Source organism: Mobula birostris, chromosome 13, assembly GCF_030028105.1.
Source record: "Mobula birostris isolate sMobBir1 chromosome 13, sMobBir1.hap1, whole genome shotgun sequence".
NCBI lineage: Eukaryota > Metazoa > Chordata > Chondrichthyes > Myliobatiformes > Myliobatidae > Mobula > Mobula birostris.
The window spans coordinates 64,136,808-64,208,896 of record NC_092382.1 but is presented as its reverse complement, the minus strand read 5'-3'; the positions used below and the strand labels follow the sequence as shown (position 1 = coordinate 64,208,896).

Sequence of the window (72,089 nt, the reverse complement as noted above, 5' to 3'; positions counted from 1 at the left end):
GAGGTAGTTACAGATCGGCTGAGGGATACGAGTGACAGACGGACCAAGGACAGAGGGGTGTGGGATGGCTCAAACGGTGTCGGAGAAACTGAGGGGAGAGTGTTGAGCGAGCAAGTAAAATTGTTGCCTGTCTTTTACACTGATTATGAGTGACTTAGAATACACAGTCAGATCCGTGTATGCCTGGATGTTACATCCTAGAGAATTGTTCTGGAGTGTCTGATGTGCAGGGAAGGGTTGACTTAGATTGGGAATGGTGGGAATTGTCAAAGAGCCATCTAGTAGAAAAATGGAGGTGATTTGTTATGGATAACTTAGTTCAGTTGAGCAACCCTCTCATGCGAGCAGGATGTGGATTATGCTGCTGATGGTTCGGTGAGTGTTGTATAACCTAAAATGGTACAGCACGATGGGCCTGTGATAGCATGATGGAATGCTGATATTGGTGATTCCTGTGGTCTCGTCCCATCACAAACTTACTCAGTACTTCCTCTTCAACACTTTCCATGTGTCCCTGATTTAAAATACATTCAGTGTCTCTTGGGAACTACAGGGTACAGAGTATGACTTTATCCACAATCCCATAACCATCGACAAGAGCACTGTCAGTGTTAGGGGTTGAGAAATGGAGACTCTCCCAAGCCTCTGTGGTGGATCTTTGAGTGTCTGTGTTTCCATAACAAGAGAGGAGGTTCTTGGGAAACAAAAGGTCTGAATGCAGACAAGTCACCAGGACCAGACAGTGTACACCCCAGTGTTCTGGAAGAGATAGCTGACGAGGTTGTGGAGGCATTAGTAATGATCTTTCAAGAATCAATAGATTCATGGTATTGAACCAGAAACAAGAGACTGACAGATGGGAGAATGGTGACAGAGTGGCCGAGGGAGATGAGTGTACGGGTTACCGAAGCAGGTGGGTGAACGACTGGCTGAGGCAGATAGGTGGCGGGTGCTGAGGGCAGAGCGGGGTGGGAAAGCCGAGAACATGTGGGAGTTGCCAAGGGGAGAGTTGTGTGGAAGCAAGGAAAACGTGTTGCATGACTCGTCTGACCAATTGGAATGGACACAAATATCCTGGTAATCCGAGCGGTTGATGCTGGGGAGGCGACTGGGACTGGTATGTGGAAACGCAGGATGAACAGAAGGTCATGCATTGTGGTAAACATGAAGTGAAATGAATGTACAAATGCTGGAGATAGTTGAGTGACCATTGCATACAGTGACAGATCCAAGAATCCTTGAACGTTACACCCTAGAGAATCATTTGGAGTGTCTGATATACAGGCAAGGATTGTCTCAGAGTGGGAATGGAGCATTTTGTCAAAGAGCCATCGAATAGAAAGATGGAGGTGATTTGTTATGGACAATTTAGTTCCGCTGAGCGGTCCTCTCATTCGAGTTGGATGTGGATTGCAGTGACTTGTGGGTGGGTGAGCGCTGTATAACCTTACATGGTGGAGCACTTTGGGCCTGTGATGGCATGATGGAATGCTGATATTGTCACAATGGTGGGGGCATTGGGAGCAAGGATGGACCCAAATGTAAGACACATCTTGTGAGGTTATTTAAATTTAGTTTATTCTTCGAAACCAGGAGAGCAAGGCAGGAGTAGGAATAGCGAACTGGACAAGGACTGAGGACTACGACTAGGCTGGGACCAAGGGTCTGGGCTAGGACTCGGAATCGGCTCCCAGAACTGGAGGAGACATGAAGAGGCTAGGGTATGGACTCCGAGCCCGAGACTGGGCAAGGACCCAGTACCTGGGTCTTGCCTCGGGCTCAGACTCCAGAACCAGGCATGGACATGACATGGGCTAGGGAGAGGAGGAACATGGAAAACAGAGCCCTCTGTCTCGGGTCAGCAGGTACATGGAACCATGGGCACATACACAGAACACAGATTCGGGACCCCTCCTTGGGTACAGGACATAGGGCTGGGACTCACACACAGAACAGAGAGCCGGGACCCCTCCTTGGGTACAGGACATAGGGCCGGGACTCATGACCCTCGGCGGGGCAACGGCAAGACAGCCTGACTTACCCCCACGGAGGCAAGGATATGACAAGGCAAGACATGACCCCCCGTGGGGCAACGGCAAGATGGCCTGACTTACCCCACAGAGGTGAGGACAAGACAAGACCAACACGAAAGCACACCAGACAGTACCTATCTAGCTCCGGCGATAGAACTAGACTGAAGTGCAGGCGAGGGCTGCAGATGAGGGCTAGAGGCGAGAGGGGCAGAGAAAGGATACAGACGGGGGGGTAGGACAGGAATCACAGACCACCAAGGCCAGGACTCGACTCTGAACTTGGAGGCCGCCAGGGCCAGGACTCGACTCGGAACTTGAATGCCGCCGGAGCCAGGACTTGACTTGGCGCCTCCGAGTAGTGGCGAGCTCTCGACTCGGCCCGGGAACAGTAGACAGCAGTTCTTGATTCCCTCCGGCAGGTTAACTGACGGACCCACCTCGGTGAGGAAACTTTGCAGGCTCGCTTTGGTGAGGTAACTTGACAGGGTTGCTCCTGTGAGGAAAGGCGAATTACGGGCACTCGCTTCAGGCAGAGACTAGGCATGCTCCGGCCAGATGACATTGGCACGTCGTACCTTGGTGACTTTTCAGATGACCCCGCGCCGAACAGCTGAAAGCTGGAGACTATAAACTACCGGTTTACCTGAGAGTAAATTGCCTCCAATCACCAAAGCCGAGGGACATGGGAAAACAGGGAACCAAAGGGAAACAGGGAGTCAATGGTCCGGATCGTAGCATAAAAAAGTAAATTTAAAGGGACCCCGATCCGGACCATGACAGATATTGGTGATTCCAGTAGTCTCGTCCCATCGCAAACTTGCACAATACTTCCTTTCCAACACTCACCATGTGTCCCTGATTTAAAACACATTTAGAGTCTCTTGGGAACAGTAGGGTACAGAGTACAATTTTGTCTGTTATCCCATGACCATCCACAAGCGCATTATCAGTGGTAGGGGTGGTAGAAATGAGGCTTCCTGCGTCTCTCTTGTGGAAATTTGAATGTCTGTGTTTCTATAACAAGAGGGGATGTTCTTGGGAAACAGAAAGTTCTGAATATTGACAAGTCACCTGGACCAGACAGTGTGCACCCCAGAGTTCTGGAAGAGATGGCTGAAGAGATTGTAGAGTCATTAGTAATGATCTTTCAAGAATCACTAGATTCTATATGTTTCCGGAAGAGAAAAAAAATTACAGATATTGCTCCACTGTTGAAGAAGGTAGCGAGTTAGAAAGAAGGAAACTATCGGCCTGTTATTCTAATCTCAGTGGTTGGGAAGATGTTGGAGTCCCAACCCAGTGGTCTATTGTCTGTTCCTCAGTTCCCACCATGTACCCCTGTTTATTATAGATCCAACATCTCTACCAACTCCACAAACCGAGGGGACAACTCCTGAACCAAGTGAAGATCTGTCCACAATCACGGACCAAGACACAAGCTCAGGTATCAGTTGTGGGGACATGTTTTACACAGATTTCTCCGCAAATGTATCATCCAATGGATTCAACTGGAATCAAGCGACTGACTGAGGGGAGATGGGTGATGGTGGATAGAGGGAGATTGATGGTAGTCACCGTGGGAGATGGGTGACGTACAGATCATGGGTGACCGAGGGACCAAGGGAACGGGGTGACGCAGCGGCCGAGGGAGCTGGGTGATGAAGGTACAAAGTACAGAGGGGTGCAGGAGAGACTGAGGGGAGAGTAGTGAGGAAGCAAGTAAAAGCGAATTACGTGACAGTTCTGACCAATTGGAAAGGACAGAAATATCTCAGTATTCCGCGCAGCGGGATTCAAGACGGTAAACTTATTATTCAGGGCAATGGCTACAGGGGTGCTCTGCACTACCTGTCTGCTCACCTTTGCTTTCCCCCCTCTGACTGTCACCCAACGACCTGCTTCCGACAGGCTAGTTGTGACTGCCTCCGTGTAGCTCTCATCTATGACTGCCTCATTCTCCCTTATGAGTCGAAGGTCATCCAGCTGCTGCTCCAGATTCCTTACACAGTCTTCCAGATCGCCCAGCCGCATGCGCTTCTGGCAGGTGTGACTCTGCGGGAGAGGGGAGTTCCCCCAAGACTGCCACATCTCACATGAGAGGCACATCACTGTCTCAGAAGGCATTGTAAAGACTAACTGCGAGCTAGTTTGTCCTCTGCCTCTTCTAGTCGAAGCCTCTCAAGTCAAAGCCTCAAAGCTCCACTCCTTCACTGGCCCACTCACTCCTGAGCCAATCGATGATTTGTACACAGATAAAAGCTCAGGTATCAGATTTGGGGACATGTTGTACAGAGACTCCTGACTGCAAGTATTATCCAAAGGGTTCAACCAGAGTCAAGGGACTGACTGAGGGGAGATGGGTGATAGAGGGATCAAGGAACATTGGTGATAGAGTCACCGAGGCGGTTGGGTGATAGAGTGTCTGAGGGAAATGGGTAATGGAGGTACTAAGGACAGAGGGGTGTTGATCGGCCAAAACGGTGCAGGAAGAGGGGTCAAGAAGCAAGAAATGGTGTTGCATGATATGTCTGACCTATTAGAACAAGCACAAATTTCTTGGTAATCAGAACATTGAGGATGGGATTGTCCACTGTGCATGGCACATGGGTGAGCAGGAAGAATAGAAGGTCATGCATTGTGGTAAAAATGAAGTGAAGTGAATGTACAGATGCTGGGGATAATTGGCTTTTTCCACAATCCCATAACCATCTACAAGCACATTGTCAGTGTTAGACTCTCCCAAGCCTCTGTGGTGGATCTTTGAATGTCTGTGTTTCCATAACAAGAGAGGAGGTTCTTGGGGAACAGAATGTCTGAATGTAGACAAGTCACCTGGACCAGATAGTGTACACCCCAGAGTTCTGGAAGAGATGGCTGAAGAGATTGTGGGGGTATTAGTAATGATCTTTCAAGAATCACTAGATTCTAAATATTTCCAGAACACATGAAAATTACAGATGTCACTCCCCTCTTGAAGAAGTTGGAGAGTCAGAAGGAAGGAAACTACAAGCCAGTTATTCTGAACTCAGTGGTTGGGAGCATGTTGGAGTCCAAACAGAGTGGTCAATTTTCTGTTCCTCTTTTCCCACGAAGTACTCCTGTTTATTACTGTACCAACTCTACAAACAGAGGAGACATCTTCTGAGACAAGTAATGATTTGTCCATGATAGTGGACCCAGTTACAAGCTCAGTTATCAGTTGTGGGGATATGTTTTACAGAGACTCCTCCCTGCAATTATCATCTGCACCAGAACCTTTGTAATGATCTTTCCAGAATCACTGGATTCTGAAATGGTTCTGGAAGACTGGAATATAAGAGATGTCAGTCCACTCTTCAATGTCGAGAGGCAGAAGGAAGGAACCTACAGGCCAGTTTTTCTGCCATCAGTGGTTGAGAAGCCACATTTCAATGCACGACACCACATGCAAGTCCAGGTGTCAGTTGTGGGGATGTGTTTTAAACAGAGACTCTCTGAGTTCATCATTCAAGGGATTGAACTAGAAACAAGAGACTGACAGGTGGGAGAATGGTGACAGAGTGGCAGAGACAGAGATGAGTGTACGGGTTACCGAAGCAGGTGGGTGAATGACTGGCTGAGGCAGATAGGTGACAGGGGTGCTGAGGGCAGAGGGGGGTGGGAAGGCCGAGATCATATGGGAGTTACCGAGAGGAGAGTTGTGTGGAAGAAAGTAAAAACGTGTTGCATGACTTGTCTGACCAATTGGAATGGGCACAAATATCCCGGTAATCCGAGCAGTTGGTGTTGGGGAGGCCACTGGGACTGGTACGAGGAAATGCAGGATGAACAGAAGGTCATGCATTGTGGTAAACATGAAGTGAAATGAATGTACAGATGCTGGAGATAGTCACAATGAGTCTGGCATTCAAGTCTCTGCCCCTGAGTCTGCCTCTGTGACTCAGAAGGGAAGGGAGGAGAAGAGGCATGCTGTGGTAATAAGGGAATGGACAGGAGCTTCTGTGGGTGAGAATGAGATCCCCAGATGGTGTGTGGCCTCCTTGGTACCAGACTCAATATCTTGGATTGAGTCGTCATCATTCTAAAGTGGAAGGGTTAACAGCCAGAAATTGTGGTCCACAATGAGGTTCTGCATCGGAATTTCAGGGAATTATGTGCTAAATTAAAAGGCAGGACCTCCAGGGTTGTGATCACAGGGCTCTCCCCATGCCATGTACTAAAGAGTTCAGAACTAAGATGATTACACAGTTTAATAGGTGACTAAGGAGTTGGTGTAGAAGGGAGATCATAAGATTTTTGGATCATTGGGCTCTCTTCCAGGGAAGGTGGGATGTGTACAGAAGGGGACGGCTTTCACCTGAACTGGAGGAGGACTAACATCCTAGAGGAAAGGTTTATTATTACTGCATGTGGGGTTTAAACTAGAGCTGATGGGGTTGGGAACCAAAGTGCTAGAACAGTTACGGATGGAGAGGTTATGGAGTCAGATGTTGGTAAGCCCTCAAACAAAATTAGGAATCAAAAGGTTGAGCATGATACGACTAGTGTCCTGATTTGTATACATTTCAATGCAAGAGTTATTGTAGGAAAGGCAGTTAATAATTCTGAAAATGAGTCAGCTAGTTTACAAACAGAGGCAATATATGGTGAGGAGAGACTGTTGATAAGGCAAAATTACAATCAACGGGATGAGTTGCAACATAAAAGGTGGACAAAATTGAAAAGGGTGAATACAGGACTGAAGATGTTATATTTGAATGTTCACAGTATATGGAATAAGATAGATGAACTTGTAGCACAGTTGCAGTTCTAGGCATCTCTGAATGCTGTCTGAAAGAAGATTTTAACAAGGAGCTTAATGTCCAATGATACACTTTGCATTGAAAGAACAGGAAGGAATGGTAATCAAATCATTAGGATGGTGCTGGAGGATTGGAGGATTGGCGTATTGCTCATGTGGTTCCATTGTTTAAAAAGGGTTCTAAAAGTAAACCTGGCAATTATCGGCCTGTGAGTTCGACGTCAGTGGTGGGTAAATGATGGAAAGTATTCTTAGAGATGGTATATATAATTATCTGGATAGACAGGGTCTGATTTAGGAACAGTCAACATGGATTTGTGCGTGGAAGGTCCTGTTTGACAAATCTTATTGAAATTTTTTGATGAGGTTACTAAGAAAGTTGATGAGGGTAAAACGGTGGATGTTGTCTCTATGGACTTCAGTAAGGCCTTTGGCAAGGTACCACATGGAAGGTTAGTTAGGAAGGTTCAATTGTTAGACATTAAAATGGAAGTAGTAAAATGGATTCAGCAGTGGCTAGATGAGAGACGCCAGAGAGTAGTGGTGGATAACTGTTTGTCAGATTGGAGGACGGTGTGTAGCGGTGTGCCTCAGGGATCTGTACTGGGTCCAATGTTGTTTGAAATATATATTAATGATCTGGATGATGGGGTGGTAAATTGGATGAGTAAGTATGCAGATGATACGAGGATAGGTGGAGTTGTGGATGGTGAGGTAGGTTTTCAAAACTTGCAGAGAGATTAGGGACAGTTAGAAGAGTGGGCTGAAAGATGGCAGATGGAGTTTAATGCTGAAAAATATGAGGTGCTACATTTTGGTAGAACTAATCAAAATAGGACATGCATGGTAAATGTTAGGGCATTGAAGAATGCTGTAGAACAGAGGGATCTAGGAATAATGGTGCATAGTTCCCTGAAGATGGAATCTCATGTGAATAGGGTGGTGAAGAAAGCTTTTGGTTTGCTGGTCTTTATTAATCAGAGCATTGAGTTTAGGAGTTGGGATGTAATGTTGAATTTGTATAAGGCATTGGTAAGGCCAAATCTGGAGTATTGTGTACAGTTCTGGTCACCGAATTATAGGAAAGATGTCAACAAAATTGAGAGAGTACAGAAGAGGTTTACTAAAATGTTGCCTGGGTTTCATCTCCTAAGTTACAGAGAAAGGTTGAACAAGTTAGGTCTTTATTCTTTGGAGCGTAGAACATTGAGGGGGGACTTGATAGAGGTATTTAAGATAATGAGGGGGATTGATAGAGTTGACGTGGTTAGACTTTTTCCATTGAGAGTGGGGAAGATTGAAACAAAAGGACATGGGTTCAGAGTTAGAGGACAAAAGTTTAGGGGTAACACGAGGGGGAACTTCTTTACTCAGAGAGCGGTAGCTGTGTGGAATGAGCTTCCAGCAGAAGTGGTTGAGGCAGGTTCGATGTTGTCGTTTAAAGTTAAATTGGACAGCTATATGGACAGGAAAGGAATGGAGGGTTATGGGCTGAGTGCAGGTCAGTGGGACTAGGTGAGAGTAAGAGTTCCGCACGGACTAGAAGGGCCGTGATGGCCTGTTTCCGTGCTGTAATTGTTATGTGGTTATATGGTTATATTAGAAAGAGGTGAAAAAGGATTGGAAGGTGTTGAATCATTGTGGAACTGCAAGGGTAAAAAGTCCTTCATGGAAATTGTCTACAGACTCCCTCCCCCCAAAAAAAACAATAAATTGCAACAGGATTTAAAAAATGCATGGCAAAAGTGCAATGTTACAGTAGCCATGCTGTATCCCAGGAGGAGGAATTTCTAGAGTGCCTACAAGATGGCTTTTTAGAGCAGCTCATATTTGAGCCTACTAGAGTATCAGCTATTCTGGATAGGTGTTGTGCAATGAACTGGAATTGATTAGAGACCTTAACATAAAAGAACACTTCTGGTAAAGTTATCATATGGTAATTGAATTCACCTTAAATTCTGAAGAGAGGCTAAAGTCAGATATATGAATATTACTGTGGTGTAAAGAGGGTTACAGAGGCATTTGAGAGGGGTTTGCCAGAACTGATTGGAAAAGCACACTGGGGTAAGAGTGATGGCAGAGCAGCAATGGCTGGGATTTCTGGAAGCAATTTACAAGCAACAGGACATAATCATCCCAAACAGGAAGAAATATTCTAAAAGGAAGATGCCACAACAGTGGCTAACAAGAGAAAACAAAGCCAACATAAAAGCCAAAGGGAGGGCGTATTATTGGAATTATTGTAAAATTATTGGGAAGTTAGAGGATTGGGAAGGTTTTAAAAACCAACAGAAAAGAAAATTAAGAATGTAAAGATTGAAAACAAAAGTAAGCTAGCCAATAATATTAAAGAGGATACCAGATAGTTCTCCAGATGCATAGTGTGTAAAAGGGAGTTGAGAGTGGCGTGGGTATCAGACACGATGCTGGAGGGGTAGTAATGGAGGGCAACAGAAAGGTGAACAAACTGAATAAGTATTTTGCTTCAGTCCACTATGGAAGACTCTGGCAGTGTGGTGGAAGTTCCATGTGTCGGGGTCATGAAGGCGGTGAAATTACTGTAACTAAATTGTAGGTTCTTGGGAAACTGCAAGGTCTGAAGGTAGATAGGTCACCTGGAACAGATGGTGTACACACCAGGATTCTGAAAGAGGTGGCTGAAGAGACCGTGGAGGCATCCAGTAATTTTTCAAGAACCACCCGATTTTGCAATGGCTCCGGAAGACTGGAACATAGTCAAGGTCACTCCACTATTCAAGAAGGGAGAGGCAGAAGAAAGGAAACTATAGGCCAGTTAGTGTGACCTCAATGGTTGAGAAGAAGCTGGGGTCCATTATTAAGGATTAGGTCTCAGGATATTTTGAGGCACTTGATAAAATAAACCAGAGTCAGCATGGTTTCCTCAAGGGAAAATCTTGCCTACCAAATCTGTTGGCATCTATTGAAGAAATAACAAGCAGGATAGACAATGGAGAATCGGTTATTAAAACAAGGAAGGATATTAAAGAATATTAAAGCCAGGAAGTACTGTTGAGGCTTTATGAAGGACTGTTGAGGGTTCCCTTGTAGTATTGTGAGCACCTCCTGAGTCCCTTATCTTTGAAAGGATGTGCTGAAATTGGAGAGGGTTCAAAGGAGATGCACAAAAATGATTCCAGGATTGAATGGCGTGTCATATCAAATGCATTTGGTTCAGAGACTTGTTCACTTGAATTCAAAAAAATGATGGGTAACCTCATTTAAACCTTTTGAATGGTGAAAGTCCTTGATAGAGTGGAGAGAATGTTTCCTGTTATGGGAGAGTCGAAGATCAGGGGACACAGCCTCAGAATAGAGCGGCTTCCTTTTATAATGGATGTGAGGAGTAATTTCCTTAGCTAGAGAGTGATGAATCTGTGGAATTCTTCACCACAGGCAGTTGTGGAGGCCAAGTCGTTATATATATTTAAGGCAGAGGTTGATTGTTTATTGATTGGTCAGAGCAGAAAGGGATATGGGGAGAAGGTGGGAGATTGGAGCTGAAATTGTATCAGCCAAGAGGAGATAGTAAAGTGCACTCAATCGGCTAAATGGCCTCATTCTCTTATCGTCCTGTTCGAATGCCTTTTAAGTGTTGTAAGTTGTCCAGGGAAAGGTGTAAAGGGGATTTGAGGTACAAGTTCTTCACACAGAGAATGATGCGTATCTTGGACATGTAGCCAGTAAATGTAGTTCAGGCAGGCACAATGAGAGCATTTAAAATATATTTGTATGAATATGTATATTGTTAAATTTAGAGGGATGTGGGCCAAACACAAGAAAATGAGGCTAGTTCAAGATGGCACCTTGGTCAGCATGGACCAGTTGGGTGAAAGGGCCTGTTCCCTTGATGTGTTACTCCATGGGTGTGTTCTCCATGTGATCATTAGTCGTCATTCCTCATTAACACACTACACCCAATAACAGAGCTTAAAACTACAGTAATTATGGTGTACCTCTCTAATCTTACTGACATAATTTCACATGTCTGTAAAACCATCCAATCCGCCAGAGAAAGCAGGATCTCCCAGTGGCCACACATTGTAATTCTACGTCCCATTCCCATTCTGATATGTCTATTCATGGCCTCCTCTACTGTCAAGATGAAGTCACTCTCAGGTTGGAGGAACAACACCTTATATTCCATCTGGGTAGCCTCCAACCTGATTGCATGATTATTGACTTCTCTAACTTCCGTTAACGCCCCTCCTCCCCCTGGTACCCCATCTGCAGATTTCCTCATGTTTGCGCAATCAAGGTAATTGGGAGGTCTCACATTCCAAGCTTCTACCGCTCCCACTCTGGAGATATTCATCTTCAAAGTGTAGCCTCATGGATAGCAGGCACTCCAGCTATTCCATGGCCATTGGAATATCCAAACATACAATTTATGATGGAGATGGAGAAGAATGGTTGCCTCCTATTCCTGGGCATTCTAATATGGCATAAATTGGACGGTAGCCTCAGACATGGCATCTATCAGAAACCCACTCACATAGACTAGTATCTCCACAATAACAGTCACCATCACACCTCCCAAGTTCATTCCACTTTGATTAACTGTGCAAAAAGCTATTTTGAAACTAGAGAGTCTCCCCGAGGAAATAAGAAGATTATGTATGACATTCCTACAAGGATGTCTACAAAATGAAGAAAATCAATCGGGCCCTTCAAAAGATTCACAGAGAAAATAGGAATCCTAACAGTGAGGAGGAATCTGTCACTACTGCACGTCTTCCCTAGTTCTCCAGTTTGTGGAAGGATTGCCAGGATCCTGAAGAAGTATCAGATTAATACCATCTACAAACCTGTAAGGAAGCTCAAGTTACAATTTATGCGGGTCAAAGATGAGCTGGGACTCAGGTTGACTGGTGTTTACACAATTCCCAGTGAATACCGAGCACCTTATGTCAGCCAGCACGCTGGAAACCCATATCAAGGAACACAGGAGGTGTTACCGGGTTACCCAGAGAAATTGGCATAGGTGAACATTGCATTCTCATTGGCTGTAGGATCGACTTTGACGGCGCAGAACCACAGTGCCACGCCAATGGCTTTTGCAACTGCATGGTGGAGGAAGCCATTGAAGTAGAACTAGAGGAAAACAGTTTTAACCATGATGAAGGCCGTGCTCAATGTAGGAACTGGAATTCGGTACTAAACAATGTGGGGCAGTGGAAACCTGATTAGATGGAGTTAAATCATTCAGGACGGATGCACTATGGGGCATAAATACCACCAGACTAGACATGCCCAGGCATCGTCTAAAATGAAGATGGCAGAGTATATCATTGAAGCAATGGTTATAATTGATACCTGTACCTGGCTAGAAACCCAAGAACAGTTAGATTATTTTTCATTTATCTTTTATTCACATTTCAGTCTCTTTTCTCACTCACACTCTTTCACTACCACCTTTCACCCCACTCAGTCTGATGCTCCCTCATTCACAGCTTCCCATCACTAGCAGTTCATGCTCTTTCCCTTGCTCTCCCACTCCGTGGCCACCGCTCCACCCTCCCCATCTGCCTGCCTTTATCTCACACTCCCCCTGCCCCTGTCTTCAGGAAAAACAATATATATTACATATTCGATGAGATGAGGCGGGGTGTGGTGGCTGATCAAGCTATTAAAGGGTGGGGATGGGGGAAGAAGAGATTTCACAATCGAAGGTACAGAGATGAGGGAACACATCCTTACAGTGATACCATCTTGACACTGGGCTGTATTGTTCAGAGCAAGTGGACAAGTGGATTGACGTGCTGGTGACAACGAGTGGAAACATGAGTGAAGAAGCAGTGCGGGAAGCCATTACACGCAAGGTGAGAGAGAGAACTGAATGGGATGGGGTGAAGGGAGGGAGGAACATGGGAACCAACATCCTCTCCTTCTATTCCCCCTGCAAACTACCACTCTCTTCATCCCATTTCCTCCCCGTTTCTCATTTCTCTCTCTCTCCCTCTCTCTCTCTCCCAATTTTCTCTCTTCCACTGCTCCTCCTTTCCAATTACCATCTCTGCCACTAATAACCCTGCTCGCCTTGCCCCCTCACAACTCCCCTCTTCCGACTCTCTTAGCTCAGCAATCATTCACCTTTCCCACTCTTTGGGTTGCAGCTCCAGGAGATGTTCGGGGATCCAGATCCTCAGATCGTGCTTGTGGAGGTCACGTCAGAGCCTCCAGATAATGAAGTGAACCATCAATGAATGAAGCACTCTGCTGTTGCCGCTCCCTGATGCTTTACACCCACTTCCTTTCTCTAGTCCGCCTTAAGCCAAAGGTGCTGCTCACAGTGGGTTAATCCCAGCTGAGCCCAAAGATGTTGCTATACTCTGCTGATTCCCCAGCGTGCTGCAGCCTGCAAATTTTCAGATGATCACATTGTGAATTGCAATCCCATTGAGTAGTGAGAGCAGAAGTCTAGAACTGAGAATGACCACAGAGACCCGGGCGCTTCCAGGAGGAGCAAATCACCCAAATGATATTAATCACAGGACATCCTGGGTATGATCCCTGTAATCACCGACACCCCTCCCTACAGGATTGGGTCAGTGTGAGCCGTCACACACCTTCCACGGTGTCCAGTTCCCTGTAAACACCAACACCTCTCACTACAGGACTGGGTCAGTGTGAGACATCACACACCTTCCACAGAGTATGGTCCCTATACACACCAACACCTCTCACTACTGGACTCAGTCAGTGTGAGACATCACACACCTTCCACAGAGTATGGTCCCTATACACACCAACACCTCTCACTACTGGACTCAGTCAGTGTGAGACATCACACACCTTCCACAGAGTATGGTCCCTATACACACCAACACTTCTCACTACTGGACTCAGTCAGTGTGAGACATCACACACGTTTCAGGTGTATGGACCCTGTAAACACCACCAACCCTCACTAACTGACTGGGTCAGTGTGAGATGTCACACACCTTCCACAGTGTATGGTCCCTGTAAACACTGACACTCCTCACTGCACGACTGGGTCAATGTGAGACACACATCTGGGACTACAATAGAATTAGAAAATTAGCTGATATTGGGCTTTATTGCTTTAATTGATCACCAATTTTGCTGTTAACTGTTTGACTGAACTGAAATAATGTTTGAAATAATGAATAGCTTTTTTGATAAAATGCCAAAAATTGAAGTTGTCATGGACTGTGGATATAGTGAGGAATGTCTCTGGATATCCGGATGTCGAAGGAAAGTATTCTGTACACCCTTGCACAGACATCTATGTACACTCACACACCACGGATCACTCCTATACACATCCACTCAATCACCTCGACACCCCTGTACATATCCACCCATCCACCCTTACACATCTGTGTCTGATGCACTCTCATTCTCCAGCTCTCACTCTGACACACTCTCATTCTCCATCTCCCCCTCTAATTATTTCTTTCTCCAGCTCTCTCACTAACAAATTCCCATTCTCCATATTTCCATCTGACATGCTCTCATTCTCCATCTCTCTGATGTAGGTTCATTCTCCAGCTCTCACTCTGACGCACTCTCATTCTCCAGCTGTCACTCTGATGCACTCTCATTTTCCATTTTTCCCTCTGATGCACTCTTGTACTCCATCTCTCCCTCTGACATGCTTTCATCTCTTTCTGTCCTTCTGACACATTCTTGGTCTCCATCCCTCTCACACTGAGCATGTAAAGTGGATCTCTAATCACAGATTCACACAAACTGAGACAGCGAGAGGGGGATAAGGCCTCGGAGAACAGAGTGCAGAGATGGTATAACGTGTCAGATGGTGACAGGAGCTCTATCTACATTGGTTTGAAGGACTGAATAACAAAGGGATCATTGAAATTGCAGAATATTATTTGTTAGTGAAGCTGATGATTTGATTTGCTATTGCTTGTGCGTGCTCAATAAACATGCAACAGACTGAACACAAAGTTTTGAGAAATTGTTCATTTTATTTCATCTATAATTCGAGCTAAATGTGGAGAGCTGAGCATTGGTGGCCTTTGAGCTGGACAGAAACAATGGGTAGTGTGAGGGTAAGAGTGTGTGTGTGCAGATCAGTTGGATGGAAGGTGCAAGTCCCTTAAAGGACAAAGGGGAGTTTGCACCATATATCCTGACTGATGAGAATTTGGCAAGGATGAGGAGATGGAGAGGGGAACTAGACCCTTACACTCTCTAGTCCTGTTTTGTTCTACCCCCTCGTAAGCCCGTTTCTTGCTCTTCTCTGGGGAACCATTTCCCTCTTTATCCATTTCTAGGGAAGAGTATAACTGCACACTGTCTGCCTTCCTCCATCCCTCCCATTCCCCCTTTCTCCCTCCAACTTTCTTTCTTTTTATCCTTCCCACATTTTCCTCACACATTCACTCTATCCCTCCCTCTCCATCTCATTTTATCTCTCTCTTTCTTCATCCCTCCCATTCTTTATCTGCTATTCCCTCTAATTCTATTTTCTCTCTCACACTGCATCTCAGTCCCATTCTCTCACTCTACCCCTCTCTCAAGAGCCGGCTCAGTCCCAACCTCCAGTGTTGTCTCTGAGTTTGCATACTAAATCTTCCCTCCTTCAGACCAGATGATAATTTCTCACTCTCCACATCTCCCTCTCCAACTCCTGCCTTCCACCTTTTCCTCTCCCCCACAGCCATGCTTTATTCCCTTTCTTTCAATCTACCACGTCCCTTTTCTGCTTTACAATTCAAAAATCTTCGACAGGCTCTCATGTGTAACCTCCCCTTCCACAACGATGCGAGTGCTGTTCCATGTACTGAGTATCCCTGCCTCCCTCATCCCAAATACAGTGAGACCCAAACACTCACAGATCGCCTCCACCCCCTATCCCCTACCTGCATCCTATGCACCCTCATTTCTACATGTCCTCACTCTGGAGAGAAAGGTCCATGTCTCTTCACTATACTCTGCATTACTGGCGTCTCCCTTGCGTGGATCACATCCAAACGAATCCTTTCTCCACTGTTAAAACATCCTTCCTTCAAGCTGGCGACCGAGGCTGCACACAAATCCAGTTGAGGTCTGATCCATGTTACACAAAGTTATAAAAGGCCACAGAAAAGATTCACCTGCACGAGAGAACTTAATGATAGACTGGACAGGTTGGGACGGTTTTCCCTGGAGAGAGGAAGGCTGAGGGGTAACCTGCAATACTGAGGCTCTGCAGGTCATTGGTCAGACCGCACTTGTGTGTGTTGTGTGCAATTTGGAATCTTTAAGAAGGAATGTGTTGTCATGGGAGAGGATATAGAGGAGGTTCATGAGAAAAAGCATCAGAATGAAAGGATTAACATGTGAATAGTGTTTGATGGCATGAGGCCTGGACTCACTGGAGTTTAGAAGAATGAGGGAGCTAATCTCATTGAACTATAGCATATTGAAAGGCCTCGATAGAGTGGATGTGCAGAGGATGTTTCCTATAGTGGAGAGAAGGAGGCTGAGTGGAAAACTTAAATGTTAAGGCTCTACAGTGCAATGGTCAGACCGCACTTAGGAGACCGCTCCATTAGCTACGTCCACCTTGACCTTGGCAGAAATCATCCTAAACCGCTGCACCACTCCCGCTGTGACCGTGAGAAACTGCAGAGTTACGGACACAGTTCAGGATGTCGCAGAGACCAGCCTCCCCTCCGTGAACTATATCATCACTTCGCATTGCCTTGGTAAAGCAGCCAGTATAATCGACGGCCTCACCCAACACAGGCATTCTCCTCTCTACCCTCTAATCGGGTAGATGATGCCAGAGCCTGAAAACACATACCACCAGGCTCAAGGACAGTTTCTATCCCACTGTTATAAGGATATTGAATATGTCCTACAATATTCTGATGTGATAAGATTATTCCCTAACATGAGAAGATGCAGAGCAGCACAATCTACCGGATTATGATCTTGCACCTTATTGGCTAGCCGTTTGTACTGGTGTTGCACTGGCACCCGCACAGGAGAGCGAGGCGAGTGGTCCTGGAGTCGATTTCGGCTCCTTGCACGCTTACCATCTATGCTGGGACGAGGGTACAGCTAGCAACTCGACCTCGTAAAAAGCAGACAAAAATGCTAAAGAGACGACAAGGCTGTCGCCCGATGCGCTGCAACAACCGTATTGTTTCGCTGTTCTGCATTTTATCTGTAGCTGTTATACTCCGTTCTGCATTCTGTTATTGTTTTATCTTGTCCTATCTCAATGCACTGTGTAATGATATGATCTGTGTGAACGGTTTGCAAGACAAGATTGTCACTGTCCCTCGGTACAGGCGTCAACAATAAACCAATATCGCAAGGTACGGCAAGGCGCCAGGACACGGCTTCTGTCTGGCAATGTCGGTTTGATTCCCGATTACTTGGGAGCTCGAGATTCACAGATTGTCACCCGGTACCCTTCCAGGTGGTAAAACACAGGCGTCCCCCTGCCTCACTGCCAGGGCTGTGAACGGTGACAGGAGTGGCTGACTGAAACAAGAACTTGCCCCTCGGACCCTGAGACGGAGCACCTGTCAGGGAAACCAACCCATTCACAGATACTAATTCATTCACATGAACACTGTACACCCGACTTCGTGACAGCCAGAGTTTATTGTCACGACATGGAGTGGGGCCCGATCCTCTAACAGTGGGATCCCGACTTCGAAGAACAAGGCAAGCACACCTGTATGGAGTTAAGACATATTACACGCGAACATTTCTAGAAACAAGTTTGGTGGTTAGCAAAAACTCCTTGTGGATTTCTCTCCACAGGCGCGCACATCATGTTTTTTGAACCCAGCTAAAGAGTTTATCGCATCGAAGAAGATTCATTAAATCCTTAAGCCAGTAAGTCGTTTAAGTACGAAAAGCAAATGACTTGGTTTAGTCCCCCACTCCTGTCACCTCTCACAGTCCTGGCAGTGAGGCAGAGGGACACCTGTGCTTAACCTGTTAGTAATTGACAGGTGAAGATCAAACCGTGATACTTTTTAATTAATTGTCAGAGATTTGCCAGGCCAAGGGTCCCCATAACAATTTTTGTCTTGTTTGTGCAGCTGTGTTGAGCACGGAGGCCAGCACTAGGCATATTGATAATAAAAGCAGATACAAGGTGTTAACAACTCAGATATTCTATCTTTTTTATTGAGTTTTCGTCCGCAATATCTTATATTTTGATCATCAGATCATTCCATAGATCGATGTCTGCAGAAGGATCTCATGCCATGAATGTGTCAGTGTTCCCCACCAACTAAAGATCTTTCCAAAGGAGCACACGCCTCCAGGAGGGTTGCAGTTATGGGAATCCTCTCTGATCGTACGTGTCTGGTTTGCATCTTTCTCGACATGGTAGGATGTGTGGGTTATGTTTTCAGATTCATCAGGAATATAGGTACAACATTTTTGCTCTATAACCGCACACGTTCCTCCTTTCTCAGCTGAAGTAGAAGCAATGGCCATCCTGTTTTTTCAGGTCTCCCGTTCGAATGGATATTGGCTCAGCAGTTAAGCCTTTAATCTGCCTTTGTGTATCCTCTAAGGCTGAAGCAGTGTCATTAGCATATTTTTCAAGGGCTGAGGTCACCTTAATCTGTTCCCTGTCCCATAATAAGGGAATGCTATCAGCCAGAACCTTTCTGTGTTCGCAATCCTCCTTTTCTTCCGCGTGATGGTAAAGGGTTTAGGTCATGAGGGAAACGACCCATAGGTACATAGAGTGACAAGATCCGGCACAGTAAAAGGGAGGCAAGGGTGAGCTTTATCACTGTGTATCCAGTATGTGCCATTTAGTAACCAAGGAGATCTTTCGGCAGTGCTATGGTCATCCCACCGGGTACTAGTTTTCTCTCTACACTTATTCATTCACACGAATCGACCCATTTTATCTGTCTGACACCAGCATTTTTCAACGGTCTGGGTAACTACGTGCAATCTCTGCATATTGTACTCTGTCTGCTTGCTTCGTTATCCGTATTTCTCTTCACCTGGCCAGTCCTACGCAGCTATGGCCTTGATTATACCCTGGAAGCATCCCCGTTTCTTTCCATTGAAGGGTATTGTCCATGAAGGCACCCCACCCTCTGCATGAGCAGGAATCCCCACAGACACCCAGAAACCTGACTTACCGGTCTGAGTACCACAATCATAAGCAAAGCCTAAATAATTATTGTGAGTGTAGGCAGGTCTGGGCGCTACAACAATAAGGCAAGTAAGTCCACATATCGTTGTTCACATCATTCTCTTTCTGATCGGTTTTCCGTCTTTTCCAGTACGCTATGGGACTTCGGAGGAGAGGGATGATACAGCTTGCGCTTGGTTCCCTGCACCCAGTCGGCTTTGCCTTGTACTCGACTGCCGTACGGGTGGTTAGCGGCACTTGATAGGACCCCTTCCACCAAGGACAGAGAGAGGGAGCCTTGTTCCAATGATTGAATATATACATAATCACCTGGTTGAAATGGATGTGTATTTCCCTCCTCATGTTTGGGTAGGGCCGCGGTCACTTTCCCTTCATTTATTCTAATTACTTCACTGAAAGCTTTCATTATTTTTAGGGTTTTCTCATCAGTCCGTATCATGACAACGTTTTAAAATCTCTCCGTTTTCCCCGTACACACTAGGCCGGATATTGAGCGTTTTCAGATTTATTCACTCTGGACAGTGTTTTTGAAAATCTCCGTTTTCGGGGGCTGAAAACGCCGGCTCAGTGTGGACGGGAGGGCAAAACGAAGAGAAAAAGCTTCGTTTTCAAAATTATCCGGCGTAGTGTGGATGTACCCTATGTTTCTATGATTTCTCAACGTAATTAGAACGATTGGCATGGCCTCAGGCCATTTCAATCCAGCCTTTTGGTATACTTTGGCTGGGTTGTCTTTAAACACTCCATTCACACTTCCCACTATTCCCGATGATTGTGGTTGGTCGGGCACATGTTACTTCCAGGAGAATCCCGGAGTTTACTCTGATGCGTTAGTTATTTCCCCGTAACGGCGTTTCTCTGTCATTATTAAACTTACAAAGGAATTCCAAACTGGGGAGTAGTTAGAATTCTCCTTCCTTACAAATGTATCCACTGGCCTAACCTCATCTTTCCGTGTGGGAAAGGCCTCGGTCAGTTTAGAAAACGTCCAATATTACTATCAGATATTTATATCCGCCACTTTCTGGCATGTGTACAAACTTTATCCGCAGATACATAAATGGTGCCTCTGGGATGGGCAAATGATCAAATTTACCAGGGACTTCCCCCAATTATTTCTTGGCCAAATTGCACAAGTTTGAATGAGTTGTTCCTCCGCTACTGGCCGCCTTGGAGCAAAGCGGTGCTATTCGTATTTGATATGTCACTCCTCCTTATCCTACATTTCTTGGACCATGTACCCGTCTAACAAGGGCACAGAGGAGACTACGGGGGACAAACGGAGCGGCCGCCAGGGTAAGATCATAATTCCCCGGCATCACGAGGGCAGAGTTTTCGTTTTCCAAACTGCCGTTCCTCTACACTGGTCGCCTACTGTACAGGCAGTAAGAAAACTATGGTAAGGATCCATGTGTAGACTGTTGTAACGTCATTGAAACGGCTACAGCCTCTTCGGCAAGGGCGGAAAATTCAGCATCCCATCTGCCGTAGTGTTACCTTGTTCCGCGCGGTCGGATTTACCCGCCTGGGCTTCACACTTTATCGCAACAATCTCCTGGGGTAAGTAATAGCCTGTAGCAAATTGTTAAGAAATTGAGCACGCTGTTTAGGTTTACCAGTGGAATTAATAACTCCCCAATGCTGCCACAGGGTACAGAAATCATCTTCTATCATAAAACCATAAAGTGAATCGGTATAGGTATTCACCGTTCTACCCTCAGCTAAAGCGCTGATGTACGTGAACGGAGGAAACCCACTTCCAATACCTCATGAGGAGTCACCACAGTATACCCAGCCAGCGTACGAAATCATTACGTTCACACGGTGATCCATCCGAAAAACGGATCAGATCTGGGTTACCTAAAGGGGTCAGGACGAGGAGAGCTCGTGGCTCAACCACGTAGTTCATTGTCACTGTGAATGGGAATAACTGTGGCCGGATTAAGGACGGGAGCACTTTTAGAAACTAAATTTCGCTTTACTAACATGAACCCGGTGTGTATCGGGTGTCTAGGGAGGGGTAGCACCTCTGGTGGGGCGGGGGGGGGGCTGCCGTGCTCTTTCTCAGGGCAGCTCGTCCACCTTTGGTCCCCACCTGGCGCTCAGCTCTCACCTGTGGCTCCAAGTAGCTGTTACACGCGCAGCGGCCGGACCCCGGTAAACCGTCTCGGCAGACGGGCCAAACCAGGTGAGGGTAGCCGACGGGTCCTCGACCCTCGGTGAGGTAGAGGATTTGTTTGTCTTAGCGAGTGAAGTCTGGCCCTGGCGGATTGAGCGGAGGAGACCGATTAATGGCTGAACGGTCAAGAAGACGGACCAGCAGGCGTCGTGGAGCGCTGAGAGCACGACCAACGCTTAGACGTCCTGGTCACCCACAGAAAGAAGTGGTGTCCTCTTTAAAACCAGCCGGCAGAAGGCAAAGGCAAACCACTGTGTAACCTGCCACGTACATGATTTCCCAATATGTCAGAGCGGCATGGAGGGATATCGTCCGCCAACTGCGACCTCCTCCGACGACGTTAGTCCATCTGCCACTTGACTGTCCATTCTCTTGATCTGTCCAGGGTGGTCTGCAAACTTTCTGCTTCCTCTAGACTACCTACCATTCAACCAATATTTGGATTGTCCGCAAATTTGGCCACAAAGCCACCAATTTCATTACCCTGATTCATTGACATATGATGTGAAAGGATGCGGCCCTGATTCAGACCAGTCACCATCAGCTGACCAGAAAAAAAAAAGTCCCCAGATTAGTTTCGCTTTTTCGATCTCTCCTCGCCTGTCCCTTCATTTATTATCAAACCGTGCAGACTTTATACAGCCTCGGGATTCGTCCCCATACAGGCAGCCACGAAGCAAAGAAACACAGTAACACTCATTAAAACAAAAGAGGAAAGTCAAACACCCGGTGTGCAGAGAGAGAGAAACATATCGTACGAAAATAAAATCACGAAAACAGTGTTCACAATTAAAAGTCACAAAGTCAGTGATCACTGCAGCCGTACAGGAAATCCACTATGTGTAGGCCACAGCCTCAGGCCAGCACCGAGACGTGCAAAGCCCGCGGAGAAGCAAGCACAGCCGGAGAATCCCTCGCCTGCGACTCCGACAACGCGCCATTTCGATCTGTCCAGTTTCATAAATCGTCAAAACCTTGTGTCATTCCTCGCTGTCTGTTACTTCGATACGGCCTTGGGCTCGGGTTTCGTCGCTTCGATTCGGTCAGTACCTGACACGGACATCGTCTGTATTTCCACTCGTAAGCATGACATAGAGTGTGTTTACAAGTTTGCTGATATGTCGAAAGGAGGTGAGAGGGCCGGTTGCGATGCCGAAATTCGGACTTGCGTGCTGATAGATAGAAAAAGTAAATGAGAAGTCTGTACATGGCAGTTAATGATGGAAAATGTGAGGGAAGAGGAATCAAGTAGAGAAGATTACAGGTAAGTGAAATCCAAAGGGATTGAGATGTTCTTGCGTGTGAGATATAGAATAGTTAGTTTGACGGTGCATCAAGCAGTGAGGGCAGTAAATGGCACAATTATATTTGTTTATATACTTATATGTTTATTTATATATTTACTACAACAGGGCTGGTTGGAGTTCGGAAATGCAACTGTGCAGAGTATCAGCACACCCACACCTCAACGACTATTTTAGGTTCTGAATCCCTTATTTAAGAGAGAATACGTTCACGTTGACAGTCTAGAAGATATTACCTCAGCGGCCTTCTATATATTGGCGAGACCCGACGCAAACTGGGAAATCGCTTCACTGAACACCTACGCTCTGTCCGCCAGAGAAAGCAGGATCTCCCAGTGGCCACACATTTTAATTCCACATCCCATTCCCATTCTGATATGTCTATCCACGGCCTCCTCTACTGTAAAGATGAAGCCAGACTCAGGTTGGAGGAACAACACCTTATATTCCGTCTGAGTTGCCTCCAATCTGATGGCATGAACATTGACTTCTCTAACTTCCGTTAATGCCCCACCTCCCCCTCGTACCCCATCCGTTGTTTAATTTTTTATTAGTTTTTTTTACTATGAAACATTATGTTTCAATACTATGCAACAAAACTAGTACAAACTTATCCTGTTATTCACATTTTTACATACAATATTCAAGAATGTTATCTCCAGCCAAAGAGCCAAATTAACAATTACAGCTTTTAATTTCACTATCCAAGTCCACACACATCCAAAGCTTTAAAAAAAAACAAAGCCCCAATAAACCTGATATCTAGAAAAGGTGTTGTCCTATCACAAACTAAATATCTCCAGCCCTTTATATTCTCCTGACATTTCCACTTGCTCGCATCCATGTTCTAGATATAGAGGGAGCGGGGGGCGGGGGGGGGGCATATATAAACAGGATTAAGGGAATCTTGCAAACCCGTTGGAATTCTTTGAGGAAATAAGAAGCAGGATGGACACATGAGAATCTGTGGATGCTGTGCACTTCGATTTTCAGAAGATATTTGACAGGATTCCGCACATGAATCTGCCCAATGTATTCCATGAGAAATACTGGTAAACGTAGAGTGTCGGCTGATTGACGTAAGGAAAGTGTGGGAACAAAGAGATGACTCCCCGCTTGCCTACCGGTGACTGGGAGTGTTCCACAGGGGTGTGTTGGGACAGGCTTCTTGTTTACGATGATGAAATCGATGGCTCTGTAGCCAAGACTGCGGACTACACGAAGACAGGTGGAGGAGCAGCTGGTGTTGCGGAAGGAGGGAGGCTGCAGAAGGACATAGACAGATAAGGAGAATGGACAAAGTGATGGCATGAACCAGCTGGCCCTCGAAAGTTATCCGACGTGTCAACTCTTAATTGAATGGTGCTGTAACACTCCGATTGGATGGAAGACAGGACCTAAGTTGGACCGAACAGGAAATGCTACAGAGTGAGTAATTCCGTCTCCACCTCCAACGGGACACCGCCACTAAGCACATCTTTCCCTCCCCCGCCCCCCGCGCTTTCTGCTTTCCACAGGGATCGCTCCCTACGCGATTCCCTTGTCCATTCGTGTCCCCCCCGCCCACTATCCCTTCCCACCAATCTCCCTCCCGACACTTATCCGTGTAAGCGGAGCATTTGCTACACATGCCATTAAACTTCCTCTCTCATCACCATTCAGGGCCCCAGACAGTCCTTCCTGGAGAGGCGACACTTCCCCTGTGAGTTGGCTGGGGTGATATACTGCGTCTGTTGCTCCCGATGTGGCCTTCTATATATTGGCGAGACCTGACGCAGACTGGGAGATCGTTTCGCTGAACACCTACGTTCTGTCCGCCAGAGAAAGCAGGATCTCCCAGTGGCCACACATTTTAATTCCACTTCCCATTTCCATTCTGATATGTCTAGCTACGGCCTCCTCTACTGTAACGATGAAGCCACACTCAGATTGGAGGAACAACACCTTATATTCCGTCTGGGTCGCCTCCAACCTGATGGCATGAACATCGATTTCTCTAACTTCTGTCAATGCCCCACCTCCCCTTCGTACCCTATCCGTTATTTAATTTTTTACTAATTATAATATATATATTTTTCTCACTTTCTCTCTGCATTGCATGTATTGAATTAATTGCCAATGTTCATGTCCATGCCTTTCTCTTCCTTCACTGAACTCATTAAACGATTGAGTCTGCGAAAGATATCGGTCTCTGTTTCCTGAGGAGACTGAGGTCCTTTAACATCTGCTGGATGATGCCGAGGATGTTCTACGAGTCTGTGGTGGCCAGTGCTATCATGTTTGCTGTTGTGTGCTGGGGCAGCAGGCTGAGGGTAGCGGACACCAACAGAATCAACAAACTCATTCGTAAGGCCAGTGATGTTGTGGCGATGGAACTGGACTCTCTCACGGTGGTGTCTGAAAAGAGGATGCTGTCCAAGTTGCATGCCATCTTGGTCAATGTCTCCCATCCACTACATAATGGACTGGCTGGGCACAGGAGTACATTCAGCCAGAGACTCATTCCACCGAGATGCAACACAGAGCATCATAGGAAGTCATTCCTGCCTGTGGCCATCAAACTTTACCACTCCTTCCTTGGAGGGTCAGACACCCTGAGCCAATAGGCTGGTCTTGGACTTATCTCCTGGCATAATTTACATATTACTATTTAATTATTTATGGTGACACTGCAACGAAAACCAATTTCCCCCGGGATCAATAAAGTATGACTATGACTATGACTATGAAACAGAGGCGACACTGCAGGACCACGTTGCAGAAACAAGAGATATTCATAGCAGATTGAAAGAAAATTCAGTGAGTTGGGAGAACAGAGGGTAATAGCTCAGTTTGCCGGAGAGCCAAGGATTATTGATGCAATAGGTGTCATAATGGAGGGGGTGGGGGAGGGCGCTTGGAGGCGGACCCAAATGCAAGCCGCAGACACTGAACGACCAGGGACAGGATTAGGATGCAGGACCCGGGCTAGGACATGGACAAGAAACAGGGAACCCGGACAAGGAACTATGAACTAGGAGCCTGTGCTTGGACTCCGAGCCAGACACTGGACAAGGACTCAGAACCTGGGTCTTGACTCGGGCTCGGACTCCAAAACTAGGCAAGGACCTGACATGGCTACCGGACTAGACGTGTCTCGGGTCTCGAGGCTACAGGCTGGGGTTTTCAGGCTTGGGCTTGGAGACAGTCCGGGGGCTTGAGGCTGGAGAACAGGCGAAGACGTGGCGAGGCTTGGGATCTTCGTGGCCAAGCGATGCTTGGGATCTTCGAGGACAGGTGAGGCTTGGGATATTCGAGGCCACTCCTGGGCAGGACACGGGACTCCATCCCATGGAGGCAAGGACAGGGAGGGACAGACCCAACCGCAGGGTAACGACAAACAGCCTGGCTTATCCGACGGTGGCAAGGGACAGGAAGGGACAGAACGACCCAGCCATTTATGGACCTAGAAACGCAGACACTGTCGTCTACTCCCGTCAACCTGGGTCCCTCCAGATTGAATACCCCACCCCACTCCCACCACCCCAACCGCCCGAGTCGTTCTTAGTCCTGGAGGGCCTCATCGGTCGCCGGGTAGCTCCCATAGAAGGGTGGGGGGGGGTGGTGCTTTCATGGTCCGGTCCGTAATCCGCATTCCGGTTCACAGTCCGGTCTACGGACCCCGGACTCCGGGTCTTCCGGCTCTTCTTTGTTTCGGTTGGACTTAATCATAAACACCTGATCCTCATGTAGGAGGCTTCTTCTTTGTTATGTTAAAATTAAAAATGGCTTCTTTGTTATGTTAATCTCTTAAACTGAGCACATGTGAATTAAAATGACTTCTATGTTATGTTAAATTCTGAGAAAGTCTCTTGCTAGCAATTTGCTTGGGTTATAACAGATAGAAGGTGTACTATCAGCCAATGGGTGCCCATGTTATTCTTTCTTGGGGTGATAATGCTGTCTCATATGACTGAGAACCAGGAGGTTTTGGCGGGGAGACGGAGGAGAGACCGGGAGGACGACGGACGTGCGGGGAAAGCTCCGGTCGATCACTCCTGGTGGTCCCGAGCTGCGAGTTGACAGGGTCAGAGTGGTCCCGAAGAGGTCCCCGAGCTCCAACGTGTGCACGAAGAAACTGAACTTTGATAAGTCTGGCGCCTTTTCCATTACTTTTTGTGTATTGAACTTCTATTAATCTCATAGACTTAGTAATATCTATAAAGTGTAACTGGTAAAACATACATTGTGTGCAGGCTGATGATTGATGTTTGAAGCTGAATCAGGTGGCAGTTGTACAGCAACCGACGTAACCGGGAGACAATGTGGGCGGCGGATGGGGTTTCCCCGACATAAAATAACTGAACGTTACATTTGTGGGGGCAAACGTCTGGGATGTGGATTTTCGATAAAGTTGTAATAGTCGCCGCGTTAAGTAGTGCGAAGACCGATGGAGACAAGATTCTCCAAGCTGGTGTGAGTTAGAGGAGGTACCGGTGAATCATGCGTGCGTGCTAAGTGGGGTGGATTTACGCAGTTCGGGAAATGTACTAGTGCGGGGGTTGAGTTTGATCAAAGGTGCAGGGCAGGTAGAACTGGTAGCTAGAAGGTGCGGTAAAGAAGTGGAATCCAGCTGGGTGTTGGTTCGCACGAGTGCTGACGTCATGACGTTGGAACTGCCAGCGACGGTAAGTGTCCCGGGGGAGGCGGGGCCATGGGGTCTCCACACCCTCCCGGAGGAAGAAAGTGAGGAGACACCGGAATAGGAGCTAGATGAGACCCCAGGGGAGGTGCCAGTAGCCAGTGGTGGAGGGTTAGAGTGGGAAGGCTTGGCCAGGCCCCTTCCCCCAGCTAGGGGTGAGACCTCCGAGTTAGCGGACGCCATTTCCTCCCTGGTGAGAAGGGCCGAGGGGCCCCGCCTGAAGCTGAGAATTTTCTCAGGAGCCACGCTTACCCCGGAAGGGGAGGACGACTACGAGGTATGGAATAAGAATACGCCCCAGTTGTTAGAGGCGTGGTCAGGCTCGGATGAGGAAAAGAGACGGCGATTGGTGGAAAGTTTGAGGGGTTGGGCGGCCGGTGTAGTCCGCTGCCTGAAGGCGGAACGGCCCTCGGCTTCCCTGTCGGAGTATCAGGAAGCCTTGGAGGGAGCGTTTGGAATATCGGGAGATCCCTGGGATCTTTAGCGGAGTTTCACCACATGGGGCAGCGTACAGGGGAAAAGCTCTGAGAAAACATTTTTCGGCTGGGGAGAATGCTTACTGGGTTGCGGCGCCGAGGGGTAGCGAAGGCGGACGAAGTGGCGAGGTTGAGGATGAGTCAGATATTTAGTGGTTCCCTGGAGGAGGACAAGGTGGCTTGGAGACTCCGGCAGTCCTATAAAAGGAGCCCCTTCCATCATTCGGGCATCTGATTAGAGAGGTGCGGGAGGAAGAGAGCGCTTTGGGGCGGAAAAAGGGCTCGGACCACCGGGGACGGTCCTCAGCGGTTTAGGCGTTGGTAGCTGGGTTGAGAACCGAGAAACCCCCGCTTGAGGGAATGGACAAGGAGAGTACCCCCTTGGGGACGGCCGCACCGTGGGTTAGGAGTGGGGGGCGTATCGGGAGGAGAGGGGCGGCGGGAAGCGTGTGCTATAACTATGGGGAAGAGGGGCATTTCCGGCGGGAATGTGAGTGGCCGGGGGTGTGCTACAGCTGTGGGGAAGTGGGGCACTTTCGGAGTGATTGTGAGAGACGAGATATCCCGCGGAGGGAGAGCCCCCGGGCCACTAAGAAGGGAGAAGTGTCGAGAAACTTCGGACAGGCTCAGTGAGGGAACGGACTGGAGTCTCAGGGGGAACACGTTACCAGAAATCAGCCATGGGACCCCCGACAGAACAAGCCCGTATTCCGGATGGACTTGTGCGACCCCATTCCAGCCTGTCCCTACGGATAGAGGGAATCTTTGCAAAAGCCATCCTTGACACAGGATCGCTTTTTACCTTATTACACCAGTCGTTCTACAACAAATATCTGAAGCATTTGCCAGTAACTCCGTTTAATGCTCTGGAGGTTTGGGGCATAAGTGACGGTGATTACCGGTACGATGGGTACCTGTCAGTGAGATCGGAATTCTCGGAGGGCGATGTGGGAGAGTCGGAAACCCTTGAGACGCTGGTGTTGGTTTGTCTGGACCCGGTGGAAAGCGGTGGCGCTGCCCTACTAGTGGGGACTAACTCCCCTCTTGTGCGACGGCTCCTGGGAGCCTATAAGGAGAAGGCGGTGGAGAACTTTCTGGAGAACCTCTCCGTACACCCAATGTTTCGAGCGGTAGACGAAGGAGTGGATGACCCCCAGGGGCTGGATCCTGAGTGCAAACGAGGGATGGTGTGGTGTACTCAGGCGAGGCCTAAGGTGATACGACCAAGGGAGGTGACACTAGTGATGGGGACCACCAGATTTCCCGGAGTACCCGCGGGCGAGGCCCCAGAAGACCTTGAAGGGGAGTCCCGGTTCCCGGCTGGGGCGCTGGTGAGACCTGAATTGCAGAGGGCCTCGATTGTACAGGCACGCCGGATGGGGGTGATGGCAAGGAACATAACGGAGAGGAAGATCACCTTTAAGCGCGGGATGCCCCTTGCGCACTTGTTCCCGGTGACGGTGATGTCCAGCGCCCCCGTGAGGCCCACTGGAGGAAAACTATTGAAGAACGGGGGGCGGCTGACCGAGGAGGCCTTTAATTTTGAAAACTCCCCTGTACCGCCGGCGTATAAGAGCAGGCTGGTGGAGAAGATGCTGAAGTTAGGGGATGTCTTTTCTCAGGGCGAATTTGATGTAGGGTTTTCCAAGAGCACTCGGCACACCATTCGGGTAATAAATGACACCCCGTTTAGGGAGAGGTCGCGGCGGTTGGCCCCAGCAGATGTGGAAGATGTGCGGCAGCACTTGCGGCAGTTGAAAGATGCAGGGATTATTGCGGAGTCCCGAAGCCCCGATGCGTCCCCCATAGTGGTGGCAAGGAAGAAAAATGGGAAGGTATGCATGTGCCTGGACTACAGGACCCTGAACTGCCGCACTGTTCCCGACCAATATACAGTCCCGACGGTTCAAAACGCGTTGGCCTGTTTGAGTGATGCCCAGTGGTTTGGTGTATTGGATTTGCCGAGTGGGTATTACAGATTCCGATGAGTGGGGCCGATAAAGAGAAGACCGCCTTTATCTGCCCCTGGGATTCTACCAGTTCCAAAGAATGTCCCAAGGCATATCGGGGGCCCCAGCCACCTTCCAGCGGCTCATGGAGAGGACGGTGGGGGATATGAACCTGCTCGAGGTGTTGGTGTATCTGGACGACCTGATAGTGTTTGGATCTACGTTGGAGGAACATGAGGAGCGGCTGCTGAAGGTGTTGAGTCGGCTGAAGGAGGAAGGGTTAAAACTGTCCCTGGATAAATGTCAGTTCTGTAAGCCGTCGGTAGGCTATGTTGGACACATAATTTCGCGAAATAGAGTGGCTACTGATCCAGCTAAGGTAGACGCAGTGACCACCTGGCCGAGACCCCAGAAGGTGAGCGCCTTACGCTCGTTTTTGGGGTTTTGCGGATATTACCGGCGGTTCGTGAAAGGATATGCGAAAATGAGTCACCCATTGAACCAGCTGCTGTGTGGCTATCCACCTGTGGGGAGGAAGAGGAAGGGAGACCAACGGCCGGAGGTAGGATATTTGAACCCGGGTGAGCCTTTTGGATCGAGGTGGGATGCTCAATGCGAAGAGACGTTCTAATCTCTGAAAAATGGCGCTGACACAGGCCCCGGTGTTGGCTTTTGCAGATCTCCGGAAGCCGTATGTTCTACACACTGATGCCAGTCGAGACGGTCTGGGGGCTGTCCTGTATCAGGAACAGGGAAACGGATTGAGGCCGGTGGCATTTGTCAGCTGAAGCTTGTCGCCGTCTGTGAGAAACCATCCCTCTCACAAGTTGGAGTTCCTGGCAATGAAATGGGCGGCGGTGGACAAGTTGAGCGACTATCTATACGGGGCCAAGTTTGTGGTGAGAACGGACAATAACCCTCTCACTTATATCCTGACATAGACAAAACTGGACGCTACTGGGCATCGGTGGTTGGCTGCCTTGTCTGTTTATGAGTTCAGCCTGAAGTACCGGACGGGGAGTCGGAACATCGATGCAGATGCTTTATCTCGTCGGGCACGGACGAGGAGTGGGAGAACGTCCCTGCCCCGGGAGTGAAGGCCGTCTGTCAAGTTGGGAGCTACGCTGAAACAGGAGGCCTGCTGAGGCCGAATCGGGCAGTGGACCAATTGGGGACTGATGATGACGCTCTACCCACTGTTTACTATAACTTGACTGCTCTGAGGAACAGGCAGCTGCCGGAGTTGAGCCCCCAGGAAGTGGGGGTGGCTCAACGTGATGACCCGACCATTGGCACTATCTGGTACGCGGTTAGACAGGGGGGGGGGTATGGGGCAGGTGGAGAAGGCGAAGCACGCCTCAGTGCCCCTACTACTGAAGGAGTGGCCTCGGTTGAAGCTGAAGAACCAAATCTTGTACCGGGTCACGTAGCCCCCAGACCACCCCGGCGATGGCAGTTGGTCATGCCGCAGAAGTATCGGAAGACCGTGCTCCAGGCACTACATGATGATTCCGGGCATTTGGGGGTAGAAAAGACCTATGGATTACTCAAGGACCGGTTTTACTGGCCCCGGATGAGGGGGGAGGTTGAAGAATACTGTAAGACCTGTAGTCGCTGCATCCGGAGGAAGACCCCGCCTGCGCAGGAGCACCCTTTGTCCCACTTGCAGAGTGCGGGACCCATGGACCTGGTGTGTATGAATTTCCTGTCTATTGAGCCAGACACCAGCAACACAGCCAAAGTCTTGGTCATCACGGATCACTACACTAGATATGCGCAGGCTTTTCCTACTAAGGACCAGAAAGCGACTACAGTGGCGAAGGTGTTATGGGAGATGTACTTCGTCCATTATGGACTCTCCCGGCGGATCCATGGTGATCAGGGACGGGACTTCGAGAGCAGGCTTATCGGTGAACTACTGGGTATGCTTGGGGTCGAGAAATCCAGGACCACACCCTATCACCCGCAGGGTGATCCTCAGCCCGAGAGGTTTAACCGGACCCTGCTGGACATGCCCGGCACTTTGGAGATTGGACAGAAGAGTAAGTGGAGTCAGCACATCGGCCATTTGGTTCACTGTTACAATTGTACTTACAATGATGCTACGGGGTACTCGCCTTATTATCTGATGTTCGGGCGGGAAGCGAAGTTGCCCATTGACCTGTGTTTTGGGACTGAAGCGTGTGAATGACATTCGAAGCCCGATTCTGAAGTATGTGCCCGATATGAGCAGAGAGTTGAAAAGGGCGTACGAGTTGGCTGAGGCGGCGTCCACCAAGCAGAATCAGAGGAATAAGAAGAGGTATGATCAGAAAGTCAAGTTCGCCCAACTATTGCCGGGAGACCGGGTCCTTATCCGGAATTTAGGACTACCTGGTAGGCACAATTTGACGGATCGTTGGGCGGTCACCCCCAATGTGGTAGAGAGCCAGATGCCGAATCTCCCTGTTTACCGGGTGAGACCCGATGATGGGAAGGGGCCTGTCAATGTACTCCATCGGAACCACTTGTTGCCTCTGGGTCGAGAGGCGCAGGTAGACCAAGTGCCCGAATGGGAGTTTACGCCTAGTATGAGGACTCTGCGAGGGCGCAGGGCGAGGGAAGAGCCCGCTGCGAAAGAGATGGGGGCCGGTCCCCACCCCAAAAAGGGATACGTCATCGGAAAATGACGATTCGGACGTGTGGCACCTGTTTCCGTTCGCTGATTCCCCGGTACCGGAAGAAGAGGCTCCTGGCCCTTCCCCCATTGAGGTAGATGAGAGGATGGAGGTTGTTGAGGAGCCTCCTGAAAGACAGCCGGCTTTGCGGGGAGAGAGGGTGGAACCAGAACCCAAGGCAGAGGGCTCACAGGTGCCGAGGTGTCCCAGTGAGCGTGAAGGTGAGGGTCCTACAGGTAGGCCCGGGTGTCACCTGTGGTGTCTGAGCCAGAAGAGTCAGCAGAGGAGGTACAAAGGTCTCAGAGAAGTAGGCACCACCCCACCCCCGCCCCGGAGAGGTTGACTTATATAGCGCCGGGAGAACAGGGTGTGATCTCTACTGCCCTGGGAAGTTATATTACTGCTATATGCACATAGGTTGGGTTTTGTGTTTTGCAAGGAGCAAAGGTGAACTTTGTTAATGTCATTTGGTGGGGGGAGAGTGTGAGCGGTTTCTTCTTTTATGTTACTGCGTATGTTAATCAAAATGGCTTCTTTGTTATTTTAATCTTCTATGTTACTGCATATCTTAATTAAAATGGTTTCTTTGTTATGTTAAATGCTGATAAAGTCTCTAGCTAGCACTTTGTTAGGGTTATATTATAGATAACAGAGTAAACGAACCAATGGGTTTCCATGTTATTCTTTCTTGGGGTGATATGTTCTGTCATATGGCTGGGAACCAGGGGATTTTGGCAGTGAGTTGGAGATGAGACCGGGAGGACGACGGACGTGCGGGGAAAGCTCCGGTCGATCACTCCGGGTGGTCCCGAGCTGCGAGTCGAAGGGGTCAGAGTGGTCCCGAAGAGGTCCCCGGGCTCCAACGTGTGCACGAAGAAACTGAACTTTGATAAGTCTGGCGCCTTTTCCATTCCTTTTTTTGTATTGAACTTCTATTAATCTCATAGACTTAGTAATATCTATAAAGTGTCATTGGTAAAACATACATTGTGTGCAGGCTGATGATTGATGTTTGAAGCTGCATCAGGTGGCAACCGATGTAACCGGGAGACAAGGTGGGCGGCGGACAGGGTTACGAGCCAATATAGCTGAGCGTTACACAGAGTTACTAGGACGTCCCATCACTGAGCAGATATGGTCTTCCCATTCTGTTTCACTTAGTCTATCACGCAAAAGGTTCATTGCTTACAGGAAGTCACAGAACTCACAGAGAACGGAACCCTGACAGAGCATTCGCCGCTCTTCCTCAGCCTGGTGATAGGGAAAGGCTCCCAGTCCCAGGGAGTGTTGTGGGAAATCCTTTGTGGAAATGAGGAATGGATCGGCAAAGTTGGACAAAATGATGAAAGATGTTCTGGAGCTCAGTATGCAAAAGCAACACACTGAACTGAAAAGCACATCAAAACATTGTAGACTTAACAATGTTATAGATCATAGAACAGTGCAACACAGCAACAGTATATTCGGACCAAAATATTGTACTAGGTCAAATAAATTAGTAGCCAAATGCCCATTAAATGAATTCCTTGTGTGTACATCATGTCTATATCCCTCCATTTTCCATTCATGACTTCTAAGCGTTTCTTAAAAGTCCCTGCTATATCTGCCTCTAGCAGCACCCCAGACACGCATTCCAGCCCCTATGTCAACGAACTTGTCTCTCACATCTCCTTTCAGTTTATCCCTTCTCATATTAATTGCATGGCCCCCGGTGTTAGACATTTCAACACTAGGGGAAAAAAAAAAGATACGTGTCTCAGTTCTATCTACGCCTCTCTTAATCTTATAAACCTCTGTCAGATCTACCCTCTGCCTCCGCCGCTCCTGAGAAAACACCTCAAGTTTGCCCGACCACTCATAATAGCACGTGCCCTCTAATACAGTCCACGTCCTGATAACTCTCTTCCGCACCCTCTCCAAATCCTTGACATCCTAGAAGCTTTTATACCCTTTACAACTGTGTACTAGACTTGCAGTGTCTGGTCTGACACACCAAATCATTTTAATTCGAATAGCCAGAAACTGTTTGATAAACATGTTCTATAGGAAGTCTTGTTAGTAAAAGCAAATTTTGGAATTGCTCCCCGAATGTTAAATTCAATCTCCATATTTAACTATCCACTAATGCCTGAATGCCCATTTACCCCAGAAATGTAAGCGTCCCATATCAAGAATGGAATGGTACAACTTTCATTCTCAACCCAGATTACACATGGCCAGTCTGGAATCTGTCTTTTTGCCAACATCAGTTCCATGGAAAATAAAGAAATACAAACCAAAAACAGACAGGACAGTGAAATCCATTCTTGTTTTATTCTTCCTATGGATCCTTCTGCAAGTAACTGCTAAACTTAAACTAACCAGGTAATTCCCACAATAAAAAGCTTTCACACATTTTTCAAAGAACCAAGGGAGAGATAAAAAAAAATCTGCTGAGTGGGGGCCCTGAGAAGTTAACGCAAATTTACGCACATCTCTTTCTCTGAAATGAACGCAGTGTGGCCACACTTTAAACACCTGATACATGCAAATTATTTACACTTTAAATCATTTCAGAAACTCTCCTGTTCCTTACAGTTAAACTGTTACTAAAATATTCAGTTACAATCTGACAAAACATGAGTAAATTTGTTGCTCAAAGCATTTAAAATAAAGAAATATTGAAGTTATTTATCATGCAGAAGTAAATGGCATTCAATAAGTTTGAGCATGAAATTGTCAGATTAAACAATATTCCAACATATTCTGACCCTTCTCTAACTCCGATCTCTGATTTCTGCCAGGATTTAAATTACATGAACAGTTTTCTGTCTACTGTTCTACATTACCACAGCTGAAACAGAAAAGTTGACCGTTGTACTACCCCTGACAACAGCTCCCCTGATCAGATGAAGGCGTACTCCAGCGCTGTGTTACTTCCCTTCTACAATATATTTGCTGGCTGACCCACATCTCCCCACACAATATCCCGTTTATCTTCTTGAAGGGAAAACACTTTTAGCTGCCTCTGGTGTATTAGTAAAGTAAAATTCTAGAACACCAGAGGGAGGTGATAGGTAGGTAAGGCGACAGAGAGGATGAAAGAGGAATGGGGAATGGGGAACAGTTCCTCCGTCTCCGCTGCATCTGCTCTGAGGATGAGGCTTTCCGTTCCAGGACATCTCAAATGTCCTCTTTCATTAAGGATCGTGGTTTCCCTTCTACCGTCTCAATGATGCCCTCACCCTCATATCCTCCATTTCCCGCACTTCGGCTCTCACCCTATCCTCCCGCAACCACAACAGAGACAGAGTTCCCCTTGTCCTTACCTACCACCCCACCAGCCTCTGGATCCAGCACATTATCCTCCGCAACTTCCGCCACCTTCAACAGGACCCCACCACTAAGCACATCTTTCCCTCTCCACCCCTCTCCGCTTTCCGCAGGGATCGGTCCCTCCGTGACTCCCTTATCCGCACGTCCGTCCTCACTGATCTCCCACCTGGCACTTATCCCTATAAGCGTTAGTGCTACACCTGTCCCTACACCTCATCTCTTGCAAACATTCAGGGCCCCAAACAGTCCTTCCAGGTGAGACAACACTTCACTTGTGAGTCTGTTGTGGTCATCTATTGCATGTGGTGCTCCCGGTGCGGCCTCCTCTACATCGGTGAAACCCGACGCAGATTGGGGGACCGCTTCATCGAGCACCTCTGCTCCGTCCGCCACAACAGACAGGATCTCCCGGTAGCCACCCACTTCAACTCTGCTTCCCATTCCCATTCAGATATGTCCATACATGGCCTCCTCTACTGCCATGATGAGGCTAACAGGTTGGAGGAGCAACACCTCATATACCGTCTAGGTAGTCTCCAGCCCCTTGGTATGGACATAGAATTCTCTAACTTCCGGTAATTCCCTCCCCCTCACTTCCTCTATCCCTATATCACTCTAGCCCCTCCCCCAGCTCTCTCATTGTTCCGCCTCCTTCTTCTACCACCCATTGTTTTCAGGGCTATGATGTCAATGTTTCCCCTCCCCCATCCTTTGTCTTTCAAATTACTGGTCTTTCAACTGAAGCTACAAGCATTCTTCAAATCCTTCCCCATCTTTCATTCTTCAGTCGTGACGAAGGGTTCCGGCCCGAAACGTCGACTCATGATTTCTAACTGATGCTACCCGACCTGATGAGTTCACTTCACATGTGATATACTGTGTCCGGTGCTCTAGACATGGCCTTCTATATATTGGCAAGACCCGAAGCAGACTGGGAGACAATTTCGCTGAACATCTACGCTCTGTCCGCCAGAGAAGGCAAGATCTCCCAGTGGCCACACATTATAATTCCACATCCCATTCCCATTCAGATATGTCTATCCACGGCCTCCTCTACTATAAAGATGAAACCACACTCAGGTTGGAGGAACAACACCTTATATTCTGTCTGGGTAGCCTCCAACCTAATGGCATGAACACTGATTTCTCAAAATTCCACTAATTCCCCACCTCCCCCTCGTACCCCATCTGTTACTTATTTATATACACACATTCTTTTTCTCTCACTCCTTTTCTCCCTCTGTCTCTCTGACTATACCCCTTGCCCATCCTCTGGATTTCCCCCTTCCCCCTTGTCTTTCCCCCCGGACCTCCTGTCCCATGATCCTCTCATATCCCTTTTGCCAATCACCTGTCCAGCTCTTGGCTCCATCCCTCCCCCTCCTGCCTTCTCCTATCATTTTGGATCTCCCCGCTCCCCTTCCCACTTTCAAATCTCTTACTAGCTCTTCCTTCAGTTAGTCCTGACTTAGGGTCTCGGCCCGAAACGTCGACTGTATCTCTTCCTAGAGATGCTGCCTGGCCTGCTGCGTTCACCAGCAACTTTGATGTGTGACGTTTTTTATCTTGTTCAGTAATGCCTGGATATGCTTTGGGATGCCAGCATGACCCACAACAATGGAGTCTTTTTATCCATTTGTCAGTGTTACGCCTGAAAACTATGATGCTACACAGCGTCAATGTAGTGGAGGGATGGATTCGTAATTTTGCTGATGACACAAAGTTTGGAGGTGTTGTGGATAGCGTGGAGGGCTGTCAGAGGTTACAGCAAGACATTGAGTGGAAGCAAAACTGGGCTGAGAAGTTCAACGCAGATAAGTATGAATTAGTTCATTTTGGTAGGTCAAATATGATGGCAGAATATAGCATTAATGGTAAAACTATTGGCAATGCCGATGATCAGGCGGATCTTGGTGTCCGAATCCAGAGGACACTCAAAGCAGTTGCACAGGTTGACTCTGTGGTTAAGAAGGTACACGGTGTATTGGCCTTCATTAATCGTGGAATTGAATTTAGGAGCCGAAAGGTAATGTTGCAGCTATATAGGACCCCGGTCAGGCCCCACTTGGAGTACTGTGCTCAGTCCTGGTTGCCTCACTACAGGAAGGATGTGGAAACCATACAAAGGGTGCAGAGGAGATTTACAAGGATGTTGCCTGGATTGGAGAGCATGCTCTATGAGAATAGGTTTAGTGAACTCGGCCTTTTCTCCTTGGAGCGATGGAGGAGAGGTTACAGCGGGACTTTGATAGGATGCAAAACTTGGCTGTGAAGTGACAGATGGAGTTCAAGCTGGAGGATGAGAGGTGACCTGATAGGGGTGTACAAGATGATGAGAGGCATTGATTTTGTAGATAGTCAGAGGCTTTTCCAAGGGCTGAAATGGCTACCACCAAAGGACACAGGTTTAAGGTGCTGGGGAGTAAGTACAGAGGAGATGTCAGGGGTAAGTTTTTCACGTAGTAATTTCTAAGGTAGGGGCATGTTCGGCACAACGTTGAGAGCCGAAGGGCTTTTATTGGGCGGTAGGTTTTCTATGGTTTCTAATGTCCAAACTCCAATACCAACCGGCTGTGTGCACCCTCCAATACCAACAGGCTGTGTGCACCCTCCAATACCAACCGGCTGCACGGTCACCCTCCAACACCAACAGGCTGTGTGCACCCTCCAATACCAACCGGCTGTGTGCACCCTCCAATACCAACAGGCTGTGTGCACCCTCCAATACCAACCGGCTGTGTGCACCCTCCAATACCAACAGGCTGTGTGCACCCTCCAATACCAACCAGCTGTGCCGTCGCCCACCGATACCGACCCGCAGTGTACAGCGTCCCATACCGACCTGCTGTGCAATCACCGCTGAATCCCAGTCGGCTGTGCAGTACGTATGAATGTAAATCACTGGAATTTGGAATTCTTGTTGAAACAACTACAACTAAAACATCTGTGTTGATCTGAAAGTAATGGTGCTACTACTAGAATGCAGCTTCGATACACCAAATACTTTTTCATTTGTGAATGGAATTACCGTGCTACAGGATCTCTTAAAACAGATTGGCCACTGTGTAAGCAGTTGGCTCCAGGGCATTAAAGAATGGCATTTAAGCCACTTGGAGACCCGAAGATATTTTTTGCCTCCTCCTCATGTAAAACTGGGGCTTTTGAAACATTGTGAAAGAAATGAACAAAGATGTTGTGGGATTTCGATACTTGAAACAGATATTTCTCATGACAACTGCTACCAAGATTAAGGAAAGTATTTGTGTTGGTTCACAGATCAAACAGGTCATCAATGACAGGCGATTCAAGGAACCTCTTGCGGGACCGGGGGTGCGGGTGGATATTCGCATGGAAAACATTTCAGAAGGTTGTTGATTTTTTTTTTTTTGGCAACTACAGGGCACAAACTACGTGTAGCCGATCACAAAGTCCAACGTATCACAAAAAGACTCATTTTCTGCATTCCCATTTGGACTTTTTCCCTACAAATCTGGGCGCTGTCAGTGACAAGCAAAGCGAAAGGTTTCACCAACACATTATAGTCATGGAGAAATGGTATCAGGGCAACTGGATACCAATTATTGTTGAACACTTAAACGAGAAGCAGATATGGATTGCAAACGAAAATCATCAACACGGCATTTTTGTCTCAATTGAATTACTGCAAAGCGTCAGCACCATATATATTAATGACTTGGATGAGGAACTAAAATGCAGCATCTCCAAGTTTGCGGATGACACGAAGCTGGGCGGCAGTGTTAGCTGTGAGGAGGATGCTAAGAGGATGCAGGGTGACTTGGATAGGTTAGGTGAGTGGGCAAATTCATGGCAGATGCAAGTTAATGTGGATAAATGTGAAGTTATCCACTTTGGTGGCAAAAACAGGAAAACAGATTATTATCTGAATGGTAGCCGATTATGAAAAGGGGAGGTGCAACGAGACCTGGGTGTCATTATACACCAGTCATTGAAAGTGGGCATGCAGGTACAGCAGGCGGTGTAAAAGGCGAATGGTATGCTGGCATTTATAGCAAGAGGATTCGAGTACAGGAGCAGGGAGGTACTACTGCAGTTGTACAAGGCCTTGGTGAGATCACACCTGGAGTATTGTGTGCAGTTTGGTCCGCTAATCTGAGGAAAGACATCTTTGCCATAGAGGGAGTACAAAGAAGGTTCACCAGATTGATTCCTGGGATGGCAGGACTTTCATATGATGAAAGACTGGATGAACTAGGCTTATACTCGTTGGAAATTAGAAGATTGAGGGGGGATCTGATTGAAACGTATAAAATCCTAAAGGGATTGGACAGGCTAGATACAGGAAGATTGTTCCCGATGTTGGGGAAGTCCAGAACGAGGGGTCACAATTTGAGGATAAAGGGGAAGCCTTTTAGGACCGAGGTTAGGAAAAACTTTTTCACACAGAGAGTGGTGAATCTGTGGAATTATCTGCCACAGAAAACAGTTGAGGCCAGTTCATTGGCTATATTTAAGAGGGAGTTAGATATGGCCCTTGTGGCTAAAGGGATCAGAGGGTATGGAGGGAAGGCTGGTACAGGGTTCTGAGTTGGATGATTAGCCATGATCATACTGAATGGTGGTGCAGGCTCGAAGGGCTGAATGGCCTACTCCTGCACCTATTTTCTATGTTTCTATTATGCAATTAAATGCATTATATACAATAAAACGCAAACAACAGGAATTTGCAGATGCTGGAAATTCAAGCAACACATATCAAAGTTACTGGTGAACGCAGCAGGTCAGGCAGCATCTCTAGGAAGAGGTACAGTCGACGTTTCAGGCCGAGACCCTTCGTCAGTCCTGAAACGTCGACTGTACCTCTTCCTAGGGATGCTGCCTGGCCTGCTGCGTTCACCAGCAACTTTGATGTGTGTTGCATATACAATAAAAGTTAAGTTCTTGTTTCTCCAAATGTGCACGTGATGCCAGTAATCTAAAATCATATTTCTATTCAGCCTCAAGGCTTCAATGATAATCACAGAACAAATGTGGGGAAGCAATATTTTTAACCTATATTGCTGTCCAGTCTTATTCAAAGCATTTCAGTAATTTATTTAATGAAGTGTTGTCGCGTTTTGCTGTGAAATTTCCTCATTCAGTTCCATTCCCAGTAGATGGGGAAATGCTCCATGTACACGCGAGAGGAGGTGGCTAATGGTGTACTGGCATCAGCACTGAACTGCAAGGCAAATGCTATCGTGTTCGAATCTAGCCGGCTCCTTGCACGCTCTCCTTGCATGCTGGGTTGAGTGACAAGCTAGCAACTCGGCCTCTTAAAAAAAACTGTCAAATACTGCAAAAAACACATGAATGCCACGCGATGTGTAACAAGCAGCGTACCTTATTAAGGAGCTCCAGCGCCCTTTTCTCACTGTTACCATCAGGTAGGAGGTACAGAAGCCTAAATGCACACGTGATTCAGGAAGCGTCATCTCCTCTGTCATCTGATTCCTAAATGGACACTGAATCTTTGTACACGACCTCAAAATTGACAGTATTTTTGTTTTTTGCACATTTAGAAAAAATCTATTCAATATATTATACTGACTTTGTAATACTTGTTTATTTATTATTATTATTTATTTTTTCCCTGCTAGATTATGTATTGCATTGAAATGCGGCAGGGAAATTAACACATTTCACGTCACACATCAGTGATTATAAACCTGATTTTGATTCTAACAAGTCATGAAAATGAACAGCAACTAGCAAAATTAAATTTTGTGAGATTGATCTGAGGAAGCAGCTGTGTCTCCCACCCACGGGTAGGATAGGGCACCGTCACTCACTGAGGGGCTGGAGAAGTGTTGCAATACACAAACCCAATGTGCGGTGGGCAGAAATTGGATTGCGGTGCTGGACAGATTTGTGTGTGGGGGGGGGAGTCACTGGAGCTCAATAAATAAACAAATAAATAAGGAAATAAGTAAATGAGTATAATTTTACAATTCAGAGCTTGAGACAATTAAATCACGTTACCTCGACTCCTGGCATTTGTGCAGCCCGGGTCCCAGTCGCTGGATTCCTTCATATTGTATGTGGCAGCGAACCAGGTCAAGGGGGAATGAGGCAACCGTGGCCAAAAATGGAAAGTAAAGTTAGCATAAAGGCAAAAGTGAGGGCTCATAATACAGCAAGCATTAGTGGGAAGCTGGAGGTTTGAGACACTTTCAAAAACCAATGGAAAAAAAAAATAAAAATTGATAGAAAATAATAGAGATGAAAATACCAATTTTTCAGACATATGAAAAAAAACGGGAGGCGAGAGTGGATATCAGAAAGCTGGAAAATGAGGCGGGAGAAGTAGTAATGGGCGAAAAATAAAAGATGGGCTAACTGAATGAATATTTTGCGTCAGTCTGCGCTGTGGAAGATAACAGCATAATGGCACCAATAAACGTGTGGGAGAGGACATAAGTGAGAGTAGATGTTAAGACAACGGAGAAGGTGCTGGTGAAGCTAATAGTACTGAAGATAGATGTCACCTGGACCTGACGACTACACCCCAGGGTTCTGAAGAGGTAGCTGAAGAGATTCTGGAGGCATTAGTAGTACTCCTTCAAGTATCACTACATTCCGGAATGGTTCCGGATGACTGGAAAATTGCAATTGTCACTGCACTATGAAAGAAGGGAGGGAAGCTAAAGAATGGAAATAATATGCTGGGTAGCCTGACTTCAACCTGTTCCAAGATTCAAGGGACTGTTGAGGAGAATGGGCGAAGATTTGTCAATAGATCATCGTGTAGTACGGTGATGCTCCTTGGAAAAAAGATAACAAACGTCTCTATGTGAGGATAGTTTTCCGAAACCAGAGGTGCAAGGAGACCTTGTGCAGTATTCTCTACTTGCCTACTTCTAGGCTTAGTCATAGGTAAAGGAATTGTAACATGCAATTTTAACATTCAGTTCAAGAGTAGAATATAAAAGCAACAATGCAATGTTGACAGATATAAGACGTTGGTCAGAAGACACTCGGAGGGTCCAGAGGAGGCTCGCGGGAATGACACCGGGAACGCATGGGTTATCGTGTTCAAACGAGGGGAGTTTGGTAATCCGTGCCTGTGCTCACTGCAGGGGCATCTCACTGAAATCTATCGAATATTGAAATCCCTATTTAAAGTAGTACGGGGGGTGTTTCCTATAGTGGGGCAGTCTAGGATTAGAGAGTGGAGCCTCAGAATAGAAAGATAATAGTTTAGAACAGGGATGAGGCAGAATAAATTTATCCAAAGGGTGGTGAATCTGAGGAATTAGATGTCACAGGCGGCTATGGAAGGCAAGTCATTTGGTGTATTTGAAGCAGTGGTTGATAATTTCTTGTTTGTTAAGGACGTCAATGTCCATGCCCAGTAGAATGGGGTTGAGGGGATCATAAATCAGCGCTGCTACAATGGCGAAACAGACTGGATGGGACGAATTCCTGTTGCTTTTCCTTTGTTTTATGGACCTATGCATCTTATATTATTATTCTATATGTGTAACACAATACAGCTGCCATAGAACAAAAAAAGACATATATCCGTCATTATAACCCTGATTCTAATCCTGATCTTTATCCCCAGCAGTGGAAATCTCCTTCATTGACGATACTGACGCCAATGTTATCCCTCTACACTCACGTTCTGACCTACCTGTCTTGAAACAAATTCCCACATTGTCCAATCACACTATTTGTATTGGAATGATGATTTATCATTCCCATCACTGACAATAAATCACTTCTGTTGCAATACTACGGTAAGTGATTAACATTGATGGAGCTGCGATGGCCGAGTGGTTAAGGCGTTGGACTTGAAATCCAATGGGGATTCCCCGCGCAGGTTCGAGCCCTGCTCGCAGCGCTCACTCTACAGGCACGAGGGACCAGAACTCCACCTGCCTGTCAATAACTCCCTGGCTGCTGTCTGAACGCTACATTCTCTGCCAAACCCAGGCGGCAAATGTTAAGATTCTTACACTCTTCAATACTCTTGCATTCTCAGTGCCAAGAGTTCATTTTCACTCCGACTCTGATCAATCTCGGTGAGGAATCTTAAACAACCCTTTCTCGCGGAGTTTACTTAGCGACGACATTGTTATTTTGCAACCGAGTATCTAACAATAGATTTCGGGTAGAAACAGAGCGATTGATGTCGGCGAGTTCTACAGCTGTATGGATACAGAGCGCCCCACTTCGTTCACCAACCTACTTCCTTCAGCTAGACTGGGGACGATTTATCGCACTGAGCAGAATTCCTGCATCCAAATCAGCAGTAACTCTGGAATTTTAAGAATTAATGGCACAATTTAAAGTTAATTGTCTTTATAATTGAAGAAACTGGGAGAAGTAACATCAATAACTCTAACGTAGCGCCGTCTCTCGCTCCCTCTGTTGGAAGATCATGTGTAAACGCATGAAGTATTTCCCTCCTCCGTCCGAACGGTGACAATACTTACGAGACCTCCAGCTTCCGAGTTTAAATGAAGGGACGGAAAGAGCCATTTCGTTTTCTCGCTGGGGTGAAATACTCTGATGGTCAAGAAAACACTATGAGGAAAACGATGGCCCAAAGTGAACATGAAATTGGTAAATCGCTGTGTAACTCTCTCTCTTCCACTGCCTTTCAAACTCCCCCGTTTATCTCTCTTGACCTGTCCACGATGTGATTCTCTCCCCTGCTTCACTTCCATGTCTCACTCTTTCTGTATCTCTCTCTGTAACATACACAAACTCACACACATTCTTTCTCCCCCTATCTCTTCTCTCTCTCTCTCTCTCTCTCTCTCTCTCTCTCTCTCTCTCTCTCTCTCTCTCTCTCCCCCCCCCCCTTTCTTCTCTGCACATACTTCTTTCCTCCTCAGTCCCGTACTCTCCTCTCAAGGCTGAAGCAAGCGTTTAGCAATCAATAATCAATGTTTGTGTTCAGTGAAAGGACTGCATATTTGGGGTGGGAAGTTTATAGATATTCCTTTACAACACAGCTGGGGTGGAGTATAGTGTAGGAGACGTGAACTGTTGCGGCAACGTAGGGGCGAACAGGTAACAAGACATGCAGGAGCAGCGATTTTCCAATAAATCTATTCCCGGAACTTTGGTTCAGTTCTCCGTTAAGACACGACCACTATGTGAATTTTATCTAAAACATAATTGAAGTTTGAACCACTAAAATATTTTACTATTTCAATCAGAAATATTGTTCAGCTGAGAATAGGAGGGGGATTGAGATTATGACTCAGTCGCTGAACAGGGCCGACGGGTCCATGAAAGGGAAAAGCTTTCGCAGTTTCATGTCACTGGCTCTACAGACTCCCCATTGCACTCTTGACCAGCGAGCGACCGTACATGCCGTACATAAGCAGGTTGGCTGATTTTCCGTCAATATCACCCTCGTCGGTTGTGACTGGTGGGGTGTAACGACTGTGCACACTCCCGTCATCAGCCAACAACCCACAAACCAACCCTCGTCAAAGACATGCTACATATCTGGCTCCCATTGGTGTGTGCAGATGTCAATCTAATATGTTAACCAATGGCGGAAAACGGTTTCACCCAGGGTTTGTTCTCTCCCACAGACCCTGACTGGCTCTGTTTCCCCAAAGTCCTCTCAATCCTGAGCAAAATCTCAGAATAATGTCCCGTTTTTTAACATTTATATCCATATGCTTCTATCGGAAGCTGGGGGCGTTGTCAGGGCGTAGAAATAAAGGCAGGCGACAGAAGTTTATCTCCTCTCACCTATGGAGAAGGAAGCAGATTTGGTGGAGAAACTTTGACCGGCAAGTGTGGTATGGGGAGTAGGATTGAGAGCAAGTTTGGACCAGCCTGATCTTATTGAATGTCATGGCTGGCTGGAGAGGATTAAAGTCTAGCCCTTCTTCCAGTTGTCTGTGTGTTTAAAGAAAAGGAATACACAGGCATTTCTTGGGCCGGCATGCTAACTCGGTGGATATAATCGGGACCGATGGGAGATCAGTCGTTCCCAATCTATATCATCAGTTTGCCCGAGGAATCATTTCCAAGTCTGAAAATCGCACAAGATTTATATCTAGCTTTTGTTAATGATGCAGAGCTGTATGATTTATGTTTGCGGGCTCTCTGTCTCTTCGAGCCCGCAATGATGCTGCAAGTTTTTCATTGTTCCTGTACCTCATCGTCCCTGGGCACACGGCAATAAACTCGGCTGGACCAGGCAATAGTCACTGAGATTTGAGCAGTGATGAACCCGTCCAGATGAGTCAAGGTGATGCAGTCAAACTGAGTGATTACGACTGGAGTCCAATATGGGAAATATATGGTCACACTCTTCTACAGAGAGACAGCATCACTGAGTGTGTTTAATAGGCGAGTGATTGAGGTGCAGTGAGTCGTGATGAAGATCAAATTATACATTGTATTTATTGTAAGTTAATGTCTGTAAGACCTCACACAGTTATTTCGGGCTTTATTGAGAATGCACCTGCGATTTTTTTTTTTCAAAATCATTTTCTCCTTGTCAAACAAATGTCATATAGAACAAATAAGGAATCGCTGCAGGGATAGTGGACAGCGGGTCAGGTAACATCTCTGGACGATAAGAAATAGAACACAATTCCGATCCACACACTGCCGCTGAACTGAAGGTAGAGAGTTGATGACTGGAGTGGGGAGCTAAGAATGGGGAAGGAGTTGGGAAGGAACTGAAGGGTGCAATTGAGGATGTGTGGTGGTCAGCTCGATGTGTCACTGTTGTTCGTTAATCCTTATTTATGTCGCTAATTTTGATGCAAAGTCGCGTCCTGATCAGGACGTTTCTGCATGGCCCAACATTAGGCGGTGCTGTTGATACTGAGGGAGATTACTCTTGATTACAAGCGTACCTGGTTCAGTTAAAGAAGTGGCGGATGTGTTGTAAATGTTATCCAACGCAGATAAGTATAACGTCGTACACATTGGAAATAAAACTTGCAAAGCACGTGTGCTGTAAATGGCAGGGCATTACGGAGTACAGTAAACACGAAGGACCCAGAGGCACAGGCTCACTGTTCGCTGATTTCGGAAGTATAGTGAAAACCCTTTTCTCATTCCGGCCTTCCTCATTCAGGGCAACAGGAAGGAACGAAAAGTAAGACATTATGATAGGTCGTTGTTGAGTTTGTGGATAGAGTGTCATGTAGAGTTTCGGACGCTCCATTATGGAAAATAGTCTACTAAACTGAAAACAGTGCAAGTAAATTATACAATGACGTTTTCAGGACAAGAACTGGGTTATATAAAAAATTTGTCCAAGCCTGTCATTTGTGCATTCCAAGACGAGGGGAATGAAATTTAAAACAGAGATAAAATGAATGTTAACAGCTTTTTTTTTCTGTGCAAAGGAGACCAAATTATTTGACATTGGAATATTTGAAAGAAACGTGGGCAGCAACGTTTTCATGAAGAGTTCAGTGAATATGTGGAATGAGCTGCCAGAAGTAGATCAGGCAGGTAGAACAGTTTCACAGAAGGGCGGGCCCTAGAGGAATATGGTCCGCACGCAGGAAACTGGGACTTACTCTGATGGGAAAGGTGGTCGGATTGGATCTTTGAGTCAAAGAGCCTGTATCAAGTCATATTACCTTCACGACTCGTATCAGTGGGTTATGTCAGATATCACTGGACAGACATGATATGAAGGCAATGGCTAAGAAGAATGCTTGGTTACTAAGCCGACTACCGCTATGATCAGGCGGTGGAGATGCTGTCATATTGCTGAACATACTGTCATATTGTCTCTGAGTCACTTTTCACTTCTTACGAGCAATGCGGAACAATGTCATCCCGTGATGCGTTCACCGCCGGGACGAATGTGTAAACACGAAGACTTCGATCAACCACCAACAGTCAGAATCAGAGTAGACACTGGTGCGTTGACTGTCCTCTTTCTAATTAAACGTGTCTTGCTGGTGCACAGGCAGACAGATGACAAATAAATTAGATGAAGAAACTTACACGAGCGCTAAATGGGCACAGAATATTGTCATGAAACGGTTTTTAATGAAGCATTCCAACAGTTCCACTGCAGGGACCTGGAACCTGGAATAGTCGAATCACTCCACTCACCATGTACAGATTCTTCAGAGTGAAACGAGCAGGAGGTCCTTCTCGGAGGTAGAGAGGGTACAGACGAACTTAGGCTGGGAGAATGGACAAAGAAGTGGCAGATGGGATGCAGTGCAGGGAGATACATGGTCGAACATTTGCTATCAAAAATGAAGGAGCACACTTTCTAAAAGGAGAGAAAATGCAAACAATAAAACTGAGGCGCTAAGAGCCTTGGGAGTTCTTGTACAGGCCTCCAATTGCGACGTACACAACTGCACCATAATGTCCCAAAGGCTAATTTGTAGGTTCAATCTGTGGTGATAAAGGCACATGCGATGTTCGCTTTCATTTCAAGAGAACTAGAATATAAAGCAAGGATGTGATTCAGAGACTTTACAAAGCACTGGTGAGGCCTCGCTTGGAGTATTGTAAGCAGTTTTAGTTCCTTTACCTGACGAAGTATTGCTGAACCTGGAGAAGGTTCCAAGGAGATTCAGAGAAATGATGCTAGGATGGATTGGCTAGTGATATGAAGAGCGTTTGCTGGCGCCGGGCCTGCATTCACTGGAATGCAGTAGGTTGCGCGGTGACCTCATTGAAACCTATCGAATGGTGAAAGGCCTTGATAGGGCGGATGTTGAGAGGATGTTTCCTATGGTGGGAGAAAATAAGACCAAAGGACGCAGCCTCGCGATAGGGGACCGTCCTTTTAGAGCAGAGATGAGGAGTGAGTTCTTTAGCCATAGAGCGGTGAATCTGTCGAATTCATTGCCACGGGCCCCTGTGGAGTCCAAGTTTTTTTGTATAATTGTCAGAGATCGATAGATTGTTGATTGATCAGGGCATGAAATGATACAAAAGCAGGAGAATGGGGCTCAGAGGAAATGTCGAAGCAAACCCGATGTGCCCGAAGGCCTAATTCTGCTCCTATATTTTGTGGTTTTATGATGCTGACTCAGGCCAATGCAGGTTAAGCATAGACTGGAATGGGGTTATAGTGGAAGCAGGCTAATCCACACCATAATTTAAAATTAGCACATTAAATTACAGCGACAATATGTTAATTCCCTGACCGGGAATCGAACCCGGGCCGCGGCGGTGAGAGCGCCGAATCCTAACCACTAGACCACCAGGGAAGCTGATAAAGCGCTGCACACAGCAATAGACAACTATCAAATTAGCAAAATACTTTATACTTCATACTTTATTGTCGCCAAACAATTGATACTAGAACGTACAATCATCACAGCGATATTTGACTCTGCATGAGTAAATGTGATAAGTATTGCCACGACTCCACCGCTCAGCATTTTGCAGATCCTTTGTTCATCCAGTGCTTCTGGTTAAGGAACACTCAGGACTCTGAATGAATCTGAGGTAAACACTCGTTCTCCGTGTCGTTATAAAGATTGTGACATTCAGATTCTCTTATGAACCCTGGGTCATTTTTATTTCTGTCTATCGCCTGGAAGCAATTCAGTGGTCGGCCCTACGATCCCGGGACCACATCACTGTTGCCGATACATCTGGTGTCTTCTTCCTAAAGGCTGATTTATACTTCTGCGTCACTTCGACGCCGTAACCTACGCAAGTGGCCAACGCGCTTTGTGAGCATCCCTCCGCCTGGATGGAGGTAGGAGAAAGAAAAGCAGACGTACAGAATGCCCGAAATATGGTCTGGGGATGGAATGGTAGGCTTTCCTGGAATGGCGGCGACTCCTGGGCTGGGCGAGGAACTGCAGCGCAGGACGAGGAAATCCAGCGCAGCACGTGGCTCTTGGAGTAGATTTGGCTCTGTTCTTGGACTCGGCTTGATTAGACTCTTACATACGGGGCCGGGACCCTCCTTGGAGCGCAGGGCCGGGACCCTTCTAGGACGCAGGGCAGGGACCTTTCCAGGCCGCAAGGCCGGGACACTTTTAAGGTGCAGGGCCGGGACACTTCTAGGACACAATGCACGGACCCTTCCAGGACGCAGGGCCGGAACCCTTCTGGGACACACAGGCGGGTCCCTTCTAGGACGCAGTGCCGGGTTAACTGTCGAGGATACTTGCCGAGGTGACTGCCGAGGAAACCGCCGAGGTACTGTGAGGGTTTCAAACTGGGAGGGTAAGGGAACAATCCGGCAGCCAATCCTTGGTTTCCAGAGGTATTTATGTGCCAGCCCAAAACGAGAATCAGGCGCCTCAATTAAGGCACTCAATGGAACAAGGGAACACAGGAAAACCCGGAATAAGGATCGATGAACCGGACTGTGAACGGGAATGCGGATTTCACGGACCGGACCATCACAGGTACATGGACTGTTTTACTTAGTCAACGAAATGGGAGACATATCTGGACTCATGCGAGTGTCCATGGCTACACATTGAATTTGGAGTTAGTAGGAGGAACCGAAGCAGAAACTGTTGAGGTGAGGACCAGTTCTGCCAGACGGAGGATGGTGATGATAGAGGGGAACTGGTTGGTTCTTTCCTTGAGAAATGTGGAGATTTTTAAGGCCTTTTAATACGGGGACTGGACGTTCACAGAGAATATGAGACGGTCATAGCCAGGAAACTGGAATTTGGTGAGTCGATCAAGAGCTCGGGAAGGTTCGCGAATGCAGGTGGGAAGGGACTGAGTATGGGGCATAGGATGGACTGGAGCTATGAGAACACATAATCAGTGGGGCAGGAGTAGGCCGAGACAATGAGCCTACCTGGACAATCAGATTTGTGAATCGAGTAGGAGGTAGAGCGAGCAGTTCAGGGCAATGGAACCATGAGTTTTCTACAGTGAATGCAGGTTCTCCAGAGTTGATGACGTCTGTAATAATGTCGGAGACAGTTCTGTGATCGTCCGCACCCCGGAGACAGTTCTGTGATTGTCCGCAGTCGGGATTATTCAAGGTGTAGGGATGAAGACGTGTCTGAGAGTTCCCGCCTTGTCTCAGCAAGGTAGAGGTCAGTCCGCCACTCTACAACAGCAGCACTTTGTCTGCGTGATTGAAGGTAAATTTGGGGATGGGGGTAGAGATTCGGGAGGGCAGCGTATTCAGAGGGTGTCCTGATGCTGAGGCGGTTGATGTCTAGTTGGCAATTAGTGATGAAGATATCCCAGAACAGGCAGAGGACCAGTGCGCTGAGTCCAAGAAGAGGAGGAGGGTTGGAGACAGGACAATGTACCGTCACTGCTGGGTGGTGAATCCTCGCCGATAAGGTGTGCTCGGAGACGGAGCTCAATGGGAAATAAACTTCACCTTCCCAGCAGCACCTCCTGAGCGTCTGAGAAGCTCCAACCAATTGTTTATGAAAGTGTCTGCAGAAATACCACATAATATTATATGTTGTGAAGACGGGCATTATGTTTTCACCGAGGGTGTAGTACTCCGGTTAATCCCCACGCGGAATTGAGACAACCAGTTGGCTGCAGGGAGTGAGAGACAGAATGGAACCGAATCTGCCAGGTTTTCAAAACGACCGTGGCAGGACTCGAACCTGCAATCTTCTGATAACTTCCACCATGTCAAGCACCGAAGTCAGACGCCTTATCCATTAGGCCACACGGCCGTATTCTGTGAGAAAGGGAACATGCTGAATGCTGCAAGGAGTTTCCACCTGTTAAGTGGCTTCCTGACCGAGCTAAAGGTACACGCAAGCAGTGATTTCATCCCAGGTGAACATTCGACCTGTTGTCAATATCTCTCCATGAATTCCTGCTTTGGGCTGTACAATATTTAGTTTCTGTCACACAGAAAAGAATTCTCAAAGGCACATGCCACTGTCTTTTGCAGCGGCGTTATATTCTGGGATTGGAATCAGTGAAATGGTCCACCACATTCAAAACATTATTGATAGAGTGAACTCGATTTCTTTTCAGGTTTTCAGCCGTTGGTTTGGTATTCCCGAACCGAGCAGCCATGTGTATGTGTCGGGTAAGCGTTAGGGTGTTGGGATCTGCGGCTGCGCACAGCCGGGCGTGCCGTCAGCGCGTCATAATGTGGTAACTATCGGATTATTGCATTTGCCCAAATCACGGAAATCGTCATTCTCGAACCAGATGGCAAATTCCTATAATATTTGTTTACTTGAAATCAAGCAATATGATAACAAAGCTATTCAAATTTTATTTAATTCGTGATAAACTTATCTCATTTTACAACTCAAAACATTCACAGTTTCTCCGAGTTACAGAGCACGGATTCGATAGGTATGCCACAGCACGTCCATGGGGTCCAAAGTGCATAAAATACCTATTTCCATGTTTCCTGTGGTTGGCACATATCTCTCTAAACTGTCTTTATCCAACTCCATGAATTCTGGTAAGCACGGCGAGCAAAGTAATTCGGCCTAGAATCTGAACACACATGGGTGGGCCTAAAGCAGAAGTTTTAAATGCTGTGAAGAAAATCAGAACTTCGGAGCACAAGAGAGAGAAGAGCAGACGAGGTGGCCGAGAGGTTAAGGCGATGGACTGCTAACCCATTGCGCTCTGCACGCGTGGGTTCGAATCAATCGGGAGGACCACTTTTGAAACTGTCACTTTAAAACATCCAAGCTTCCAAATTTTGTCACAGGTACGCCAGGCGGTTTGTTATGTGAGTCATGAAAAGCGATATTCATCATTCATTTATCACCAAATTTGGCCTCAATACCGCAAGATATCGGAGCAAAATTAGGCTATTCGGCTCACCAATCTCCGCCATTGCATCACGGCTGACGCCTCACCTTGAGTATTGTGAACAGTTTTGGGTGTCTCATCTTAGAAAATATGGGCTAGCACTGGAGAGAGTCTAGAGGACGTTCACAAGGATGATTGATGACTCCGGGACTGTACTCGCTGGAATTCAGAAGGATGAGAGGGGGATCTAATTGAAACTATTCGAATGTTGAAAGGACTAGACAGAGTAGATGTGGAAAGGGTGATTCCCATGGTAGGGGAGTCTAGGACAAGGGGGCACAGCGTCAGGATAGAGGGGCGCCCTTTCAAAACAGAGATGCGTAGAGATTTATTTGGCCAAATGGTGGTGAATGTGTGGATTTTATTGCCACATCCAGTTGTGGAGGTCAGGTCGCTGGGCGTATTTAAGGTAGAGACTGGTAGGTTTTTGACTAGACATGGCACCAAAGGTTATGAGGAGAGTGCTGGGAGCTGGAGTTCATGAGGAGAGAGAAAAAAAAAAAGATCAGCCATGATTGAATGGCGGAGCAGACTCGATGGGCCAGATGGCCGAATTCTGCTCCTATTTCTTATGCTCTTGTGGTCATACATATCATTCCTCTCAACTCAATTCCCCTGCCTTCTCCTTGTCACATTTGACACCCTTACTACCTGTCCACCTCCTCAACTGCCGCTTTAAATATACCCAGTTACTTGCTTTTCACGGCTATGCGTGGCAATAAATTCCACAAATCCATAACTTTCTGGCTACAGAAATTGATTCTTGTCCCTTTTCTTAAGGGACGTCCTTATCTGAGGTTGTGCCCGCTGGTTCTCGACTCTAGCACGACATCAAAATCCTCTCCAGGTCCATTCTAACTCGACTTGTCAATATTCGATAGATTTCACTGAGATCCCCGACTCATTCTTCGAAATTCCATCGACCAAAGCCCAAGGTCCTAAAATATTTCTCACATGTAACTCTTTTATTCCGGGCATCATTACCGTGACGGTCCTCTGGACTATCTCCTTCCCTGGCACATCCGTTTTAGATAAGGGACCCGAACCGTTCACCATATTTCAGCTGCAGTTACATGAAAGTCTTATAAAGGCTCCGCATTACATATTTGTTTTTATTTTCTAGTTCTCTAGAAATAAATCTTGACATTCCATTTGCCTCCCTTTCTACCGTATAGTCCATCTGACACTTCATTGCCTATCTCTTCATCTGACCAAGGTCTTCTGCAAATTTTTTGCTTCCTCAAGACCACCTACCCTTCAACCTTCGTTGGATTGTCCGCAATTTTGGCGGCAAAGTCACCAATTTCTGGCATATAAATTGAAAAGATGCGGCCCTAATACCGACTAGTCACCGGCATCCCGACCAGAAAAGGAAGGAGAGGGAGGGAGGGGAGGGAACGCCGACTCAGACCATGTGAGGCCTGTGTCGGGCATTTTCATGCCTTACAAGGCGCAGATTGGAAGTGTGTGTGGGGCGCCACTCCTCGCACAGATTAGAGCAATGTGTGATTAGGTGCCTTGCTCAAGGGCACAAACACGCTGCCACAGCTGAGGCTCGAACTAGCGACGTTGAGGCAACTAGACGAACGCCTTAACCATTTGAACACGACCAGAAAAAGTCCCTTTTATTCTAACTGTTTCCACCCATAGAATGATCCATTTATCTACGGCGGTATCTTTGCAGTATTATGAGGAGCCTTTATCATTTTTTAGCAGACTCGTGTGCTGCACTTTGTCAATGACCTCCTGAAAATCCAAGTAAACAACATTCAGTGACTCTCCTTTGCATATTCTGCCTGTTATTTCCTCAAAGAATTTGAAGCGATTTGTCAGACTAGATTACTCCTTGAGGAAACCGTGGTGACTTCGGCCTATTTTATTATGTGTCTCAAAGTGCCGTGAAACTTCATCGTTAATAATAGCCTGCAACATCGTCTCAAACACTGAAGTCGGGCTAACAGGCTGATATTCTCTCTTTTGCTTCCCTCCCTTCTTAACGAGTGAATGACGTTTCCAATTTTCAAAACTATTCGAGAATATTGTTCTTCTCGAAGGATCACTACAAATGCCTCCACAATATCTTGGGAGAATTAGATTGGCGTGAATGTAGACACAATATGCCATGGCGATTTGTTTCTCTTTTTCGCTCTCTCTGCGTCTGTCCCTTCATTTATCATCAAAGTGTGGAGACTTTATACAGCCCTGGGATTCGGCTGCATACGGTCAGCCACGAAGAAAATAAACCTAATAAAACCCATTAAAACAACGGAGGACTGTCAAACACCCAGTGAGCAGAGAGAGAGAAATATATCGTAGAAAAATAAAACCACGAAAACAGTTTTCAGGTCACAAAGCCAGGCATCACTGCAGCCGGACAAACAATCCACCAGTTGCAGGTCACAGTCTCAGGTCAGCACAGAGACGAGCAAAACCCCGCGGAGCAATAAGCGGAGCCGAGCAGTCCCTTGCCTGTAACAACGGGCCATTTCTATCCGGCCTTTTTCTCAAATTGTCAAAACTTTGTGACATTCCTCGCTCTCTGTTACTTCGATCGCCCTCGGGATCGGATTTCGTCGCTTCGATTCGGCCAGTACCCGACACCGGCGTCGTCTCTATTTCCATTTGACTTAGAGTGTGTTTCCAAGTTTTCTGATAACTCGAAAGAAGGTGAGAGGGCCGGTTTTAACGCGCAAATTTGGACTTATGTACTGATAGATAGAAACAGTAAGTGAAAAGTCGGCATGTGGAGGTTAATGGTGGCAAATGTGAGGGAAGAAGAATCAAGTAGAGAAAATTACACGTGAGTGATGTTCAAAGGGATGTTCTTGCGTCTGAGATATAGAATAGTTAGTTTGATTGTGCATCAATCAGTCAAGGCAGCAAACGCCACAGTGGTATCTATTACAACAGGGCTGGGGATTGGGAATACAACTGTACAGAGTATTAGCACAGCTACACCTCGACCACTATGTACGGTTCTGAATTCCTTATTTAAGAGAGAATTCGTTCACGTTGACAGTCCAGAAGATATTACCTCAGCAGGTTCCTGGATCAAAGGTGTTGTCCTATCACGAATGGCTGAAGATGATAGAATGAGGGGTGATCTATTTGAACCAGACAGAAGCTGAGAGGACGCAGCAGGGTGGATGTTGAGAAGAAGGCAGTGAGATTAATAGCATGGAAATGGGCTCCTCAACCTGTAAACTTCATGATAGCCATCAAGGACTATTATAAATCTAAATATGTCCCAGTCCTTTATATTCCCCTTACATGACCACTTATTCTTGTCTGCATGCTGCCGCTCACCTACATTTAAAGCGACGCATAAATTAAGTCAAAATCACACATATATTTGGGATGTTGGAGGAAACTGGGACATCGAGGTTAAACACGTGTCATCACGCAAATTTCGTGTAATCTCCACTTACTCCCACCAAAGGGATATGTTTCCATTTGTAGTACAGCTTTCAAAAATGGACATAACGGGTCTGATTTACAACTGAGGTAGTTCGTAATTTCTTCCTACAGAAAGAACGAATGGCTGGAATTCTCTACCTTAGAGGTTTGCTGAGATTAGATCACTGGCTGTACATAATGAAATAGAGGATACATTTTCAAAGACTAGGGATTTAAAACAATGTGGACATGATAGAGGAGAAAAATTGTGAGAGGAGAAAGATTCATAGATTGTATCGACTCGCAGGGCTGGTTTGATGGGCTGAACAGCCTACAGTTGCATTTATTTGTTTATGTTCCTGTCTAAAGAGAAAGAGGGATCTCGGCTGGTAACTCAGAACACAAGGACTTGAAGGGAAGGGTTGGAGGATTTACCTCCAGGATGATAAAGTAAACAGGGCTGGGCAGCAGCGATATCCAGAGGGAAATCACACCTCTCCCAGTCCATCGTCCCTCTTTCACCTCAGTCTCATTTGTATTGGTTGTTGAAAGTCTTTGGGAAGAGTCTGGACACAAACTATTCATAGTCCATTCCCTCCGCATGGATTAGTTGCCTGACCTTCTGAGTTTCTGCAGCAATTTGATATTTTTGATTTACGTATCTGGAGTCTCTCATGTCTCCATAGTGCTCAATGGTTTTGTGAATTTTCACCAGATGTTATCTCTGTCTCTGTGTTCCGCTTGGTGACTCCATCTTTCTCTGTCTGACAACTTCCTGTAACAAACACCGCATAGGTAAATACTGCTGCCGCAAACAAATAATTTTACGACTGACAGGTCAGTGACGATATATCTGATTCCGATTGGAAAATGACCTATGGAAACTATAGCAGGCAGCAAGAAATTCAAAGTGCTCGAAGCAAGATCATAGGTGGATCAACTGTGGCAATTGACTGCGTCGTGGGGTAGTAATTTATAATCAATTTTAATAAATGTACTCACGCAGTAACAGCCCATTCAAACCAGGCAGACCCAGCCTGCCTTTGTAATCTGTACCAGCTACATTAACCACGCCCCTTTCAAGTGACGGTCACATTAACTGTTCCCATCTCTCCTTATGCAATTAGACAGCGTCCCTTTGAAAATAAATATTGAGCTGAATTTATAGGAACCATCTCCATGTGTAAAGAAGGCTCCACGAGAGCTGGAGATATCAGCTGAGTTCCCAGGAATATAATGGCAACATTTCTCTGTGGAAAATGGCAGTGCACAGGATAAATCCCCCCACACCAGCACAATGTCCCTGTTGGGCAGATATAGAGCGAGCGGGGCATACATCCACAAAATCAAACCCCATACAATAATGTTGAACACACTGTGTGGTATGCACCCATGCATGACCACATCCACCCGTAGAATGGCCTTTCATAATCGAACCTCTCTTTTTCTCACAATCTTCTTCAGTACCTGGATTATCAGAGTTTTGGTCACTCTGTTGTTGGATTAAAATTATTATACTGGAAGTAGTGTAGAAAGTTTTGAAAAGGATGTTACTTGTCCAGAGAATCAGAATTATGGGGTAAATTTGGCCAGGCTGGGTATTTATTCCTTTGAACGTAGAGGAATGGGGATAAAAGTTACGGGAATGTTTAAAAACAGAAGAGTCATATATAACGCTGTTGCTGACAATCTTTGCTGCTGATTAGGAGTGTCGAAAATGACTGGTACAGTTTTAAGTAGAGAGGGCAAAGATTTAGAAGGTGCTGAGAATCAGCAATGGGGCCAGAAAAAGTGGCTGACGCAGCTTCACTGGGATAATTTAAGGAGCGCTTGTCACGGTCCGGTCCGTGAACTCCGTATTTCGGTTCACAGTCCGGTCCACCGACCCTTGCTCCAGGTTTTCCTGTTTACCCTGCTTCTGTTCGTGTTTACCTCTAATTGAGGCAGCAGATGCTCATTGTAGCTGGCTGCATAAATACCTCCAGAGACCAGGGCGTGGAGTACTGTGTGCAGATTTGGTCTCCAAATTTGAGGAAGGATATTCTTGCTATTGAGGGAGTGCAGCGCAGGTTCACGAGGTTAATTCCCGGGATGGCGAGACAGTCATATGTTGAAAGATTGGAGCGACAGGGCTTGTATACTCAGGAATTTAGAAGGCCTAGAGGGGATCTTGTTGAAACATATAAGATTATTAAGGGATTGAACACGTTGGAGGCAGGAAGCATGTTCTCGCTGATGGGTGAGTCCAGAATCAGAGGCCACAGTTTAAGAATAAGGGGTAGGCCATTTAGAACGGAGATACGGAAAAACGTTCTCACCGAGAGAGTGGTGGATATATGGAATGCTCTGCCCCAGAAGGCTGTGGACGCCAAGTCTCTCTATGCTTTCAAGAAAGAGGTGGATAGAGCTCTTAAACGCAGCGGAATCAAAGATTGTGGGGATAAGTCAGGAACTGGATATTGATTGTGGATGATCGGCCATGATTACAGTAAATGGCCGTGCTTGCTCGAAGGGCCGACTGGCCTACTCCTGCACCAATTGTCTATTGCCTATTGTCTATTCTAAAAGGATGTCCTTCAATCCTGAAGGCGTGCCCTCTTGTCCTAGAATCCCCTACCATGGGGAATAACTTCGCCGTTTCCAATCTGTTCAGGCCTTTTAACATTCTGGAAGCTACTATGAGATTCCACCCCCGCCTCCCACTCGTTCTCCTGAACTTCAAGGAATACAGCCCAAGAGCTGACAGACGCTCCTCATACGGTAAATCTTTCATTCCTGGATTCATTGTCGCGAATCTTCTGTTAACCTTCTCCAATGTAAGTTTATCCTTTCAAAAATAACAAGCCCAGTACTGCACACAATACTCCAAGTGTTGTCTCAACCGTGCTTTATAGAGCCTCAAAATCTCATCTCAACATCACACCTGCGCTGATGTTCTATCCCTCTAGAAATGAATGCCAGCACTGCATTCGCCCTCTTCACAACCAACTCAACCTGGAGGTTAACGTTTAGGGTATCTTGCACAAGGGCTCTCAAGTCCCTTTGCATCTCTGCATTTTGAATTCCCTCCCCATCTAAATAATAATCTGTCCGTTTACTTCCTCCACCAAAGTGCATCACCATACAGTTTCCAACATTGTATTTCACTAGCCACTTTTTTGCCCATTCCCGTAAACTATCTAAGTCTCTCTACAGGCTCTCTGTTTCCACAACACTATCCGCTCCTCCACCTATCTTTGCATTATCGGCAAATTTAGCCACAAATCGATTAATGCCATTCTCCAAATTGTTGACATACATCGTAAAAAGCAGCGGTCCCAACACCAACCCCTGTGGAGCATCACTGGTAACCGGCAGCCAGCCAGAATAAGATTCTTTTATTACCACTCCCTCTTTTCTGCCGACCAGCCAATGCTACACACACGCTAGTAGTTTTCCCTGTAATTCAATGGGCTCTTAACTTGCTAAGCAGCCTCATGTGCGGCATCTTGTCAAAGGCCTTCTGAAAATCCAAGTACTCCTCGTCTACTGCATCTTCTTTGTCTACCGTGCTTGCAATTTCCTCAAAGAATTGTATTAGGTTTCGCAGGCAGGAATTTCCTTTCAGGAAAGCATGCTGCCTTTGTCCTCTCTTGACATGTGGCTCCAGGTACTCCGTAATCTCATCCCCAACAATCGTTTCCAACAACTTCCCAATCACTGATGTCAGGCTAACAGGTCTATAGTTTCTACATGTCAAAATTGTGAGATGGATGATTATGAATGATGACGTTTTACGGAGCAGTACATTCTGGCAAACAGACTGTTCTATGACTTCATTCTACACCCTATTCGTTGCTCAACCTCGTACAGCCAATTGAGCAGCGCCTCATCTGTAACATTCTATGGGTTGGCAACACAAATTCTTAAATGTTGAATAAAAATATACAAAATAAATAAATTAAATATTTAAATAAGTAAGTGCGTATTTAAATTCATAATTTACTCGAAATAAAACTCTCAGTATCAGCACGTTTATGTTCCAGCAACGCTTATATGAATACATTTCTCTCTCAGAAATTCTAAATTGCTCCCTTCACCGTGTATCTCTGCACTCTTATGTTTGCTGACTCTGTTATCCGTTCCACTATATGTACACCAGAGTATCAATTTATTCGAGCGATGTCCCATTCATAAATAATATAATATTAATTTCGATGTTCTTCTGACAGCTTCAGGCTGGTCTGTAATATGCCTTGTATATTTTTCATGGAGTGTGATGGGACGGTGCGGAAGGAGCTACACTCTGTGTCTGACCCTGGGAGAATGCGCGATGGGACAGTGTAGAGGGAGTTTCACTGTTTTTGGACATCCGTGATATACTGTATTTACTCAACCAACTAATGCTGTCGAGCCCCTGTCATGGTATCGCGATTGCATTACCGTGCTGGCCCTATGCCGGATCCTCGGAGGTATTATCGCCCGAGATTTTGATTCTGCTCTCCGTGTCCACAGCTGAGCCATCAGAGAGGGTTGCTGTTTTCTCCCGAATTCCTCTTCCGGAATGCTGCCATCAGTCTCTCAGTCATTCTGATGTTGTTGTGCGGGATAAGCGTTTCCGCAGCATTCAAGTGGCCGGAGTGGTCATGGACGATTGTGCTGAGAATTTCTAAAATGCTGATGGGATTACTTTCCGTGTTAACGAAAGCAACTGCAGCTGGATATGGAACAAATTCGCTGTGAAGAGTGGGGATATGTATGATAGAAACATAGAAAATAGGTGCGGGAGTAGGCCATTCGGCCCTTCGAGCCTGCACCTCCATTCAGTATGATCATGGCTGATCATCCAACTGAAAACCCTGTACCTGCCATCTCTCCATACCCCCGATCCCTTTAGCCACAAGAGCCATATCTAACTCCCTCTTAAATATAGCCAATGAACTTGCCTCAACTGTTTCCTGTGGCAGAGAATTCCACAGATTCACCACTCTCTGTGTGAAGAAGTTTTTCCTAATCTCTGTCCTAAAAGGCTTCCCCTTTATCCTTAAACTGTGACCGCTCGTTCTGGACTTCCCCAACATCGGGAACAATCTTCCTGCATCTAGCCTGTCCAATCCCTTTAGGATTTTATTTGTTTCAATCAGATCCCCCCTCAATCTTCTAAATTCCAACGAGTATAAGCCTAGTCGATCCAGTCTTTCATCATATGAAAGTCCTGCCATCCCAGGAATCAATCTGGTGAACCTTCTTTGTACTCCCTCTATGGCAAGAATGTCTTTCCTCAGATTAGGGGACCAAAACTGCACACAATACTCCAGGAGTGGTCTCACCAAGGCCTTGTACAACTGCAGTAGTACCTCCCTGCTCCTGTACTCGAATCCTCTCGCTATAAATGCCAGAATACCATTCGCCTTTTTCACCGCCTGCTGTACCTGCATGCCCACTTTCAATGACTGGTGTATAATGACACCCAGGTCTCGTTGCACCTCCCCTTTTCCTAATCGGCCACCATTCAGATAATAATCTGTTTTCCTATTTTTGCCACCAAAGTGGATAACTTCACATTTATCCACATTAAATTGCATCTGCCATGAATTTGCCCACTCACCCAACCTATCCAAGTCACCCTGCATCCTCTTAGCATCCTCCTCACAGTTAAGACTGCCACCCGGCTTCGTGTCATCCGCAAACTTGGAGATGCTGCATTTAATTCCCTCATCCAAGTCATTAATATATATTGTAAACAACTGGGGTCCCAGCACTGAGCCTTGCGGTACCTCACTAGTCACTGCCTGCAGTTCTGAAAAGGTCCCGTTTATTCCCACTCTTTGCTTCCTGTCTGCCAACCAATTCTGTATCCACATCAATATTCTACCCCCAATACCGTGTGCTTTAAGTTTGCACACTAATCTCCTGTGTGGGACCTTGTCAAAAGCCTTCAAGAGTATTGAAGAGTGTAAAAATCTTAAAATCTTCCGCCTGGACTTGGCAGAGAATGTAGTGTTCAGACAGCAGCCAGGGAGTTACTGACAGGCAGGTGGAGTTCTGGTCCCTCGTGCCTGTAGAGTGAGGGCTGCGAGCAGGGCTCGAACCTGCGTGGGGAATCCCCATTGGATTTCAAATCCAACGCCTTAACCACTCCAGGTGGCATCTATCTTCAGTACTATTAGCTTCACCAGCACCTTTTTCGTTGTCTTAACATCTACTCTCACTTATGTCCTCTCTCACACGGTTATTGGTGCCATTATGCTGTTATCTTCCACAGCGCAGACTGACGCAAAATATTCATTCAGTTAGCCCATCTTTTATCTTTCGCCCATTTTCTCCCGCCTCATTTTCCAGTTTTCTGATATTCACTCTCGCCTCCCGTTTATTCATATGTCTGAAAAATTGCTATTTTCATCTCTGTTATTTTCCATTTAATTTTTCCTGTCATCAATTTTTAATTTATTTCCATTGGTCTTTGAAAGTGTCTCAAACCTTCAGCTTCCCACTAATGCTTGCTGTATCATAAGCCCTCACTTTTCCCTTTATGCTAACGTTACTTTCCATTTTTGACCATGTTTGCCTCATCCTCCCTTTCGAATATTTATTCTTATTTGGGATGTATCTGTCCTGCGCGTTCCCAATTGCTCGCAGGAACACAAGTCATTGTGGATCTGCGGTCATCCCTTCTCCAATACACTTGGCCAACTCCAGAATTTGGTTGCTGTTATTTTCTGCGAGTGAAGGCGTCGAGGGCAGTTATCGTCCGTGATTTTATTTCTGCGAGTGACGTGATCGGGGACTGTTATTGTCGCTATTTTTTTATGTGCTGCAGAGGAGGAGGTATTTTGGGGTCTGCGAGATTCGTTTATTTTCTCTTTTTCGGGCCGGGGTTGATGTCTGCCCTTACATCTACACCCATGGTCTCTCTGTATTTAATAGCTATCTGGAGTAGAGAAATATCAGAGTTGCATCATACATGCGGACTTTGACAATAAAACTAACCTTTTGAACCTTTTTGTTTGCCTCTCTCGTGCCTCTGCTGTTCTACTTATTGCACTTAATCCTCATATGCGTGATTTTAGCTTCTCGCTCTCAAACTACAGAGTGAATTCGATCATATTATAAACACTGCCTCTGAAGCATTCCTGTATTTTAAACTTCCTAGTCAAATCACAACACAACACGCAATTCACAATTGTTTTTTTTCCCCTAATGTGCTCAACCAAAACGTGATCTAAGAAGCTATTTAGCAGGCTTTGCCCAAATTCCCTCTCTGATGATCCAGCGTCAACTAGACTTTCCCAAACTATCTTCATAATGAAATGCTACAATGACCATGGCAATACTGTCGTTTTCACATGTCCGTGTATCTCCCGTTGTCATTTGCACTCACAGTCTACTGCTGGAGGCCTGTATATAACTCCCTTCCTCTGATCCTATAATACCTCTCTCTAATAACTTGATTTATTTTCTATATATCACTATAAGTTACAGTATAATAAATTCAATAGACATTTAAAACGGAATCGTTAGTGTTCATGTGTTCAGAAATGTCTAAGCAGAGGGGAAGAAGCTCTTAATTTATAAAATGATTTTCTATTTTCAGAATACTATTTCCACCACCCCACGCCACCTCATTCCCCATCCCGAAGAGGGGATGTTTGGTCTGCTGTAGGTCCTGAATGATGCACTCAGCCTGCTCTTGGCATCGTATTCTGAGCATCATATCCCCGATGGTGGCGAGGCTTGTGTCGGTGATTGAAGTGACTGAGACTACAGCACACAGCAGCCTCTTTCGATGCTCTACATTGGATACCCACCCCACACCAGGTTGTGAAGCAACCACATATAACGCTCTCCACATAAGTGCATAGAAATCAATTGAATAACTCGCCGGCACTAAATCTAGTCAATGAGCACTTATCGCGACTGTTCCGTGACAATGTCAACATCTTGGAATCAGTCTGGATCCTTTGGGATGTTGAGGCACAGGAACCTGAAGATATTCAAACTTCTGAACCCTTAGTAAGGATTGGTGTTTGTTCATCTGACGTATTTTCCTGGAGTACACAATCAATTCCTTTGTCTTACTGACATTGATTGCAACTTTTTTGCTGCGATTCCACCCAACCAGGATATCTATCTGATGCTTGTACGCTTACTGGCTCTATTAGACACGAAGTTTCCTGCAGAGTGAACGAAAGCCATGTGGTCCTTCAAGTTCCGAGTGCAGTCTGGTTAGCAGGGAAAGTCACAGCCACCTCAGTGCTACCCGTCCCGGTCATTGTTTAGCAGTCCAATCAACGCATTGGCTGTTCCTCTGGACTACCCGATGTGAGTGACTGTGAGTAATCAGTCCTTGGTCGTTGCGGAAATGGTTCAGTATCTACAGAATGGAGTAAAGTGCGGCGTCACGAGGAATGACACGTTTCATAAAGAGTTTGCACATTTCCTTGCACAGGCAAGCTGGACTGAGTTAGCTACTTTCACGAGAATATAGCCTAAGGGTGTTGGCTCGTTATGTTGTCAGATATTACTGGTATCCGTCTCAGAGTCGGCGTATAACTAATGCTCACATCCGTAGCTTCCAAATAGAACACAACCTTGTGACCGAAGTGAGCGATGTCATTTGTTTCAGGTTTGTAATCCAATTTTGGTCCGCGCCGGTTCGAAATTCCATGAAATGTAGAGCCACTTCGGCCCTGGTCAGAAAGACGGAAGAGGTTAGGTTATATAAGTTCGCTTGGCAGTTTCCACAGCAATGTCTACAGCGCTCATCAACATGCAAACCCATCGTTTTCTCTAGAGTTACTGTGCTTTTTCCATTTTACACGTCTTTCCATAATAGACTGTAACATCAACACAATCTCTCAACTCCTACACGCAATGCCCTAACCGCTAAAGGCCGGAGTTGCGCAATAACTCTTGTACAGTCTCTCTGCAAATGACACGGCTTTCAGCGAACTATGCCTTTCCACTCCCCGGTTATCTAACATCCAATGTATAAATACTCCGCTGGTTTGACGTTCAAAAATGCGCGACCTCAAACTTATCTGCATTGAAATACATTTTCAGTTGCTTCTTCCGTTTTTTTGTTGAAATAGCGAATTATCCCGTGCGTCGATGCAAAAATCATGGAGCGAATTGTTGATAATATCCTGTAAAGGAGTTCGTGCGAGATTGGAACCGGAGAGCTCTTGCATAGGCTTTCTCACCGGAAACAAGAACCATGCAACTGGACCAGCGAGCCCACATTCGTAGATTGAGTCACAACTGAACTCCAAAGCCATTTAAAGTTAATTGTTGGAAAACCCATTGCACTTTCCGTTGTTGAGAGCAGGGCCTGATGTCGAAATATGGTGGGCCAGTATTCATTTGAGATTAAGAGAGTAATCGTTACTTGATTCAGTCAAAATAGGAATATAACTTTGTGGGCTGAAGATCCTATTCTTGTGTTGTTCCGTGTTCTAAGCAGATCCGGTGACAGTTGAAATCTTGTACCAGCTGCTACTGAAATTCCTCAGTCTCTGCTCCCCTCTTCACCCCTCGACCTGCAATCAGCATGGTTTTCAAACTTGAATTAGAAGTCATAGATCAGTAGCATCTCCCCTTTCTCCCCTTTCCAGAGACGTTGTCTGACCTGTACTCACATCAACACTCCCGTCCTTCTACAGCTGTGCTGCAGAGGGCAGGCCAACATGCTGCGTAACTGTGGCTGGCTGGAGGGCTGTACAACGTGTCGTCAAAACTGCCCAACGCATCACCGGCACACCCTGCCTACCTTCCGTCAGGGATGTGTATACAGAAAGGTTCCGGAAAAGGTCCAGCAGCATCGGGAAGGATCCCACCTATACTGCCAATGGGCTGTTCGCCCTTCGCCTATGAGGGAGGATGTGACGTAGCTTCCACAGCAGGACCACCAGACTCAAAATCAGTTACTTTCCTCAAGCGGTAAGACTGATCAACAACTCCAATGACAAAGCCACCCCTCCACAACTAACTGCCCCAACCCCACCACCAGAACCACCTGAGGTCAGAGTAACTCCTGCATCGTATATATTTATATGTATTGTGTTTTTCATTGCATTCTTTATCTGAGTTATTTTGTGCTACATCAGATCCATAATAAATATTTCCTTCTCCTTTACACTTGTGTATCTTGAATCTGTTGAGTATTTACAACACATACTCTTTAAGAGACATGCGACTGCAGATCTGCCGTTTCAAACCATTTTCTGGAGGATCTCAGTGAGCTGAGCGGCATCTGCCATGATGGAAGCGGAAACTGTTTGCGTTTTCTGTCAAAATGTTGACTGACTCAATCTCCTGAGCAAGACATTGACATTTTCTCCCCCAACAACCCCCACCCGCAGTGCACGTGCTGATCAACAAATATACTTTGTATTTTGAATCAGTGATTGTGGGAGGGGGAGCTGTGTTTCCCCGACATGGTCCTCTGACAGAATGCCACTGCCCTTTTCTCTATCTCCATCCGTCACATCAACATTGGGCTTCCACAGGAACAATGACAGCTGTGACAGTAGTGGGAGTTTGTCCAGTACGGGACAGTCGGGGCTCAGTAAACTAGCAGGGAAATACTCACCCTCACAGCACAATTAATGTTGAAATGTGATCATCTGGTGTTTACCTAGACCAGACCTTTCTGTCTCGTCAGGGGTCTTTTAATCGCGTTACTTTACTGTACGAACATCCATTAATGAATCCAATTAATACAATAGCTTTGGGGTAACTCTCATGTACTTAAATACTGAGTTCTCAGTTGAGCCATCTAACAGTTTGTTCACTGCCTGTTCCCATGGAAGATTTTCAACAGAAACAGAAGGACACAAATTGAAACACTGAGAATGAACACTGGTGGAACATGAGCTGCTGGCAAGAGGCAGAGACCACGAGGAGTGGGGAGAGAAACATCTCTGCAGAGAGCGGGAAAAACTCCGGACCGATCAGTTGTTCCAGAGCAGCTTTTCCCGGAGTAAATTCAAATCTAGGAAGTCAGCAGCAGTGGTCGGAGTCCCAGGGATCGGGAAAACAACAATGGTACAAAAGATTGTTTATGACTGGGCCACAGGGAAAATATACCAACAATTCCAGTTTGTCTTCAGTTTCAAATTCCGGGATTTAAACAGCATCAAATGTCAAATAAACCTGAAGAAATTGATTTTGAATCAGTATACCTACTTTGGGAATATCCTGAGAGAGGTCTGAAAGAACCCAGAACTTCTGCTGTTCATATTCGATGGTTTGGATGAATTCAAAGACAGAATTGATTTTGCTGACAGTCGGAGGGACACAGAACCTCGTTACACATGTACAGATCCTGAATTCAAGTGCAAGGTGTCTGACATTGTGTGCAGTTTAATCCAGCAGAAGCTGCTCCCAGGGTGTTCGGTGCTGGTGACCACCCGTCCCGCTGCGTTGCATTTATCAGAAAAGGCTAAGATCAGTGTCTGGGCTGAAATTCTAGGATTTTCTGGTGAGGAACGGAACAAATAGTTCATCAGACATTTTCAAGATCAGACGGTGACAGCAGCTGTTTTCAAACATGTGAAGGAGAACGAGGTCCTGTACACCATGAGCTATATACCCCTCCTACTGCTGGATCCTCGCTCTGGCACTGGGCCCCTTCTTCACACAAATAGTCAGGGACCCGCAGTGAATTCCCAAGACCATCACTCAACTGTACTCCTGCTATATTTACAACACCCTGAAAAACCACTGCCGTGAGTTTGAGAACCCCCGTGATGTGCTCCTCAGGGTTGGTCAGATGGCCTTCAGAAGGAGTGTCTGGGAAGAAGATTCTCTTTACAGGTGGAGATTTGATCAGCTACAATCTGCGGCCTTCCCAGTTCCTGTCCGTGTTCCTGATGGAGCTTTTAGAGAGAGAGGATTCTGCCCGGAGCGTGGTGTACACATTCCCACACCTCATCATCCAAGAGTTTGTAGCTGCAGTCGCACAATTCCTGAATCCACATCCCGGGAATATCCTGAAATTTCTCACTGAAGCCCACAGGAGGAATGATGGGTGTTTTGAGGTATTTCTGCCACCTATCCTGCCTATGGGCTGTTTGCTCCTCTCCTATGAGGGAGGAAGATACGTAGCATCTACTGCAGGACCACCATACTCAAAATCAATTACTTTCCTCAAGCTGTAAGATTGATCAACACCTGCAATGAATAAGCCAACACCCCACCCCACCACCAGTGCGATTTTAAAGCAACACGCACAACACGCTGGAGGAACTCTGCAGGGCGGGCAGCATCCGTGGAAACGACAGTCAACGTTTCGGGCTTAGGCGATGTTCTGCTTCAGGGTTAGGGCACAAGGTTGAGACCTGTCTAGTTTGTCACCCGGAGTCGTTCACCCTCTGAGTAAAACTACCCCCAATACAGGTTGGAGTTCCCGGCATTGAAATGGGCTTTGGTGGATAATCTGTGATTATCTATATGGTACCAAGTTTGAGGTGAAGACGGATAGCAACCCCCTAACTTGTGTTCTGACCTCAGCGAAATTGGATGCCACAGGCGTTCGTTGGTTGACGGCGTTGTCTGCCTATGATTTCAGCCTGAAGTACCAGCCGGGATGTGGGAACACTGTTACCGATGCGTTTCCCGGACGTGCACAAGAAGGGCTGGACAGGGAGGGAGAGTGGGAGGGCGTTCTTACCCCTGGAGTCAAAGCCATGTGCCGGTTTTCTATCACGGAGAAGGCAGAGGAAAGGCAAAGGCAGGATCGATAAAAATGGAAGATCATTTGGGAGCTTCTGATGGTGCCGTCCACAAGCTCACGGTAACCTGACTGCTCTGAGGAGAAAGCGTTTGCCAGAATTCAGCCGTGGGGAAGTGGCGGCCGCTGAGCGAGATGACCTGGGCATTGGTCCCATTTAGTCAGCGGTTGCGAAAGCGGACATGACCCAAACAGACAAGATGAAACATTCTGCTGTGTCTCTACTACCGAGTGAATGGCTCGGACTGGAATGGAGAAACCAGATCCAATACAGGGTCACGTCGGCTCTGGACCGGCCTCAGCACTCTCAGCTGGCTCTGCCTCAGAAGTATCAGAGGATTGTGTTAAAGCCGTTTCAAGGTGATTCTGGCCATTTGGGGATTGAAAGACCTTTGGATTGCTCAGTGATCGATTCCACTGGCCCCGAATGACGCCGGAAATCGAAGAGAATTGCAAGCGGTGCACTCGATGTATAGGGAGGGAGACGCTGTCTACGAGGTCCACTCCGTTGTCCCACTTGCAGAGTGCGGCGACCCTTGACCTCGTCTGTATAGATGTCCTGTCAATAGAGCCAGATGCCAGCAACATGGGAATTGTCCTGGTCATTAGAGATCACGACATCAGATATGCACAAGCCTTCCCTACCAAGGATCAGGGTACGTCCACGGTGGCCAAGGTGTTATGGGAGAAGTATTTCATTTCTTAAGACCTCCCCAGGCTGACAAATAGTGATCAGGGACGGAGTTTCGGGAGTAGGCTCTTACATGAGTTACTGAGCATTCTTGGAGTTGAGAACTGCGCCCTATCACCCGCATACTATGAATGTGGTCAACATACTGGGCATCCGGTCCACTGAGACAACTGTACCCGAAATGAAGCTACCGGGTACTCGCCGTATTATCTCATGTTTGGGCGCGAGGAGAGATTGCCCGTCGATCTCCGTTTTGCGACTGGCGAGGAAGATCTACCACAGAAGACTTATCTGAAGTATGTGTCCGATATAAGAATGGAGCTGAACAAGGCCTATGAATTAGCTGAGGTCTCGGCTACCAAGCAGAACCAAAGAATTGAGAGGAGGTATGATCAAAATGTCATGTTCTCCCAACGCATGTCTGGAGTCATAGCCCTCATAATGAATTTGGGGCTACCTGGGAAGCATAAGTTGGCTGATCTCTGGGAGCTACGCCCTATGTAATGGAGACTCAAATGCCAATCGTACTAGTTTTGTGGGTGATACCAGAGGGTGACAATGGACCTGTCAGGATTCTGCATCAGAACCACCTTCTACCTCTGGGGCAAGAGGTGCGTGTTAACCTAGAGGCTGACGTGGACCCTACACCTAGTAAGAGGACTCTGAAGCAACATGGAGAGACTGATGGACTCGGAAGATGAGGAAAAAGGGTTGTCGTATATGCTGCCTTTCGCCAACTCCCCAAAAATTCAGGAAGAGATTTTCAACTTTTCTCTCGCTGAGGCAGGTGACCTGGGCGTGGTGGGGACGGGGTGAGTGTGGGGGATTATCAGTGCTCGGGCAGGCGTGCAGCGGGACCAGGAAGCGGGTCTAGGCTCCAGAGTAACTGGGGATGAAGCTGAGTTGAGGAATCCGAGTTGCAGGAAGGCACGAGTGATAGACCGGGGGAAGCCTCGTCGTGTATATCAGAGGTATCCCAAGGAGTGTCTGAAACTGAAGAAGTAGATGAGATAAGGAGGTCTCAAAGAATCAGGAGACCCCCAGACAGGCTGGTCTATGTAGCACCAGGGGAACAGAGTGCTATGACTATCCCCCTAGTGAGATATGTCACTGCATTTTACAAACAGATGGGAGTTGATGACATCACGAAATTCTATTGAAAGCTGTGTTATTAATATGAGGACAAATTATTTCCAAGTCATGAGATCATGACTATTCTGGTGTGGGGAGAGTGTAATGTCCTGGTTCCTACTTTTACTGTTATGCTGTATGTGTTTCATATTGGCAGTTCTGTATAAACAGCTTGCTTTCAGCTTGTTTGACTTATGGTTGAACAAAAGCACGTGTGCCATCCAATTAGGATGGTTGAATTAAGGGGATGTTTCTCTAGTGAGGGAAACCAAGGTTGGGCTTGGGTTCCTGTTCGACTGGAGATGGGGAGAGAAGACGTTGGGGAGGACCGGCCGTAGCATAGGGTCCGGTGGGAGACCCGTTTGTTCGAGATGGATTGCGAGCGACGTCCGGAAGGTGGTGTGGGCTTTCACCTTGACCGAGGACCCAGCGCCGGAGTGACAGAGAAGTTCCAGATGAACTCCATTTGTCTGTTTAATTTCGATTGGACTTTTTTTTTTTTGGTTATTCGTTCCTAACCTTTTAATTAAGTTAAGGCTCATAAATATAGTTGTTTTAATCGTATGCACAGTAGAGTCTGTTATTTGTAATAGGATAGCAAATTACGCAGCATCCACACATCCCGGGGTTTGAGGTAGGATCGAGCCGTCTCAATCTCACGAGTTTGGCGGAAATTGAGAGTGCCGTCCTTAGACCTACGCAGCCAAGGAAACCAGGGTGTTTCACCTATATACTAGTGCATGTGGCCAGACACACAAAGATCACAAGTTAGAGGAATGAAGAATTTAAGTGGCAGGAACAAGAAAGTCGAGGATAAGCAGGAGCGGTTATTCATTCGCATGTCTTTTTTACAAAGCACAGGAGACGTGTCTTTCAACGTTCAATGAAGAACGCAAAGTTAACAGATGTACCACTCCATTTCTGTTTTTTCTGAATGGAGAGAAAATCTGTATGAACATAGAACATAGAACAGAGATATTTACAGCACATTACAGGCTCTTCGGCTCACAGCAGAGGGACCTACTCCAGCGACTGCCTGGAATTTCCCCAACGCTTAGCCCGCTGTTTTGCTAAGCTCCATGTCCCTGGATCATAGTGGATCTGTCACATCCAGGACCAGGACATAATGGTGGCGAGGGAAAATCAGCTGAAGAATGTTCCCTTCAAAATGCTGAAAGACGTGGAGTTGGAGAGAAAAAAGAAGATTTGTGAAGGTTGGTAGAATCTTGCTGACTAATAGATGTTGAAAAGCATGAAGACCAGGCAAATCTCACCGTGCTGAACTTGGGAGAGTTGTGGGGAGGATATGGAGAAGAAATAATGGAAATACAGAAAGGAATTTCATTATATTGGTAGAAAATAATTTAAACGACAGACAGAACTTCAGAGAAAGGTGTGGGGAAACTTCCAACGTGGAAAAGTACGACGGAGACATGGAAACAGTAAGAATGTAATAAAGCTCCAAAGGGGCAGGATGACGGTGTGGAATGGATGCAGGAGGGCGGAGCTGAGGAGATCCATGGAGTGAATACAAGAAACAGAAATGAACTGAACCAAACTTACACATTAGAAAGGACACAAAGGGAATTTTCCCCAGGTGAGGAGTTAAGAAACGGGACAATTTGGAACTGTGACAGAAAGAATATTTCATAATCTGGTCCGTGAAGTCTGTGTTTCGGTTCACGGTCCAGCCCATGGTTCCTTGTTCCGGGGTTTCTGGTTTTACCCAGTTTCTGTGTGGGCACATGTTTCTCGTTTTGACGCTGAGACATAAATACCTCTGTAAACCAGGAATTCCCTGCTGCACTGTTCTGTTCCCCTCCTTGTCTTTCTTCCCATCGCCTGGCACTCTTCCTGGATACCTCGCCTGACCCCCTGCCTGCTCACCTAGCCTGAATACCATGCCTGTATCGCTGAAGTCTTACCA

At 46.6% G+C, this 72,089-nt stretch overlaps 3 non-coding genes and 1 pseudogene across 3 annotated transcripts; 2 read left to right on the top strand and 2 right to left on the bottom strand.

Annotated features, from left to right (window-relative positions):
- The first annotated feature begins 21,963 nt into the window (after window positions 1-21,963).
- Window positions 21,964-28,219, top strand: LOC140207972 (modulator of apoptosis 1-like; annotated as a pseudogene).
- A 15,070-nt stretch (window positions 28,220-43,289) lies between these two features.
- On the top strand, window positions 43,290-43,371 carry trnas-uga (transfer RNA serine (anticodon UGA)). The gene has a single exon. It is a non-coding gene; the product is annotated as a tRNA-Ser (tRNA).
- A 5,263-nt stretch (window positions 43,372-48,634) lies between these two features.
- Window positions 48,635-48,706, bottom strand: trnae-cuc (transfer RNA glutamic acid (anticodon CUC)). The gene has a single exon. It is a non-coding gene; the product is annotated as a tRNA-Glu (tRNA).
- A 2,322-nt stretch (window positions 48,707-51,028) lies between these two features.
- trnar-ucg (transfer RNA arginine (anticodon UCG)) lies at window positions 51,029-51,121 on the bottom strand. Its single transcript has 2 exons — window positions 51,085-51,121; window positions 51,029-51,064 (listed from the first exon to the last, which is right to left on the bottom strand). It is a non-coding gene; the product is annotated as a tRNA-Arg (tRNA).
- Between the last annotated feature and the right edge of the window lie 20,968 nt (window positions 51,122-72,089).